Below are 72,089 nucleotides of genomic sequence, written 5' to 3'. Positions count from 1 at the left end.
GAGGAATACATTCGATATGAGCTACTACAAAATTTAAATGCCCACAGTCTACTTGGCAATGGTTTGGACAATCAGCAGCTGTAATGCAAAACAACTTTTGTATTGAGGACCACAAAAAATTCGCGATTGTCAGGACTGATGGATGTTCCAGTCTAGTACAGATGGAAGAATATAAAAATCCACTCCGATTTTGCGTTCAACGATAAAATATGGACTTCGTTGCCTTAATCTACTCTCCTCCATGGATTTATTCAGTCAGAACCTTTTCTTATTCCACTTTAAACCTGTTCTATGTTCACGTCCCTGACCATCTGTTCCTGAGATCATCTTGCTGTTTCTACGGCACATTACCAGCTTCTGTCCTGTACCATAAGCCATCGCCTGTCCTCCGTACCGCCTCCACCAAACACTGTACGTCGCCTACCCGCTGTCCGTACCCAGTGTTCCTGTTCCATCGACTTGGCAACGAGATCGCTGGCTACATCGTCGAAAGAAGAATTTTGAAAAATTTTTTGGAGCACTATTGTAAATTGGTTTTGGCTATGATGCACTTTTCCTTAGATCTGTTCTATGGAGCTTCTATATATTTCAAAATTACTGGATTTAGGCTTTCCTATCTTCTTTAATACCTGAGCTGGGGTCTATTCTTCCGGGTTTTCCAGGGTTTCCCTGTGAAGGCCAGTTCCCAAATGGGTAGACCTTTTACGTAATTACACCAATCCACATCTTCCCTGGTTATGTACTCGGGATGCGGGTATACCCCGGCACATGTAAAAGCTACAGCTTAGGTATTCTCGTAACTTACTGTCTTAACATGTTACCCATACTATCTATAGTACAATTCTATTAATTCAAAATATTCCTCTTTTGAACAAAAAGCCCAACACATTTTTTCTGTTAGCTCGCAAAGTGTATTATCAGTAACTTTGCTCGCTGCGAGGGGCAATTGTAATATCTCTTTATATTCGATGAATTATTCTGATACAATTCTACCCTTGAATGACGTGTACAAATTTTCTATCTTCATACTCGCAGAATCCATGCGCAAAGTAGTTTCATACAATAGCTATGCCATGAGCGCATAATTATTCTTTGTAGTACTCTCTCTGGTGGTTGTTAGAAAAAAGCTTCCGAGATTGTCTTCATGCCGATTAGTCTTAGCATTGTTTGAAGAATTGTATACTAAATATTGAGATTTATGGCAAAAAATAACTGATACGAAATTGTACGATATATATTGCTCCTTCATGCAAAAGGTGTGTAACAATTTACATTATTTGTGAAACAAATACTAACAAAGAGGTAGAGGGGCTGGCCAGTACTTACCTCAGCTCAGTACAGCCGATAGATACACATAAAACAGAACTGAAAATTTACATTCCTAGCTTTCGGAACTTTGTTCCTTCATCAGGGAGGAGAGAGGGGAAAAAAGGGAAGAAGGGAAAGTGGGTTGTGAGTAACTGAATCCACTTTCCCTTCTTCCCTTTTTTCCCCTCTCTCCTCCCTGATGAAGGAACAAAGTTCCGAAAGCTAGGAATGTAAATTTTCAGTTCTGTTTTATGTGTATCTATCGGCTATACTGAGCTGAGGTAAGTACTGGCCAGCTCCTCTATCTCTTTGTTAGTATTTGTTTCACATCTTATATGAGATTTTCCATTAATCAATTTACATTATTTGACATTTGAGAATTAATGATATCCATAGATATATTGCGTAGTTGTTAATCAGAAGGGAACTTCCGAAAGACTGGATACGAACTTGCATTTAATAATCCAAGAACTCCATTACTTCTCCGGAAGGTTCAACTTCATCAAAGCCAAATATCCGCTTGATCTGAGGTTTCCCGACTGATTATACAACGCTCCAAAAAATACGAGGCACTTTATTTGTACAGATTAGCAGACTGCCGCAAAGCACGAGCCTGCAGAGAAGAAGAATTATCGCCTGATTTCATTCTAACAAGTAAAATTTCTGAATCATTTTGAGTGACTGAGTTATGACTGTGTTTCCTATTATGAATAATTGATTGCTCGAACAATCTCATATATAATTTAGTCATACACTAAGCATGGCGGCACAGTAGTCGTTTGAATAACAACGACACACACACACACACACACACACACACACACATATATATATATATATATATATATATATATATATATATATATATATATATATATATATATATTCCTTTTAATCCACGAACCTACTACGGTGTCGTAGCAGGCGGAGAGGTGATACTCCGACGTGGCGCGTCCCAGGTGGCGGATAGGGGGGTCCTCACCGGCTTGCCGGCGGACTTGAGCAAAATAAAATAGCTCTCGCGGACCAAACACACAACATCAAGAAATCCATTAGTGTCTGTTCTGGTATCCAGCGACTAGTGGTCTGCGTCTGTTTACCTAGTTGGTGCGGCAGTGAAATATGGCTTGATCTCAACAATCAAGTCTGCAATTACCGTGATCTTGTTAAAGGTCACCACAACCAACTTCAACTCGAAGTAATCATGATGGAACAAATGGAAAGAAATCCGCTACCCCAGGCCCCAGTCAACGGACTGGACTTTCCTGGTCATCGGATTCTGGGGGACCAGGAACATCATGAGGAGAAGAGTCGGAGCTTCTCAAAACCTCTTCGCAAGCACTACCTTGGCACTCTCAATGCAAACACTCTGTTCAAACTTGGAAAACTAAAACAACTGACAGACATGCTAGATAAATTTCACATCAAAATTCTTGCCATTCAAGAGGCGCGCTTCATAAATGAAAACCATTTCGACACAGAACATTACAGGATTTACAAAGGTAAACCTGCTGTCAGAAGAGGAACACCATTATTGTTTGGTACAGGGTTTGCAGTACACAAATCAGTCATGGATAACATCATAGACTTCAATTCAATATCAGAACGTATCTCGACACTGTCCTTCAAATCAGGTAATAAAGCATACACAATTATCAACGCACATGCACCTACAAATGACCATAACAGAAAGAAGCCACAAGAAATTGAAGACTTCTGGGAAGACATGGAGGAAGTAACTAACAAAGTACCAGAAAGACATGTGAAAATTCTAATGGGTGATTTCAATGCGCAGCTTGGTAAGGAGAGAAAATTCAGAGAAATAACAGGCCCATACTCAGCACATATTCGCACGAACAGAAATGGGGAACACCTCATAAAATATTGTCAAAACTTTAACCTCAAAATCATGTCAACACAATTTCAAAAACCAAGACGAAAACTTACAACATGGAAAGCACCCAACACAGTGTGGGGAGAATTTCAGATTGATCATGTGGCCGTATCCAAGAAAAATTCGCGGGAAATTCTAAATGTCAGAACACGTAAAGGAGTCTTCGAGTCTGATCATTATTTGCTACAAGTTAAGATTAGGCCAATCCCAAGACTGAAACAGACAGCACAAAACAAAATAGTCAAACCTGATCCGGAATACTTGAAGATAAACAGGGATAAAATCGTTGAAGAAATTAATAGGCATTCAATAGACACATGGACAGATCTGGCGAAGGCAGTTCAGAAGACTATGTGCTGGGGACAACCACCTAGAAAACGCAAACATAGGTGGTGGAACGCAAATTGTGATGAAGCCATTGAGAGAAGAAAGCAAGCATGGGACAAGTTCAGTAGCTACAGAAATTCAGAAACATGGAAAGAATTTCACGAAGTTCAGAAACTAGCATCGAAGGAAATCAGAAGGGAAAAACGAGCATATGACAATAACAGACTAAAAGAAATTGAGGAAGATTTCAAAAGAAATAACACAAGAAATTTCTACAGAACTTTCAAAGAAAATATTAAGGGCTATCAACCCCCTAGCCTCTGCTTCCGAAGAACAGATGGATCCCTGGAAACAAACACAAAAGAAAACTGTAAAATTCTCAAACATTACTTTGATAAACTTCTTAATTGCAAAAAACCTACAGGAAAATTAACATTCCAAAAGACCACACCTAATGCCGATTCTGATCCACCCACAATAGAAGAGGTAGAGGAAATCATAAAACAAATGAAAAATAACAGAGCTGCCGGAGAAGATGGTATTATCGCCGAGATCTGGAAACTCCAAGATGAAAACATCACCAAAAAAATCCGTAAGATTATCTCCGAAATTTGGATCACAGAGAAAGTGCCAGAGGAATGGAAATGTGCATTGATCCATCCATTACATAAAAAGGGTGATAAGTCAGATCCAAACAATTACAGAGGCATTTCGCTAGTACCAGTTACATACAAAATTTTCTCTAAGGTGCTATTAAACAGACTAGAACCACAAGCATATCTGCAAATTGGGGAATACCAGGCAGGCTTCAGAAAAGGGAGATCATGCATCGAACAGATCTGGAACTTGAGAACACTTTTGAAAGTCAGACAGGCAAGAAACACTGTAGTTACCTTTGTGGACTTTAAAAAAGCATATGATTCCATAGACAGACAGACACTCTTTGACGTACTGGAAGAATATGGTATCGACAGAAAAACCAGGGCACTTATACAACAGACGCTTACAGACACTACCTCCAAGATTAAGTTCATGGGAGAAATTTCGGAACCCTTCCACATACACACAGGTGTCCGACAAGGAGACGGGCTCTCACCAATCCTGTTCAACATGGTGTTAGACAAAATTATCAAGCAGTGGGAGGAACAAGTTAAAGGAATACAGCTGGGAAGAACACGTGAAACCAAAACAATCATAAAATGTCTGGCATTTGCAGATGATGTAGCCATACTCAGCAATAATACACAGGAGGCAAAGGAAGCACTGGAATGCTTGCATGAAATAGCTGCCAAAACAGGTCTGCAGGTATCTTACGAGAAGACACAATATATGGAACGACAGACCAACAATGTACGCACTATTCATACTGTATATGGATCCGTAGAAGGAGTCGAAAAATTTAAGTATTTAGGGGAGTACATACAAATGGGAGGATCAAACAAGGCGGCTAACATGGAACGAACGAAGAAACTCCAGAAGGCATACAAACTCACATGGTCACATTATAATAAGAAAAGCATATCGAGGCAGGCCAAACTTAGGCACTACAAAACAGTTGTATTACCAGAAGCATTGTACGCGTCAGAAACAACCACAATTAGAGCATCAGGCATCATAGACACAGAAAAAATAGAACGCAAAATTCTCAGAAAAATATTTGGACCAATTCACAGAGATGGCATATGGATGAAGCGACCTACCAAAGAGCTGTACCAGCACACTGACAGACTAACAGACGCGATCAGAAAACGCAGATTAACTTTCTATGGGCACATACAGAGAATGGACAACAACCGACTTACAAAGAAAATTTTTGATGTAGTAAACAGCTCAAGCAAGAAAACAAATTGGTATCATGAAATAGACGAAGACTTAAGGCAGATAGGGATCAACAGGCAAATGATAGGAGACAGGAAATACTTCAGAAACAAAGTTAGGAGTGCAAAATTTATTGTAAAGGAGAGAAAGAAGACAGGAACATTATGGACAGAGCAAAGGAAACAGGAGCACAGCCAAAGGATGAAGAGATTTTGGGAAGAGAAGAGGAAGAAAGGAAAGAAGTGAAAATTGTGTCATCATGTGATTTTCGAGTTCAAACACTGTCCATAAGGGCAACAATGAAATGAATGAATGAATGAAATATTCCTTTTAATCGTACAGTTTCATTTCAGTTATTTTTTGTCATAAATTTCAATATTCAGATTACAATTCTTCAAACAATGCTAAGGCTAATCGGCAAAAAGACAATCTCGGAAGCTTTTTTCTAACAACCACCAGAGAGAGTACTACAAAGAATAATTATGCGCTCATGGCATAGCTATTGTATGAAACTACTTTGCGCATGGATTCTGCGAGTATGAAGATAGAAAATTAGTAAACGTCATTGAAGGGTAGAATTGTATCAAAATAATTCATCGAATATAAAGAGATATTACATTCGCTTCGAACCACACACATGTCACCTGCAATTTAGTCATACACTAAGCATGGCGGCACAGTAGTCGTTTGAATAACAACGACACATGGTTTTTGTTTATTGACTAGGTGACATTAATGCGCATGAAGCTCGACGATTGTATGAGGAATGGTACCATGCAAGACGCCACCCACACCCGCAAACGTTTACAGCAATTCACCGGCGACTTCGTGAAACAGGCTCGTTAACGGCATATCATGGTGACGATGGAAGACCTCGAACACGACGGGATGCTGCGTTGGAAGAGACTGTTCTCGAGTGCTTCGAGAAAGCACCAACAACAAGTACTCGAGCGGTTGGACACGACATGGGGGTCACTCATCGGTTAGTCTGGGAGGTTTTGAGGGATGACGGCCAGCACCCGTTTAGTTTCCACCTGCCCAAGACCTAAATTCTGTGGCGGACTATGAAGACAGGCCGGGCTGTGTGGCCGAGCGGTTCTAGGCGCTACAGTCTGGAACAGCGTGGCAGCTACGGTCGCAGGTTCGAATCCTGCCTCGGACATGGATGTGTGTGATGTCCTTAGGTTAGCTAGGTTTAAGAAGTTCTAAGTTCTAGGGATCTGATGACATCAGATGTCAAGTCCCATAGTACTCAGAGCCATTTGAACCATTTTATCAACACACGCTAGAGTTTTTCGGTGGTTTCTGGAACGTGTTGCACGAGATCCCGAGTTCCCCGCCATTGTCTTGTTTACCGAGCGAGTGCACCTTCCATAGCAATGGCCTTTCTAAACGTTTATTACTGGTGAAGGGAAAATCCTCAAGTCACGTACATCGACGGACACCAGAACGATTTTCGCTCAACAGTTGGACAGACATTGTGGGTGACAATCTGATTGGGTCGGTTCGTGTACCTACTCGACTTACCGTGGCAAATAACCTTCACTTTTTGCAAGAAACTCTACCTGGCCTGCTGGAAGATGTTCCCTTGGACATACGGCTAGGCATGTGGTTGCAGCATGACGGTCGTGTTGTGGGTGCATATTTAAGTGAACTGTTCGACGGCCGTGTAATTGGCAGAGATTCCTCAGGATATATGCCCTTGATCACCAGACCTCACGCCATCGGACTTTGTCCTGTGTGGATTCTTCAGTGTTCTAGTTCACCCACCCGGACAGGAACCACTAGAAACGACGAGGTATTACTAGAGCGCATTCAACATGCCACCAACCACATCAGGGCAATGCCATGAGTCTTTGAAAGAGTTCGACAAAACACCGTTCGACGTTACCAAGCTTGTGTCGCGTCAGAGGGTCGCCAGTTCGAGCACTTGCTTTAAGTAAACAATGCCCTAGCTACAAAAAAGGCCCTTTGCAGGGCCGACACAATTAGCAAAAGACTTTCTGTAAGCGAGCTAACAGCTGTTGATGGGTTTGTTCTCGGTACGTCTTATCATGAATAGATGTGTCGGGACCCTGGCGGACCCACCCTCAGGCCCCCGGAGTGGAAGGCTGGCGCGCTAGTACCGAGCGTGCGGGCCGCCATGGATACTTCGCGATCTCCAGCAGGCAAAGCATTCGCGGTCATGCGTTATCCAGAGCATCCGGAAACAGGGCAATCCCCCGGCTAATTGGAGCGCGTTGCGCAGAGTTTCCGTAGTTTAAAAATTGTGCTTTGTCGACCTGCACAACATTAGTAATTTCGTTTCCTATTGGCTTCAGCTATCCAGGGTTAAAATATCGTGGCACAATTTTTCTCAACCCTGTATATTCATTCACTGATTCACACAAAAGACGACTTAAAGGAGGAAACATGATAATACAGGATTTCATTATATACTTGTTAGGGCGGGTTACACAGGATGAGTTATAGAAACACGTAGTATATAAAATTTCTGATACAGAACACAGGTTACTTGCGTCTAAACGCCAGATGATTAATTAATTAATATTAGTCCTACTGCTGAGACTTTCTAGGAACACGAGATGTGACCTCGACTTTTAAGTAATGGCTGCCCGCGCCGTGAAGTCCGGGGTGGGACATGTGTGTTGTGGGCAAATTCACTCCGCTGTGACTAACAGCACGGCCAGAGGCTTACGTGGTTCTATCCCCGCTGCAAGTAGACGTTCACAATGCTCAAGTGCGCGGATATCGTTCCTGGATGCTGCGACCCATAGCAAGGCGAAGGGCCCTCCACTCGAACGTATGTAATGTATACAACTGTTTCTCCTTATATTCAAATAAATCCAGGCTCATTAATATGTTTTTACAATCAAAGAACATACACAGTGGTGCTAAACTTTCGCGTCTCTCTATTCATTTCAAGCATTGACAACCGGGAAAGGTTAACCATCTGAAGATGGGCATGAATGCCCTAAAGGTGTTAGGTCACTGAAATAAAGTTTTTGAAATTTTTAGTTAAGGATAAAAGCAACCAACCGGCTACACAAATTTTATTTCATTCACCTGGCTTTGATGCCGACTAAGGGTCTCTTCTTCAGAATACGTTACAGTTATCTACAAAAAAAATTTACAAGCAGCCAATTGGCTTCTGTCTCGGGTTCTTCGGCCGACGTTCGTCTGATGATTTTACAGACTTTTTGCCAGCAGGAGTGGCTGGCATTGTCAATGTTTCACCCTCCATTGCTGGTAGTGAACTGGAGCCGAACTCACCACCAGAAATAGAGGGTGAAGCTTTGACAATGCCAGCCACTCGTGCTGGTGAAACGTCGGTAAAATTATCAGGCGAACGTCGGCCGAGGAGCCAGAGACAGAAGCCATTAGGCAGTTTGTCAACGAGTGGCCACGAAAGCCTTAACAATTTTGTAAAAAATTTTTAATCAACGTAGGAGAATAACAATCATGTACAAAACATTAAATAGCACTAAACGTATGAAACACAGATCAGGTATTAGTTACTTAGCTTCACATTTCATGGCACGATGATGAAACAACGGCCGGCCGGAGTGGCCGTGCGGTTCTAGGCGCTACAGTCTGGAATCGAGCGACCGCTACGGTCGCAGGTTCGAATCCCGCCTCGGGCATGGATGTGTGTGATGTCCTTAGGTTAGTTAGGTTTAATTAGTTCTAAGTTCTAAGCGACTGATGACTTCAGAAGTTATGTCGCATAGTGCTCAGAGCCATTTGAACCATTTCTGATGAAACAACATGAGCTGAAGTGCTGATGTGAAGTATGTAAAAGTTATCTTACAAAACCGACATTAAAATCATAAGCATAGCAAGCCGCTAGCACTGATGTCACACTGGTTACCCAGCATTGTGAAAAAAGCACCGTGCACGCCGCGTATGGGGCGCGAATAGCGTAGAGAGGCGCAAATTAAGAAAGCAGTTATGTTATAAATGCATATAGTTATAACAAGCGACCAAGCTTAATAACTGAAGTATAAAAAAAGTAAAGAAACAAAATACATAGGAAACGCTACAAAAGTAAACAGTTGTTCATCGCGCCATCTGTCCAGTGCAGGAGGCATTAAAGTCCTCTCAATGAACAGAATTAACGTAGAAGGAATGGTAGTTGTGGAATACGATTAAAACAATTAAAAGAGGTGGAAAACGATGTTTGAGAACCGTGTGTAAAGACCTTCAGCTAAAGAACGACAGCAGGTCAAGAAGTTACGAATAACGGTTTGGAGCCGTTAAAGAAATTTTTATTTCGCAATTGTAGCTGTTCATTAACAAAGGCATTAACGTTAAAACATATTGATAAAAACTTCGTCCGCCCGTGGTAGCTGAGGGGTCAGCGTGACGGACTGTTACACCTAACGGCCCGGGTTCGATTCCCGGCTGGGCCGGAGATTTTCTCCGCTCAGGAACTGGGTGTTGCGTTGTCCTAATGATCATCATTTCATCCCCATAGACACGCAAGTCACCGAAGAGGCGTCAACTCTAAAGGCTTGCAACAGGCGAAAGGTGTACTCGACAGGAGACCACAGCCACACGGCATTTTATTTACAAAAATTTCAAGTTCTTTAAGAACGTCGAGTTTACAGAATTTCTCGCTTTCGTGAAGGATGCTGACTTCGTTGCCTCCGTTCGGTTTGTTGCCTTTAAAAAGCAAATGGTTAAGGAAAGGACGAATTATGCACATTAGCACCCGTTATCTTAGTAAATGCTTTGTATATCCGATAGTGATGACTCGTCCGGTCTGCTCAATGTATTAAACAAGTGTCACAGGTTTTTTACAGACTCCTCCATTACGCAAAGAGTAATAGAAGATTTCAGATTCCAAATTTAATTTATCTGCGAACTGTTATTTGCGGAAAAAGCAGATTTGCATGATTAGAATACTGCTAGAGGATGTGAATTTGCAATGAATATAAACAAGGCTCAAGTTCAAAGAGGAGGTGGTGGGCGAAGACGAGATGAACAGAGGGATGGGAGAAAAAGGATACAGAAAATGAGGAGATTCACAACAACAAAAAAAGTTCAAATGTGTATGAAATCTTATGGGACTGCTACGGTCATCAGTCCCTACGCTTACACACTGCTTAACCTAAATCATCCTAAGGACAAACACACACACCTATGCCTGAGGGAGGACTCGAACCTCCGCCGGGACCAGCCGCACAGTCCATGACTGCAGCGCCTTAGACCGCTGGGCGGAGATGGACAGAGAGAGGAGGTTCAGATGGCTCTGAGAACTATGGGACTTAACATCTATGGTCATCAGTCCCCTAGAACTTAGAACTACTTAAACCTAACTAACCTAAGGACATCACACAACACCCAATCATCACGAGGCAGAGAAAATCCCTGACTCCGCCGGGAATTGAACCCGGGAACCCGGGCGCGGGAAGCGAGAACGCTACAGCACGACCACGAGCTGCGGACGGAGAGGGGAGGAAGGGAGAAGATGGGTGAGGAGCAGATGGACGGAAAATGGGGAAGGAGCTGGTAGACTGATGGGGGGGGGGGGAGAGGGGGCAGGAGGAGATGGGGAGATGGAGAGGATGGACAAAGAGAGAGGGAAGGAGGAGGAGATGGACAGAGACTGAGAAGGGAAGGAGATTAGGACGTATATCCCAGTTACATACACGTTAGAAACGTATGCTTTCTCTTTTCTTTCTTTTCAGTTTAAGAAGACTGAGCCACAGCAAAGTGCGGCCGGGAAATGCTAGCTGAGAATAAACGTGGTAAACTGTTTTAAAGAGCCTGCAGTAGTTTTTGCTGAGACGGAGTGTAGCAGGCAGAGCTGTGGAACTGGCAAGTTCTGCTACAGCCACTGCAGTGGCCGGTGGTGGTGGCCGTGCTGTGGCGGGCAGAGAGAGAGAGAGAGAGAGAGAGAGAGAGAGGTAGGGCCTGCCTGCTGGCAGAATGAGCTATTGATCAAGCCTAACCGGCCACAACACAGGCCCAATGGCGGCCTATTTTCCGCTTCATTACGAGCCGCGCACTGCGCTGGCTGCAGTCGGCTACCGTTACCGGTAGGGGCAGGAGGGGGACCCAGCGAGTGAGTGGCCGAGGACTCGGTCCTCAGGTCGGTGAGGCGGGTGGCCACAGGTGCGGCGGCCGCGGCTGCGGCGCGTCGCTCGTTACGTGGTGGCGCTGTCTGGCCAGTAGGGCGCTCATACGTCTGCGTGCCCTCGTCTGACAAGTAGTCCGCGATCAGCTAGTGTCCCACGAGGTGAAGGTTAGGACTGATAAGTACTCTTACATAACTGGGCAAGAAAATCGTCTTAAAAAACTTCTTGACAGAAGTAAAAATTATGTAATAAATTGTAGAGAACCGTCCAAGTTGCAAGATTAATTTGCTCTATCACTTGATTACTAGTTTCCAGCCTAAGCTCTTAATCAAACTACGTATGTGAGTGAAGTTCAGTCCTGCAATAATTTACAAGAGACGTTTCACTGGAATGCATAGCCATGGTGCTGTCGAAACGGAAGTTATTGCATAGGTCAATGGATGATCTGATAATGAACTTAGGATCGAAACTACTTAACAGGTAATAAAAAAATAATAATACTGCAACTTCGACAGTACTCTGCAATTTATTGCATAATTTGGTAAGCCATACAGTTGCTGATGTCATGCCTTCCACAATCGTCCAAATTACTAAAGAACAAATAAGGAAGAAGGAAACTGCTACCCGTATTTCGCATCAAGTGTTTGTTTATCCACTATCGAGAATCCCACCATCAGCAGACTCGTCATACGGGGACAGGCTCTTTCATATATTACACAGTAGTTAAAAATGCAATAATTAAGTCACAAACACGTCGAAATAAAACATTCTTTTTTAAATACTTTTCATCTACACACACTCTCATTTAAAATCTTAAACTTGGTTGCTATTCAGCAACTGCATAAATCTGAAGAGGTTGAAAAAAATCAGCCAGCCAGTTGCAAACCCAACGTTTATTTAGCCCGTGACCTTGCTTTTGATATTTCTGAGGAAAATATTCTACATGTACATCTACATCCATACTACGCAAGCCACCTGACGGTGTGTGGCGGAGGGTACTTTGAGTACCTCTATCGGATCTCCCTTATATTCCAGTCTCGTATTGTTTGTGGAAAGAAAGATTGTCGGTATGCCTCTTCGCGAGATATACGTAGGAGGGAGCAATATACTGCTTGACTCCTCCGTGAAGGTATGTTCTCGAAACTTCAACAAAAGCCCGTACCGAGCTACTGAGCATCTCTCCTGCAGAGTCTTCCACAGGAGTTTATACGTAGTCTCTGTAACGCTTTCGCGATTACTAAACGATCCTGTAACGAAGCGCGCTACTCTCCGTTGGATCTTCTCTATCTCTTCTATCAATCCAATCTGGTACGGATTCCACACTGGTGAACAATATTCAAGCAGTGGGCGGACAAGTGTACTGTAACCTACTTTCTTTGTTTTCGGATTGCATTTCCTTAGGATTCTTCCAATGAATCTCAGTCTGGCTTCTCCTTTACCGACGATCAACTTTAAATTGTTACAAATATCGCAACATAGGTCGAGTGCTAAATAAACCTCTGGTTTGCAACTGGTTGACAAATTTTTTTTTCACTTCTTCACTCATATGCAAGTGCTACATCTGAGGCCGTATAATATAATCTTGCTCCCCTTCTTCCCTCGTTCATCACACAAGACACTAACACTTTGCTTGCTAGCCACCGACTCTCACTGTCTGCCATTGATTGTCTCTTGCCATAAACGATCCTTGTAGTTCGACCGCCAAATCCACCTTTCCTGTTCCTGCCATGGGGGTTTCGTACCGGAGGGACTTCCATTCAGGTTTTACATGATTCCCCTAACTTCCCTATGCATGAACCAGTGGTACGATTAAAGTTTTAACATTTCTATTGTTTTACATAATGTAAGTCTTGATTCAATAATTTAAGAGACAAAATGGTCTGGGGGAAAAACCGTCAGTAGGGCAAGTTTGGTACTTTTATGTCTTTAAGTTGGCATCACTGGTATCACTGGTATGAGCTCTGATCAGCTGCTGATCAGCTGATGATTAAAATTGTTTTCTTTATAACCTCAAAAATACATTTCAAGATGGCGAGTCCGCTTGAAACGTCCAAATTAGTTCAACAATGTCCTGTTATTCGTTTTTTACATGCTGAAGGCGAGAACCAGTGAATATATACCGTACAATGTCTAAAGTTTATGGTGAAGGTTCTATGAATCGTGCAAATTTTTTGCAAGTGGGTAGAGCAGTTCAAAAATGGTTCTGGCCGACCAGTTGCAGTTTCAACTCCCTCACTTGAAAGTCGAATTGATGAGAATATACGAGCCGACCGTCGTGTACCTGCAGAAATGATAGTTGATAAGGTTCAAGTTAGTACTGGTACATTCCATAACATTATCTGTAACAAGGTGAAGTACCGCAAAACATGTGCAAGATGGGTCCCAAAGGAGTTGACGTGGCTGCACAAGAAAACAAGGTTGAGAGTGCGCACAGAGCTAAAGGAACGTTATGAAAGAGAAGGGGAGCACTTCCTCAACAAAATTTCAACTTGTGATGAAACTGGGGATCACTATTATGAGCCAGAATCAAAGAGACAAAGCACGGCGTGGAAGCACACCAACTCAACTGTTAAGAAAAAAATTCAAAACCCAACCATCAGCAGGAATAGTCATGTTGATCGTGTTTTGGGGTGCTGAAACTCCAGTTTTTTTGTGATTATCTCGACGAGCAGCGTACAATGAACAGCCAATATCACTCGGATTTGCTTTTAAACAAGGCGAGGCCAACCATGAGAAAGAGACGTCGTGGATCTCAGAGGAGAGGTATGATTCTCCAGCAAGACAACGTACGTCCTCATATTGCTCAACTAACCCGTGGAACATCGACAAAATGGGCTGGGAAGTACTGCCTCATCCCCCTTACAGTCCTGATTTAGCACCTAGCGATTTCCATTTGTTTGGCGCACTGAAGGAGGCATTACGTGGGAAGAGATTCCAGGAAAACGAGAACGTGAAGAAGTTTGTGGGAAGTTGGTTCAAACATCAAGATAAAGAGTTCTTTTCAGCCGAAATAAGAAAGCTTGCAGCCCGTTGGAACAAGTGTGTAAATTTTCAAGGGGAGTATGTTGAAAAGTGTAAAAAGTATTGTTTTGTAACAATAGACGCTTTTTTCTCCAGCTCAATTTGTCTCTTTAATTATTGTATGGCCCACGTACATCCATAGATCAATTACTTGTCGCGTGGGGTAGCCGCGCGGTCTGAGGCGTCTTGTCACGGTCCGTGCGGTCCGAAGGAGGCTCTAGTCCTGCCTCGTACATGTGTATGTGTGTGTGTGTATGTGTGTGTTGTCCTTAGCATAAGTTAGATTAAGTTAGATTAGGTAGTGTGTAAGCTTAGGGACAGATGGCCTCAGCAGTTAGGTCCCGTAAGACCTTACCACGAATTTCCAATTAATTACTTTGTCATAAATGGACATAAATAACTAATGGAACATTTACATAGATGTTACGTCGAAGAGCATTGTTATATAGATGTTCCGTTACTTAAATGGAGACAAAGAATTTACGAGGTGTATGTGTAGCTAACACCGACACTGATCTTACAGACTTCGTCATGAGGAATGTGGTTCACAGCTTCAGCTCAGTATCTGTCAATGTGCGACTCTGTAGCAACTGTGATAAAGATTCACGATGTATGAAAACTGCTAAAGCGATATTCGAAAGAAGTGCAAAATTGCTCCAACCCATGTTCCTCCAAAGACTACTGGAATTCGCATTTTATATGAGGGACATTAATCTTCTCATAGCAGTCGATTGTAGCTAATATATTAACAATTCAGAAAAGCGCAGTAGACGACACAATACTTTTTATGAGATTTCTTATTGGGAACATAAATCTCGCTCTTGCCTTCCTGAGGGGAGGAATACGTACGGGTGGCTTCCCCTACCCGCACGACTGCAAGAGCGGTACAGATGCCTTGATGTCCCTGCCGCTGCGTCAGCTGTCTGGAACGCCATGTGATGTCTGGGACAAGGGTAAGGGCATACGTCTACATCTACATACACACTCCGTAACCCACGATACGGTAAATGGTGGAGGGTACCTTATCCACAACTAACCATTCTCTTTCCTGTTTCCACTCGTAAACAGAGCGACGGAAAAACGACTATGTGTACGCCTCCTTACTAGCCCTAATTTCTCCGACCTCGTATTCGTGGTCCCTAGACGAAACGTACGTTGGCGGCAATCAGCTTCAAATACCGCTTTTCTAAATTTTTTCAATGGCGTTCGTCGAAGAGAGTGTCGTCTTCCCTTCAGGGATTCCCACTTGAGTTCCCGAAGCAAATCCTTAAGAGTTACGTGTTGTTCGAACTTACTGGTAGCAAATCTAGCAACCCCCATCTCAAATATTTCCATGTCTGCCTTTAATCCGAGCTACTAGGAATGCGAAACACACGAGCAGTACTCAGTATTGGATCGCACTAGTGTTCTGTATACAGTCTCCTTCACATATGGCCCACTTCCCTAAAATTGTCCCAATAAACCAAAGTCGACCATTTGCCTTTCCTAATAACGTCCTTACGTGAATGTTCCATTTCATATCGGTTTGCAGTGTTACACTCAGATACTGAATCTACGTGACTGCGTCAACCAGTACGCAACTGATACTATATTAGAACATTAAAGTATTGTTTTTCCTACTCCGACCACAACTTACATTTTACTACGTTTAGAGCAAGCTGCCATTCATCAAACCAAACAGACATACTATCTACGTCATCTGTATCCCGCGCGCTCTGCAGATTTGAAATAACATACATTGCTGTTACAGAGATATCCAGTTCTAATGTACCGTTGATTTTGTACCCGCGTCCCGTGACTAGAGTAATAATTTTTATTTGATATGTGCAATGAATTTGGTCTAAACGTTTGAAGATTTCAATACAGGGGCCAGGGACAGAGACTCTTGTGACATTATCCTGACTGCCTTGTCCGAGAATTACTTCGAGCAGATAGTTAGAGAACCAACTCGTGAAGCTAACGTTTTAGACCTCATAGCAACAAATAGACCGGAACTTTTCGACTCCGTGAATGTAGAAGAGGGTATCAGTGATCATAAGTCAGTGGTTGCATCAATGACTACAAGTGTAATAATAAATGCCAAGAAAGGAAGGAAAATATATTTGCTTAACAAGAGTGATAGGGCACAAATCGCAGAATATCTGAGTGACCACCATCAAACGTTCATTTCTGAGGAAGAGGATGTGGAACAAAAATGGAAAAAATTCAGAAACATCGTCCAGTACGCCTTACATAAGTTCGTACCGACTAAGGTCCAAAGCGAGGGGAAAGATCCACCGTGGTATAACAATCATGTACGAAAGGTACTACGGAAACAAAGAAAGCTTCATCATAGGTTTAAGAGTAGTCAAATCATAGCTGATAAGGAAAAGCTGAACGAAGCGAAAAAGAGCGTAAAGAGGGCAATGAGAGAAGCATTCAACGAATTCGAACATAAAACATTGGCAAACAATCTAAACAAGAACCCTAAAAAGTTTTGGTCATATGTAAAATCGGTAAGCGGATCTAAATCCCCTATTCAGTCACTCGTTGACCACGATGGCACCGAAACAGAGGACGACCGAAGAAAGGCAGAAATACTGAATTCAGTGTTCCGAAACTGTTTCACTGCGGAAAATCGTAACACGGTCCCTGACTTCAGCCGTCGCACGGACGCCAAAATGGAAAATATTGAAATAAACGATATCGGAATTGAAAAACAACTGCTATCACTTAGTAGCGGAAAAGCATCCGGACCAGACGAGATACCCTTAAGATTCTACAGTGATTATGCTAAAGAACTTGCCCCCTTTCTATCAGCAATTTATCGTAGATCGCTGGAAGAACGTAAAGTACCTAGCGACTGGAAGAAAGCGCAGGTCGTTCCCATTTTCAAGAAGGGTCATAAATCAGATGCGAATAATTATAGGCCTATTTCGCTTACGTCAATCTGTTGTAGAATAATGGAACATGTTTTGTGTTCTCGTATTATGACGTTCTTAGATAATACAAATCTCCTTCATCATAACCAACATGGATTCCGCAAACAGAGATCATGTGAAACTCAGCTCGCCCTATTTGCCCAAGAAATTCACAGTGCCGTAGACACTGGCGAGCAGATTGATGCCGTATTCCTGGACTTCAGGAAGGCATTTGATACGGTTCCGCACTTACGTTTAGTGAAAAAAATACGAGTTTACGGAATATCGGACCAGGTTTGTGATTGGATTCAGGATTTCCTAGAAGAAAGAACACAACATGTCATTCTTAACGGTTCAAAATCTGCAGATGTAGAGGTAATTTCGGGAGTACCGCAGGGAAGCGTGATAGGACCTTTATTGTTTACAATATACATAAATGACTTAGTTGACAACATCGGTAGCTCCGTGAGGCTATTTGCAGATGACACGGTTGTCTACAAGAAAGTAGCAACATCAGAAGACTCGTACGTACTCCAGGAGGACCTGCAGAGGATTAATGCATGGTGCGACAGCTGGCAGCTTTCCCTAAACGTAGATAAATGTAATATAATGCGCATACATAGGGGCAGAAATCCATTCCAGTACGATTATGCCATAGGTGGTAAATCATTGGAAGCGGTAACGACCGTAAAATACTTAGGAGTTACTATCCGGAGCGATCTGAAGTGGAATGATCACATAAAACAAATAGTGGGAAAAGCAGGCGCCAGGTTGAGATTCATAGGAAGAATTCTAAGAAAATGTGACTCATCGACGAAAGAAGTAGCTTACAAAACGCTTGTTCGTCCGATTCTTGAGTATTGCTCATCAGTATGGGACCCTTACCAGGTTGGATTAATAGAAGAGATAGACATGATCCAGCGAAAAGCAGCGCGATTCGTCATGGGGACATTTAGTCAGCGCGAGAGCGTTACGGAGATGCTGAACAAGCTCCAGTGGCGGACACTTCAAGAAAGGCGTTACGCAATACGGAGAGGTTTATTATCGAAATTACGAGAGAGCACATTCCGGGAAGAGATGGGCAACATATTACTACTGCCCACATATATCTCGCGTAATGATCACAACGAAAAGATCCGAGAAATTAGAGCAAATACGGAGACTTACAAGCAGTCGTTCTTCCCACGCACAATTCGTGAATGGAACAGGGAAGGGGGGATCAGATAGTGGTACAATAAGTACCCTCCGCCACACACCGTAAGGTGGCTCGCGGAGTATAGATGTAGATGTAGATGTACAGGGGCATTTCGCTGCTTTGCTACACGTGTCGCTGTTCAGATGTCGGCGTTCGTATTTCGTTATTTGAAAAGGAGCAGCGACCAACTTTTTTTGAGCTCTTTACAGGACTCCCTTTTGTAATAAATTGTTCTGTGATGGTATTGCGAAATTGCTTTCTAGCGGTCCAGTTTGACAGCGTCCTGAAAACTGACTTCAAATAGGTGTGTAGAAAGCGACCAAGGTTTAACTACAGTATTAAAGTTCACGTGGCTAGAGGTTGTACCAATTAAGCAGAGGAGAAGAGGCTGGCAGAGGATAGAATATTGTGGGGAGATGCATCAAACCAGTCTTCAAACTGAATATCATAACAATTATAAGTACAGCAACACACAGGTGGCCACTGTTCGAAGGGTACTGGGGAAAATTGTTACAGGTTTCAGGTTTGGAAGGTTTTCATTTCTCTGGTTAAGAGTTGCTGGGTACACCCCCTTGTCACTGTCCAAACACAATTCTCATGGAGAAAGACAGCTAATGACGGATGCCTAAGCGAACGTCGCCTGCAGCCCTCGATCAGTGGGAGCGTAGGAGGCCCCTGTAGACGAGAGCAGCATGGTGGTTCCAGAACACACTCGTTCTCTGGAAGCAGCTCACGGCCCATCGACGCATTTTCACGCACGCTTTTGCTGCTCTAAATCTTTTAGCCGTAATGGCTAACTGCAAACGCCTGGCTTCTTCTCTGGATGCGTCCTGCGTACTCGCAATAAATTGAATAAACGCAGATCATTCGTTAACAGCATTGTTTTGCTTTTCGCTGAAATGTCGCGACCTACACTTCTGTTGTGCGTCTGTGCGAGTCTACCGAGGATTCAGCACTCGTTAGTTCAAGCTGCCTGACACGATGGCAGACTCAACACACTAAAGACCAAGTAACCGATTCTGTGCTGAGACAGAAACCATCACAACCGACAACTTTTAAACTGTTGTTATACTGCTAAGTGATAAGCAGCTAAAATTTCAACATCAACGGAATTGAAATTTTAAAAAATTCATATAATTAAAAATGTTCAGCTAATTTTTAAGATTAGAAGATAGAAATACGTTTTTCGTTATTGCAACTGCGTAACACTGGAATCGCTGCCATAGTGAAACCGCAATTCCATGAGCAAGAATCCAGTGACGATAATGTTCTTATAAGGACAGGGTTGCCTCATCAGAATATCGTGGGAGGAAATGCTGCAGTGTGGAATGTTATTTTTAAATATATATTGATCATCCAGAACATTATGCTGCTGCCTCTAGATCGTGGGATCCTGGGTTCAATTTGCGTCCGGGTTGGGGATTTTCTCTTCCGGGGGACTGGATGTTTGTGTTGTCCTCATCATTTCATCATCATCATCATCATCGTTCGTGACGGTGCCTAGATTGGATTGAGTAAAAATAGGACTGTGTAAAAATTGGTAATTTGTACGGGCACTGATGACCGCGTAGTTGAGCGCCCCATAAACCAAACAAACCAAACAGAAGATTATACCCACCGATCTACTATCGATATAAGCCCGTCCAGGTGACATGGCTATGAATGACTGCTAGTAAGACACACGCACGGTGCATGTAGCGTCAGACAGCGTGATGTCCGTGTTTAGAATGGCGAAGGCGAGCGATCTATCTGAGTCCGACTGAGGGCAGACTGTGATGGCCCGGAGGCTCGGCACGAGCATTTCGGGAACCGCACGACTTGTCGAGTGTTCGAAGAGTGCTGTGGTGAATGTCTTCAACACCACCTGCAGACGACGTGGAGTTGGGCGTCCACCCCTCACTTCAGATGTCGGACGTCCTAAAATGGGCAGACTGGTAAAACAGCACAGGCGTCGAGCAGTGGCGGAACTAACATCAGACTTTAATGCTGGACAGAGTACAAGTATGTCTGAACACACAGTGCACTGAACACTCCTAACGATGGGCCTCCGCAGGCGATGACCCACGCACGTGCCAGTGTTAACACCGTGACATCGGAAACTATGACAGAAATGGACACATGATCATCGACACTGGACGTTGGCGCAATGACAGAGAGTTGCGTGATCTGTTGAATCCTGATACCTTGTTAATCCTGCCGATGGGAGTGCGCGTCGTCTTCCAGGGGAACAGCTCCTTGACATGTGTACTGCGGGACGGAGACAATCTGGCAGCATTTCCACTATGCTCTGGGGAACATTCACGTGGGCATCCATGGGTCCAGTGGAGCTCGTGCTAGGCACCATGACGGCCAAGGAGTATCGTATGTTGGTTGCTGAACACGTACAGCCCTTCATGATGAGCATGTCTCCCGACCCCTGTGACATTTTTGGGCAAGATTATGCACCATCTCACAAGCCAGGAATGTCATGGAGTGGTTCTAGGAACACAATGGCGAGTTTCAATTTCTGTGGTGCCCCCCCCCCCCCCCCCCCCAACTTGCCAGATCTGAAACCGTTCGATCACTTCGCTCCCCTCTGCGGAATTTACGGGAATTAGGTGAGTTGCGTGTGCAGATGTGGTGCCAACTTCCTTCAGCGACCTACTGCCGGCCGCGGTGGTCTAGCGGTTCTAGGCGTTCAGTCAGGAACCGCGCGGCTGCTACGGTCGCCGGTTCGAATCCTGCCTCGGGCATGGATGTGTGTGATGTCCTTAGGTTAGTTAGGTTTAAGTAGTTCTAAGTTATAGGGGACTGATGACCTCAGAAGTTAAGTCTCATAGTGCTCAGAGCCATTTGAACCATTTCAGGGACCTACTAAGGCCTCATTGCTTCCATGCCACGACGGGTCGCAGCTGTTATCCGTGCCACAGGTAGACGTACCAGCTATTACGTAGGCAGTCATGATGTTCTGTCTGATAAGCATACTAATTAATTGGCTCAATCACTGTGATTTAAACTGAGTTTGTATTGATTTTCAATTGTCATCGTAAAAGGCATAAATAGCAATATGCTTACAGCCTGAAGGATTGTTTGGATTACCAGCGTGATAATATTAAAATTTATGGTGACGGTGTCTGTTCAGAAAGCACCTGATTTCCCTCTGGAAGTCTATAGAGCGAGATGCAAACCACTGTCCAAAGTCTGAGCAGCTCACAAAACGCACATGTACCGACAGCATTAACGCGAGTGTAATGAAGAAATAAAGATAAAATGCAGCCAAAAGCTGCGAAACAGAGTCACGAATGCGTAAGCGCCAAACGCGACACTTACTCCACAAGCGCTTAAGGCGCGCAAAGCTGCATGCGTAAACCGAACAGGTACTTTGCAACAAAGATACACGAACAGACTCCCTATGCTCACTCAGGAAACGACTTCTCTAGTCTCCAAGCAAATCCCGACTGACTGTATCTCTCACACTGGTAAAAGCTACCGTACGACAGGAGGAAAATGCAAGATTGGTTACAGTGATAACTGGAAATCTCCCTCTTCTTCCTGTGTGCAGGGAAAGCCTGCAGAATTTTCTCATCCAACATTTGTTGTATTTGCTGTTAACAGACTAACAGTTGGCAGTACGCCTTCCCTCGCATTATGACTGGCGGTAAGATATCTCGGTGCGTAGATGCCACTCACTTCGCACGCTGTTAACAGGAACGTAGCAGTGGTCATGCTGGTTTGGTTCCGTGTTCCGACCCACCTGTGGGCTTTGCTCAAATCTCTCAGGACCTCAAGTGGTTCCCACAGCTCTGAAGGGCTCTTTTGTAGTACTCTGCTTTAAGACATGCTCAAAGCGGCCTACTCGCTCGACCGTTGCCTGTCAGAATTTCTCTTGGGAAACCTCTCCGCTTTTGTTAACCCACTGCCGAATACTTGCAGGTGCCATGGCCCGCCACATTCCCAGAACCGAGGAAAACACAAGCTAATATGCCAAAAATCACAGGCTCTGCTTTTCCGTTGGGAAAGTTTACGAGAATACAATACAGAATGCACTTAGCAACGTGTGACAAAACAGTACTGCCACCTTAGTGACATGGGACAAACCAGTATCGCCACATTGCTTAAAAAACTGCTCCTAGTGGAGGTCCACCATCCCATCCTGCTCAACAATCACTGCAAGATTTTCCTTGTGTTTACAGTGACCATGAGAAAAAGATCCAATAATCATCGAAAGGATGACGTTCTACGAGTAGGGCATGGAATATTAGAAACTTGGATGTCACAGAGAAGCTATTAAATCTAAAATGGGAACTGCAAAGGCTCAGTCTAGATCAGGGCCGCACAAACACGGAAATCCGCACGCGTGGAAAGCGAGGTACAGCGAGTGCCTGCACAGTGCATCGGTTCAACTCGGCATACTTCGCCTGAACTCGGCTTACTAGGTGAGGCCGACGCTGTGCGCTGCCCAATGGGCTGCCAGACGGCTTAGTCAACATTGGAATACATAAGCGCAAGACAATTACCGGAATAATGGAACCATCTGCTCCAAAAAAAAAAAAGGGAAAATTTCCGAAAGTCAATTTAAACCGGAATGGGAACTCTCCTACGTTTTTGTGCGTTGTGACGATAAAGCCAAATGTCTAATCTGCGGTACACTAATTACGTGTGTCAGAAAATCGTCTATTGGAAGGCACTACAGCAAATTGCATTCAGAAGAGTATAGTAATATAACAGGGGATGCCAGAGAGGAAGAATTACGGAAATTGCAAACTCTTGCAGAAGAGAATTCTATATCTACAAACGAGGGTTGTTGCAAGTGTTTTAGCATGTATATTTTGGTTAAAGGTCATGCAAAACGAAATAACATTTGTTTAGATTCCTTAGTTTTCGTTTTCGCATAAATTATTTCTAACATATATTTTTTTCTCTACTTTAGGGTGAAGAAGATGAGGGGTGTTGCGAAAGGACTCTCAGAGCTAGTTACAAAGTTGCTCTACGTTTAGCAAGAGCTGGGAGGCCATTTATGGACGGGCCATTAATAAAAAGCATTATATTGGACGTAGTAGAGACAATGAATCCCACATTAGCTCCCGCGTACAGCAGAATACCACTTTCCAGAATGACAATACATCGGAGAATCAACGACATTGCTGATAATTTGCATGAACAACTGGCAGCCAAAATTGAAAACTCCCTAGTGTACTCCATCGCACTTGATGAGTCCACGGATGTTAACGACACGGCTCAGTTAGCAATATTTTTGCGTGGCGTGGACGACGACCTACATGTAACGGAAGAGCTCCTGGATATGATTTCGTTGAAGGACACTGTTACAGGGGCGGATATTTTAGCAGCTGTTGAAATGGTAGCTGAAGGAATAGGACTCCCTTGGGAAAAGCTGTTTTCCGTAACCACAGACGGGGCACCAGCAATGTGCGGTAATGCGAAAGGGTTTATTGGCCCACTACGGAAAAAACTTAACGTGCCGAATTTACCTTCCGTTCATTGTTTTGCACACCAAGAGGCTCTTTGTGCGAAAGTTATCGGTATTCAAGATGTGACGAAGGTAGTGGTGCGTATCGTGAACTACATTCGTTTCATGGACTCACTCATCGTCAATTCAAAGAATTTTTTATTTCCTTTGAAGAGGAGTATCCGGAAATTCCCTACCACGCTGAGGTGCGCTGGCTGAGCAAAGGGAAAGTGATTTCCCGAAGTTTTCGACTACGCCACACTGTGGCTCAGTTTTTGGAGATCAAAGGACGTCCGGAGCCACTTTTTCATGACCCTGAATGGGTAGCTGATTTAGGATTTTTAGCAGACATTATGGCTCTCCTAAATGATTCAAGTCTGAAACTCCAAAAACAAAATAATCTCATCAACGATATGATCAGCAAAATAGACGCTTTCCAGTATAAACTGAAGCTCCTCAAAAACAACCTTTCAGAGAAAAATACGCAACACTTTCCTGAACTAGGTAAGCGAGATATAAATTGTACCTTTATTAAAACAGCCTGATTTTTATAACCGCTCTAATCAAAACGGTACTATGTTTTTGTTTGACAGCATCTTTGCAGGAAGGAGCGCGCTTTGAAAAATACGTCGAGGTGCTACAATCCCTTGAAAATACGTGTAACGACCGATTCCAGGTGCCGGTATATGACATACATCTAAATAAAGGAGATTGCGTTACATATGCAAGTGTAACGTTACATTAAAACCAATAGTACACATCTCATGTTTATTAAAATCTATCGCATTTTAGTACTTCGAAACAACGGCTTACATTGCTTTCATTTATTAACATTGGCTTTGTTATTGTTTCAGGAAATTACCTACCTGCAGCCAATTCTCGATGTTTTTGTGAAACCTTTTTCGATGGATATTGAAAGTGCGCCTTCAGATTTACATTTCAAACTAATTGATTTGCAAAGCGATGTTCACCGAAAGGATGTGTTTTACAATACAAAAGGTTTGCTCCAATTTTACCAGAATTTGCCGAAGGAAGAATTTCCCAAGTTACACAGAGAAGCAGCGAAGAATATTTCTATGTTTGGTTCCACTTGTGTATGTGAAAGGTTTTTTTCTGTGTTGTCTTGTATGAAAACTAGATTGCGTTAAAGTATTTCTAATTGTAATTTAAAAAATTCTCTCAGAGTTGCTGTCAGCCAATCTCTTGTTCCAGATCTTAGTAGCATAATTTCAAATAAAATAAAGTGCACATAGGAAGATACATTTGTGTTGAAACCAAATTTAAAATTGTTACCATTAAAGTTATTATATAAATATCTTTTATACCGGTACACAAAACTAAGCTCTCTACCTAGAATGCATTTGTATTTGGCAATGACGAAGACAACAGGGTAAAAGCTTTGAAACAGGTCGGGACAGGCGGCGCAAGCGACACAAGCTAAGGAAGTGAGAGGCCGCGCTGTTGCGCAAAGCCGAGGAGTGGGGGATCTGCACAGTCGTCAACACAGCGGAGCCGTCTCCTTCACTCTGCACTGTGCGATGCACCGGTGCATGCACCTTGTGCGGCCCTGGTCTAGATATAGTAGGGAACAGTGGAGTGAAATGGAAAGAAGACATCTGGTCATATGAGTATAGGGTAATATCAACACCAGCTGAAAATAGTACAACAGGAGTAGCATTCGTTATGAATTGGAAGGTAGAGCAAAGTGTTATAGTGAAGAGTTCAGTGATAGGGTTGTTCTTGTCGGAATCGACAGCATACCAACACGAACAACGATAGTTCAAGCATACATGCCGTCGTCGCAAGCTGAATATAAATAGACAGAGAGAGTATATAAGGATATTGAAAGGGTAATACAGTACCTAAAGGAAGATGAAAATCTAATAATCATGGGGGACTAGAATGCAGTTGTACGGGAAGAAGCAGACGAAAAGGTTACAGGAGAATATGGGCTTGGGACAGGGAACGAGAGAGGAGAAAGACTAACTGAGTTCCGCAATAAATTTCAGCTATTAGTAATGAATACTCTGTTGAAGAATCACAGGAGGAGGTGGTGTACTTGGAAAAGACCGGGTGATACGGGAAGATTTCTGTTACATTACATCAAGATCAGACAGAGATTTCGAAATCAAATATTGGGTTGTAAGGCGTACACAGGAGCAGATATAGACTAAGATCGCTATGCAGTGGTTATAAAGAGTAGACTGAATCTCAAGCAATTAGTTATGAACGATCAATACGCAAAGAAGTGGGATACAGAAATACTAAGGAATGACGAGACGCGCTTGAAGTTCTCTAAGGCTATAGATACAGCAATAAGGAATACCTCTGTAGGCAGTACAGTTTAAGAGGAGCGGACATCACTAAGAAGTACCATCACCGAAATTGCGAAGAAACCATGGATAACAGAAGAAATACTTCAGTTGATCGATGGAAGACGGATGCACAAGAAAGTTCATGGAGATTCAGGAATAGCGAAATAAAAGTCGCTGAGGAATGAAACAAATAGGACGCGCAGGCAGCATAAGACGAAATGGCTGTATGAAAAACGTGAAGAAATCGAAAAAGATCGTTTTGGCGGAAGAAATGACTGAGCATACAGGAAAGCCAAAAAACCTTCGGTGACATTGCCTTTAAAGCAAGGATGGTAACATTAAGAGTTCAACGGGAATTCCACTGTTAGAGGCAGACGAGAGAGCGGATAGGTGAAGGGATTACATTGCATGTCTCTATGAGGGGAAAGATTTGCCTAATGTGATAGAAGAAGAAACAGGAGTCGATTTAGAAGAGATAGGAGATCCAGTATTACAATCAATTTAAGAGCGCTTTGGAGAACTTAAGGTCAAATAAGGCAGAAGGGGTAGATAAGATTGCATCAGAATTTATAAAACCATTGGAGGAAGTGGCAACGAAACGACTATTCACGCTGGTGTGCAGAATGTATGAGTCAGACGACGTACCATCTGGCTCTCAGAATATCATCCACGTAATTCCGAAGACTGCAACAGCTGACAAGTGCGAGAATTATTGCACAATCAGCTTAACAGCTCATGCATCCAAGTTGCTGACAAGAATAATATACAGAAGAATGTAAAAGAAAATTGAGCTTGTGGTAGCTAACAATCAGTTTGGCTTTAGGAAAGGTAAAGACACCAGAGAAGCAATTCTGACGTGGCAGTTGATAATGGAAGCAAGACTAAAGGAAAATCGGGACACGTTCATAGGATCTGTCGACTTGGAAAAAGCCCTCGACACTGTAAAATAGTGCAAGATTTTCGAAATTCTGAGAAAAATGTAGGTAAGCTGCAGGAAGGGATGCGTAATATACTATATTTACAAGAGCCAACAGGGAATAATATGAGTGGATGATCAAGATCGAAGAGCACGGATTGAAAAGGGTCTAAAACGTGGATGTGGTCTTTCGCCACTAATGTTCTTTATGTACATCGAAGAAGCAATGATGGATATAAAAGAAAGGTTTAGGAGTAGGATTAAAATTGAAGTGACAGGATATGAATGATACGATTCGCTGGTGAGATTGGTATCCTGAGTGAAAGTGATGAGGAATTACATGATATTCTGACTAGAATGAACGATCTAATGAGTGCAGTTTACTGACTGAGAGTAAATCGAAGGAGAACGAAAGTAAGGAACGGCAGAGGTTTGCAAGCCGTCCGACAAAATCAGTTCGTGCGGCGCCCACAGAGCTGTACAAGCCACGATAGACAGTACACAGCTTTGAGCAAGAGGCTAGGTCTTCACGCCTACAAAGGACAGGTGCTTCACGCGGTAAAGCCGACAGACAACTCACAGAGCGAACAGTCTGCTGTGGATGTTGTTGGAAAAGATTTGTTTTTAGATGAGCCAGCTTTTCATGTGTCAGTCCAACTGAAGTATTGTGATATTCATACATGGGAGTCAGTGTACAAAAATGGTTCAAAAGGCTCTGAGCACTATGGGACTTAACATCTGAGGTCATCAGTCCCTTAGAACTTAGAACTACTTAAACATAACTAACCTAAGGACATAATACAGATCCTTGCCCAAGGCAGGATTCGAAACTGTGACCGTAGCAGTGGTGCTGTCCCGGACTGAAGCGCCTAGAACCGCTTGGCCACAGAGGCCGGCGGGAGTCAGTGTCCTAATTTTACACGTGGAAGAGAAACAAACATTGCATCATTAGTCTATACATTTTCAGCAAGTCTACTGTCGACAGTGTTTTTTACTTGTACATGTGCCACCTGCAACCTGACGTCACACTTCAGCAGCATGGAACACAACCTCACCGATTACTAAATGCCTGTCTGTTTATGAATGAAAAGTTTTCGGATAGGTGGACTGGTCGAAATAGTCCGATTTGGTGATCGTGAAGATCTACAGAGGGCTGAAAGGAGACACCTCTGGCTGAAGTGGTGACAGCTGCTGGGAACCTGAAGCGTCAACGACCCCAGTGAAACATTATTAGAGTTCAGTCTGCAAGCCGTCGATCTGATACAGCAGCCTCACCTATTGCTGGTTCAGCTGGGTGTTGGACTCTAGCTGGCGTCCGACCAGTCAGTTCCGCGACTGCACTCCCAGGAAGTGACGTCAGCTACCATGGTGGGGTGGCACTCCCAGGAAGTGACGTCAGCTACCATGGCGGGGCGGCGGCTGCCCAGAGCGAAGTGGCTCTCGCTGCGGAGTGTACTCAGTCTACTCAGAAATCTACGATGGTACTCAAAGACCAATCCGCGACGTACTTGCTGTCTGTACTCGTGTGCTCGGTTGATCTCCTTCCTGTGCCTGGTATGGTATGTTTCAGCACCCGAAGGCTCCTGAATGTTCAGCAGGAACGTGTACACCAAGAGACCTTGTTGCTGTCTTCCGCGCAGAAGTCCGGCACTGACTACAATCTGCGATGTGGTGTTGCTGGAAGGCGGTCAGTTTCTCCATAGGTAGATGATAGGCGGCGAGCAGCACGAAGTCAGTCCACTGAAGGCCGTCGTCTTGAGTACACCTTCGGCTAGTTCATGGACTGTGCTGGAGCATGTACGACATAGATTCACTACACTATCGTAATCGTGGAATCTAGAGCTACTACAGCGAATGCCATCAAGTCCAGTGATCAACCCACGTAATGGGTGGAGAGTGTTCAGAGGGAGTTACCTTGAGCCTATGACGTAAAGCTCGGTACGTAATAACCTAATGTGTGCGCCATTTTCTGCTGTATTAACTTGTTGTTGTTGTTGTGGTCTTCAGCCCTGAGACTGGTTTGATGCAGCTCTCCATGCTACCCTATCCTGTGCAAGCTTCTTCATCTCCCAGTACTTACTGCATCCTACATCCTTCTGAATCTGCTTAGTGTATTCATCTCTTGGTCTCCCTCTACGATTTTTACCCTCCACGCTGCCCTCCAATGCTAAATTTGTGATCCCTTGATGTCTCGGAACATGTCCTACCAACCAGTCCCTTCTTCTTGTCAAGTTGTGCCACAAACACCTCTTCTCCCCAATTCTATTCAATACTTCCTCATTTGTTATGTGATCTACCCATCTAGTCTTCAGCATTCTTCTGTAGCACCACATTTCGAAAGCTTCTATTCTCTTCTTGTCCAAACTATTTATCGTCCATGATTCACTTCCATACGTGGCTACACACCATAAAAATACTTTCAGAAACGACTTCTTGACACTTAAATCTATACTCGATGTTAACAAATTTCTCTGCTTCAGAAACTCTTTCCTTGCCATTGCCAGTCTACATTTTATATCTTCTCTACTTCGACCATCGTCAGTTATTTTGCTCTCCAAATAGCAAAACTCCTTTACTACTTTAAGTGTCTCATTTCCTAATCTAACTCCCTCAGCATCACCCGAATTAATTCGACTACATTCCATTATCCTCGTTTTGCTTTTGTTGATGTTCATCTTATATCCTCCTTTCAAGACACTGTCCATTACATTCAACTGCTCTTCCAAGTCCTTTGCTGTCTCTGACAGAATTACAATGTCATCGGCGAACCTCAAAGTTTTTATTTCTTCTCCATGGATTTTAATACCTACTCCGAATTTTTCTTTTGTTTCCTTTACTGCTTGTTCAATATACAGATTGAATAACATCGGGCAGAGGTTACAACCCTGTCTCACTCCCTTCCCAAGCATTGCTTCCCTTTCATGCCCCTCGACTCTTATAACTGCCATCTGCTTTCTGTACAAATTGTAAATAGCCTTTCGCTCCCTGTATTTTACCCCTGCCACCTTCAGAACTTGAGACTTTCCCGTCAACATTGTCAAAAGCTTTCTCTAAGTCTACAAATGCTACAAATGTAGGTTTGCCTTTCCTTAATCTATTTTCTAAGATAAGTCGTAGGGTCAGTGTTGCCTCACGTGTTCCAACATTTCTGCGGAATCCAAACTGATCTTCCCCGACGTCGGCGTCTACCAATCTTTCCACTCGTCTGTAAATAATTCGAGTTAGTATTTTGCAGCTGCGACTTATTAAACTGATAGTTCGGTAATTTTCACATCTGTCAACGCCTGCTTTCTTTGGGATTGGAATTATAATATTCTTCTTGAAGTCTGAGGGTATTTCGCCTGTTTCATACATCTTGCTCACCAGATGGTAGAGTTTTGTCAGGACCGGCTCTCCCAAGGCCGTCAGTAGTTCTAATGGAATTTTATCGACTCCGGGGGCCTTGTTTAAACTCAGGTCTTTCACTGCTCTGTCAAACTCTTCACGCAGGATTGTATCTCCAATTTCATCTTCATCTACATCCTCTTCCATTTCCATAATATTGTCCTCAAGTACATCGCCCTTGTATAGACCCTCTATGTACTCCTTCCACCTTTCTGCTTTCCCTTCTTTGCTTAGAACTGGTTTCCATCTGAGCTCTTGATGTTCATGCAAGTGGTTCTCTTATCTCCAAAGGTCTCTTTAATTTTCCTGTAGGCAGTATCTATCTTACCCCTAGTGAGACAAGCCTCTACATCCTTACATTTGTCCTCTAGCCATCCTTGCTTAGCCATTTTGCACTTCCTGTCAATCTCATTTTTGAGACGTTTGTATTCCTTTTTGCCTGCTTCATTTACTGCATTTTTATATTTTCTCCTTTCATCAATTAAATTCAACATATGTTCTGTTACCCAAGGATAGCTACTAGCCCTCGTCTTTTTACCTACTTGATCCTCTGCTGCCGTCACTACTTCATCCCTCAGAGCTACCAATTCTTCCTCTACTGTATTTCTTTCCCCCATTCCTGCCAATTGTTCCCTTATGCTATCCCTGAAACTCTGTACAACCTCTGGTTTAGTCAGTTTATCCAGGTCCCATCTCCTTAAATTCCCACCGTTTTGCAGTTTCTTCAGTTTTAATCTACAGATCATAACCAATAGATTGTGGTCAGAGTCCCCATCTGGCCCTGGAAATGTCTTACAATTTAAACCTGGTTCCTAAATCTCTGTCTTACCATTATATAATCTAACTGAAACCTGTCAGTATGTCCAGGCTCCTTCTATGTATACAACCTTCTTTTATGATTCTTGAACCAAGAGTTAGCTATGATTAAGTAGTGCTCTGCGCAAAATTCTACCAGGCGGCTTCCTCTTTCATTTCTTAGCCCCAGTCCATATTCTCCCACTACGTTTCCTTCTCTCCCTTTTCCTACTATCGAATTCCAGTCACCCATCACTATTAAATTTTCGTCACCCTTCACTATCTGAATAATTTCTTTTATTTCATCATACATTTCTTCAATTTCTTCGTCATCTGCAGAGCTAGTTGGCATATAAACTTGTACTACAATAGTAGGCGCGGGCTTCGTATCTATCTTTGCCACAATAATGCGTTCACTATGCCGTTTGTAGTAGCTTACCCGCATTCCTATTTTCCTATTCATTATTAAACCTACTCCTGCATTACCCCTATTTGATTTTGTGTTTATAACCCTGTAGTCACCTGACCAGAAGTCTTGTTTCTCCTGCCACCGAACTTCACTAATTCCGACTATATCTAACTTTAACCTATCCATTTCCTTTTTTAAATTTTCTAATCTACCAGCTCGATTAAGGGATCTGATATTCCACGCTCCGATCCGTAGAACACCAGTTTTCTTTCTCCTGATAATGACATCCTCTTGAGTAGTCCCCGCCCGGAGATCCGAGTGGGGGACTATTTTACCTCCGGAATATTTTACCCAAGAGGACGCCATCATCATTTAACCATACGTAAAGCTGCATGCCACCGGGAAAAATTACGGCTGTAGTTTCCCCTTGCTTTCAGCCGTTCGCAGTACCAGCAAAGCAAGGCTGTTTTGGTTAGTGTTACAAGGCCAAATCAGTCACTCATCCAGAGTGTTGCCCCTGCAAGTACTGCCCTTGCAACTACTGAAAAGGCAGCTGCCCCTCTTCAGGAACCACACGTTTGTCTGGCCTCTCAACAGATACCCCTCCGTTGTGGTTGCAGCTACGGTACGGCTATCTGTATCGCTGAGGAACGCAAGCCTGCCCACCAACGGCAAGATCCATGGTTAATTATCTAAATTACCTTACTAAATGTCCACTGTTGATTTACGGAGCTAACTTGCGGAATAACACTCAAACTACGACAAATATTTCACACTTGAATATATCATACTGTTTACTAAAGTGTATTTTGTATGACAAGAAAATAACTTCCAAACTGAATGTAAGCTATCTGACCCAGTCGCTGATTAACTGTGTAATGACCATGTTTTGCACGTATAGTGTGACTGTATGACTGCCCCTGGACTATTCTTGCATTTACCTCGGTTCAGTAAGCGTTTTCTCTCTAAAGTGGAGCACAGCAAGCGGCACCACAACGAAGGTAAATTAAAATGGTAAACTAAAAATTATATTCAAAAGTGTGTGTACCGCCTCGTGCGATGCGAACATAAGCAACATAGAATTTCTGGCATGGGAATTATTTTGGAATTAATGTTCTAAAAATAGATATTCCAAAACGATTTTATAGGAAAGAATTACTTTATAGCTTCAGTTTAAAGACCGTGAACAATGTTGACTTCATACAAAAAGTAATTGGTTCTATAACCAATTCTAATAGAAGCGGTATACTAGAGTGGAATAATAGAGAATTGTGAAGGTGGTTCGATGCACCCTCTGCCAGGCACTTAAATGTGATTTGCAGGGTATTCATGTAGATGTAGATGTACATGTAGATGTAGATGGCGCTCGATCAACGAAGTACGTCTGAATCGTCCACACGTAATACTAGTTCTTAAAAAACTGTAGAATTTCACTCACCACAAAATTCTGTAATTGAAGGATTAATAGTATCTTCAAGACAGTTTTAACATACTACACTCTTAAATTTGTAGAGCCGAAAATACTAGGGCCGTTCAATGAGTAATACAACGCACCTTTTTTTTTTTTTTTTTTGTCAAATGTCGCTTGAAATACTGGGGAATTTCTTGAGAAACATGATGGAATATTCCCGCTTCAGCCACCTATGGTTTCATGAATTTCCGATAGTTGGGGTCTTGCATGTAGTCTTCAAAATGGCGTCTATAATGGAGGTGCTTTCCAAGCATACGACTGTCACTGGGTTTCTTTTGGCAGAAAACCAGAGCATCGCAGATATTCATAGGTATTGCAGAATGTCTATGGAGACATGACAGTTAAGAAAATTTTGCTGAGTCGTTGAACGAGGTGTACATCAACATCGAATCAAGGTCGCGCAAGCCAGTCCAATCTCCTGCGTGCCGGGCTGCCGCTCTGACTTCTGCAACTTTGGAACGTGCGGACACTCTCATGAGAAGTGAAGGACGTTTCACAGACACTTCGCTGTCAACCGGTCCTCTCTGTTGTTAGGGGTCACACTCTAGCCCGCCAGCTGAGGTATTCGAAAGAGCATGCACGCTGGTTTCCTCGCTGCCCGGCAGAAGACTATAAAGAGCAACAAGGACCATATATCTGTAATTTCTTGAGCACGACGAGGGAGTTTATTGATGCAGAAAGACGTTGGCTCCGACGTCGTCGAGCAGAGTGGTACCATGCGGGCCTCACCAAGCAAGATGACGTAAGGCCGTCGCATTGTACGGATATTTTGTTACAAATGGGGTTTTGAAGCCAAAAGGGTGAGGAATAATGTGGTGTACAGGGAATAAAACCAAACTGCTTTCAGAATAAAACGCCTTTGGTATTTACAAGTACTGCACGAAACAATACCTCATGTCTCACACCAACAATCTGAAATTGCCGGAAACGGCTTACGGATCTTTCTGTGATTCTAAAGTCAGTCAGTAGATTTAAACACTGACCAAGAGATATCATTTGTTTCTTGTACACCAACCTCCAGGTAAAAGATTCTCGGCTGCTAACGAATGAACAAAATTAGTGTTTTTAAATCATGCACCACGTTTACACGCGACAAAATTTGTTGGAAGTGAAAACCGAATTTCGCAACCAATGTTTCGCTGCCGTGTTTAAATGTTAGACAGGAAACAATGTTCCTTCCTCGATGAAAAATCATATTTTTGGGTGTTAGTCTTTTCCACGAACTATGTCGTTTTTTTATTATTTTTAGCCGGCGAAACAGTCTGTTGGAGCAGAAGGAAATCGTACAAGAAGAGTTTTAAAAATTGTGTCCACGTCAGTTATAGGGGAAAATACGCTGTCACTGGCGGAAGAGTACCGAAACTTTTGCCAGCAAGATTGATTATGAAGGATAGAGAACGTCACTGAATGACAGGGCGCGGATAGCAGTTCACAAATTATCCACCAGAATATAAAGGTGCGGTTCCTGCCAAACGGTAAAGCACTAATGCTCAAATCGTTATAGGCACTGATAGCTGGCTAAAGCCGGAGATCAGTCGATATTTTTGCGAAGAACCTAACGGTGTTCCGAAAGGATAGGCTAAACACGGTTGGCGGGGGCGTGTTTGTTGCTGTTTGAAGTAGTTTATCTTGTCGTGAAATTGAAATAGATACTTCCCGTGAGTTAGTATGGGCAGAGGTCATTGTTAGCAACCGGAATAAAATAATAATTGGATCCTTTTATCGACCTCCCAATAAAAATGATAAAGTTGCTGAAAGGTTGAAACGAAACTTAAATTTGATTTCAAACACATACCAAACTCATGCAATTATAGTCGGTGGCGACTTTAATTTACCCTCGATATGTTGGCTAAAATATATGTTTAATTCTGGAGCTACACACAAAACATCATACGAAATTGTCCTAAGCGCATTGAGTGAAAATTATTTCCAGCAGCTAGTCCAAAAGTCCACGCGCATAGTAAACGGTTGTGAAAACACGCTTCACCTCTTAGCAACAAATAATCCTGAGTTAATAACACGTATGAAAAGGGATACAGGGACTAGTGAACATAGGTTTGTCGTAGCAGGGCTGAATCCTGTAACCCCGAAATCCTCCAAAAATAAGGGAAAAGTATATCTATTCCAAAAAGCAGATAAAATTTCGCTTGACGTCTTCTTGAGAGGCAATCTCCACTCATTCCACATTAATGATATAAGTGTAGACCAGATGTGGCTTAAATTCAGAGAAATAGTATCGGCAGCAATTGAGATATTTATACCAAATAAATTAACAAAAGACGGAGCTGATCCTCCTTGGTACACAAAACGGGTCAAAACACTGTTGCAGAAACAAGAAAACAAACATACCAAATTTAAACAGAGGCAAAATCCCACAGATTGGCGACCTTTTACAGAAGATCGAAATTTAGCAATTCGAGATACACTACTGGCCATTAAAATTGCTACACCAAGAAAAAATGGAGATAATAAACGGGTATTCATTGGACAAATATATTATACTAGAACTGACATGTGATTACATTTTCAAGCAATTTGGGTGCATAGATCCTGAGTAATCAGTACCCAGAACAACCACCTCTCGCCATTATAACGACCTTGATACGCCAGGGCATTGAGTCAAACAGAGCTTGGATGGCGTGTACAGGTACAGCTGTCCATGCAGCTTCAACACCATATTACAGTTCATCAAGAGTAGTGACTGGCGTATTGTGACGAGCCAGTTGCTCGGCCACCATTGACCAGAAATTTTCATTTGGTTAGAGATCTGGAGAATGTCCTGGCCAGGGCAGCAGTCGAACATTTTCTGTATCCAGAAAGGCCCGTACAGTACATGCAACATGCGGTCGTGCATTATGCTGCTGAAATGTAGGGTTTCGAGGGATCGAATGAAGGGTAGAGCCACGGGTCGTAACACATCTGAAATGTTACGTCCATTGTTCATAGTGCCGTCTGTGCGAACAAGAGGTGACCGAGACGTGTAACCAATGGCACCCCATACCATCACGCCGTGTGATACGCCAATATGGCGATGACGAATACACGCTTCCAACGTGCGTTCACCGCGATGTCGCCAAACACGGATGCCACCATCATGATGCTGTAAACAGAACCTGGATTCATCCGAAAAAATGTCGTTTTGCCATTCGTGCACCCAGGTTCGTCATTGAGTACACCATAGTAGACGCTCCTGTCTGTGATGCAGCGTCAAGGGTAACCGCAGCCGTGGTCTCCGAGCTGATAGCTCATGCTGCTGCAAACGTCGGCGAACTGTTCGTGCAGATGTTCGTTGTCTTGCAAACGTCCCCATCTGTTGACTTAGGAATCGAGACGTGGCTGCACGATGCGTTACAGCCGTGCGGATTAGGTACCTGTCATCTCGACTGCTAGTGTTAAGAGGCCGTTGGGATCCAGCACGGCGTTCCGTATTACCCTCCTGAACCCACCGATTCCATATTCTGCTAACAGTCATTTGATCTCGACCAACGCGAGAAGCAATGTCGCGATACGATAAACCGTAATCGCGATAGGCTACAATGTGACGTTTATCAAAGTCGGAAACGTGATGGTACGCATTTCTCCTCCTTACACGAGGCATCACAACAACGTTTCACGAGGCAACGCCGGTCAACTGCTGTTTGTGTATGAGAAATCGGTTTGAAACTTTCCTCATGTCAGCCCGTTGTAGGTGTCGCCAGCGGCGCCAACCTTGTGTAAATGCTCTGAAAAACTACAAATTTGCATATCAGAGTATCTTCTTCCTGTCGGTTAAAGTTCGTGTCTGTAGCACGTCATCTTTGTGGTGTAGCAATTTTAATGGCCAGCAGTGTACTTATAGGAGTTTCCACAGCGAAACTTTGTCTCGAAACCTGACAGAAAATAAAACGGGTTCTGGTCGTATGTGAAGTATGGCAGCGGCAAGAAACAATCAGTGCCTTCTCTGCGCGGTAGCAATGGAGGCACTATAGAAGACAGTGATGCCAAAGCAGAGTTACTAAACACAGCCTTCCGACATGGCCATACGGAGTATATTCACTCAAATGTAAGTAGCTCGCGAAGTATTTAACTAATAAAATCCAGTACGCTGTACTGGCCGCCGAATATTCCACAGAAACAGAAGTATACAGGGCGTGCCACAGAAATGCGTAACAGGACGACAAACGTTCTCTGTATACATGAACCGGTTATCAGACACGGTCAACAGCGCTATAATATTGTTCATTGCAGTGTTGCCGTCTAGGGAAACTGACGTAGTGAGCAGTCCGTAGTTGGATAACTGTAAAGAAATGAAGAAAGACTTAGACAAAATATTCACTTGGTGCAGTGACCGTCAGCTTTCTTTAAATGTGCGTTAGTGAAATGAAATGCCTATAAATAAGAGAAAAAACTCGAGAATATACGGACATCTGGAGCACGTGGCATCACATATTTAACAGCGACACTTAAACAAGACGTATGGTACACCATACAGTGTGTTTCCGTAACAGGGCATAGAGAATGCGCCACTGAACTATTTGAAGTAGGGAACCTGGAGTCGGAGAAGCCAGCTTAAGGAGATATGGAAGTAAACTTGTCTACTCTTTTGTCTAGCATTACTGTTTTCCAGCTTATTTACAACTAACATGCGTACAACGAGCCTCAATGTCTTCTGCCCGACCGTCTGAACGAGTACCTGTACTTCAAGTCCATGCAAAGAGTTCTACCGGAGTTGCTGGTGAACGGCTGTTTCTTGAAAGGATATGGATACAAAATAATGTTGCACCACCTCACTTCGGTGTGGATGCCCGCAGCCATCTCAGTGCTGCATTTCCTGGTCGCTGGATAGGAAGGGGAAGTCTTATTCTGCTAGGTCACCTATCCCGAACCCTCTATGGGGTGTCTAGAGTCACTTGCGTTGCACAACCTAGTGGATATGGAGACGGAATTAGTTGCCAGAATTGAAGCTCCGTGTGATCTGATTCGAAACGCACTAGGGATATTTGTGGGGGGGTGTCAGAATCTTATTCGCCGAAGTCAACCTTGGACTGACATTGATGGAAGTCAGTTCCAGTACATTTTGTAAGATGCAGTACGAACTGCGTTAATTGTGTGAATGATGGTATTTGGAGTTAACTGTCACGAATGTAAATAAAAAAGTAAACAGTTATGTGATTTTATTCCTATTTTCTCCTTAAGCTGGTTTCTCCGATCCCAGATCCCTACCTCAAAAAGTTTAGGTAGGCGTCCCCGCTAAAGTTTTGCACGCACTTACGGAAACACACCGAATAATTCATGTAATGACTTTATTAGAATGATAATTTTCGTTTAAAACTTCCATGTGAGCTTCGTATTTTTACCTGTTACACGCACGTCACGGCGATCTAGAGATAACGATCTTATCACATCTCTCGATTCAATCCTGATGTCGACGTCCATCAACAGCACCATGAAGTGTAAAGTGATATCACATCCCCTGCGGCCATTATGACCTGAAATAGAAATAAAAGAGTAAGTAGTTAATGTTATATACGTCTTTTGAAATAAGTTCAGTCTTTTACAGGCCACTCTAAAATCAAGTATATTTTTATAACCTGGCCTACCATCATATAACTACGGTGGAAACAAACAAAGTTGAAATGTGTTATGAAAAATAGCTAATATTCATTGAATTATACTCACTGTCTTACACACTCAAGAAAAAAATTATTTCAGTTCTTCTTATTGAGAAGTGTAAGAAGTCAGAAATAATATCTCTGATTTCATTATAATTCGACGACTTGCATTTGCAAAAGAATATTTTGGTGTTTCAAGGAGAGGAGAGTTGTACGAAGTATTTGTTGATGATAAGGACACAGATTTCCTAGGAAGTAATCCTACGACGTACTAATGTCGGAAAATATTAATTTCAAGTGAAATTGCTAGCACAGAAACTAACGATGAACTTGTTTTGTTGGCTACCTGTTTGAATTGCAACGCAGGTTGCTTAGGCAGAGGAGAAAAGCAATAACTGGAGTTTACGATAATTTCTGAAAATGACGACAGAAAAGTATATCCATTTCTTTTCGATACTCTAAGATGAAGTGATATCCGTGAAGTTAGCCGTATCCTTTCACATTGTATCGAGTGTCAGACGACGTCCTGGTTGTGATGGGGCAACACTGGTTTCTAGCATCACACACTATATTATCTACTATCGATTTATAAGGAAAAGAGACCTTTCCATCCCATCTTCTAGCAAAAACCAGTTGGGTACTTTTAGAGAACCTGTATTCCTAGAGGACTGATTCAAATTTCTCCTTCCTTTCCTTCTTTCTTTCTGCAGCTCTTGAGGCCGTTTCTCGCCACCTCGTATCCAAGACTCTTGATCTCGACACTGGTTTTCAGATTTCTTCATTTTATATCTTTCACCACTTGATTTCTCCATTTTACATTCTACACAGGTCTTCCTGTCTGTGTCTTGTATACAAACGGTACACAAAATATATTTTTCGGTTATCATTCATCCCTTAACCTCATCACATACTCATACTATTTTAAACGACATTTTCTGATCGTTTCGGTGATGTGCACAGGAATTTTCATTCGCTTGTTGATTTCTTTATTTGAGATATTTTCTTGAATAAAACTCTGCACTTTCATTTTAAAAAATCGATTTCGACGATTTCAGATCTTTTCATATCTTCTTTTGCCATTTTACACGATTTCTCTTCATAAAAGCAAATTATGAGTATTATTGGTTCTTATAAACTTTTCTTGTCTTTTTCTTTTATTTTATCCGCTCAGAGGATGGAATTCAGCTTACAGCTTACTTGTTCAGCTTCTGTTGTCCTCTAACTTATTTCTTGTTTACTGGTACCACGCTGTGTGATTATAGCTCCGATATGTTTATACTTTGTACTAGCCTCGAAATTATCTTTATTTATATTAATATCGTGTTGTTTACCTCCTGTTGAGAGATTTATGCTTTTAGTCATCAGTCTTCTGACTGGTTTGATATGGCCGGCCACGAATCCCTCCCCTGTACCAACCACTTCACCTCACAGTAGCATTTGCACCGTAAGTCCTCAAATATTCGCTAGATCTATTTCAGTCTCAGTCTTCCCCTACATCTCCCTCTAGTACCATGGAAGTCATTCCCTGATGTCTTATCACGTACGTTAACGTACTGTCCCTTGCCCTTGTCAGTGTTTTCGTATGTTCCTTTCTTCATCGATTCAGCGGTGAAACTCCCCATATCTTGTCTTGTGAGGCCACCTAATTTTCGACGTGCTTCTGTAACACCACATTTCAAATGTTTCGTTTCTCTTTTGTTACAGTTTTCCTACTGCCCATGATTCACTACCATACAATGCTGTACTCCAAACGTACATTCCCAGAAATGTCTTCCTCAAATTATGATTTCTTTTTTTGATTATTATTAGTCTGATTTTTGTAGGTTTCTAAGGTTTTCTAAATCATATAGGAGGCGTGTTTTACGTAGAGGAAAGTGTGCCTAAGGGCACATGTTGTTTTTGATCGGTACCTCAGTCTAGTGACTGATTTTATAATCACATGAAGAAGCGAACTTTAGGGACCGTGGAGCACTACCATCTACTATTGAAATAGTAATTTGCCTAAAATGTTTCCTCTGAGAAAAGATTTCTATTTAGTGACCGTGACTAAGTGTAATGGAAAGGAGTCAGACTAAATACGTTCCCCTAAACATTTCTACTGAAAAAAGCAGTAACAACATAAACGGGAATCGAACTAAGGTTCAACTTGTAGTCTAGTAAACTGTAATTACGTGAAAAGAAACAGTTGCCAGACCAATTAGGCAAAGTTGTACCCAGTACTATCATGGTTCATGAAGAAACTTAACTATTGGATTACTTGATCTGATAAGATACAAGAGAGTTACACAATTTAGCAAGAAATATACCATTGATTTGACTTCAACTATACAGGAGTAGTGTTAATCCGTTTGCACAACATCTGGCTCTCAATGACACTTACTATTTGTACATTACAATAGGAAGATAATGATATATATGGGTGAATGAATCCTAATGGTGAAGCACTACTGACTTGGGCAAGATGTTCTTTTGCCAGTTCAACTAAAGGAAATTACTACTAATGAAATAATTATGAAGCAGCAGTATGTTTTGTACTGATCATTATTTGCGTGGTGAAGGAACATTCACTTTCTTATATTATTTATCTCAAGTGAAATATGTGACCTATGGATTTAGTATAGTTTGCAAATTTGTATCCAGTTGCTTACTCTTCCTTGCTGTTATTATAATATATTTAAATCTGGCTGAACTGTTAACATGGTGGCCAGAAAATAATTTATCGGTAAATTCAGATCGTGGCTGAGCGCTTTAGTCACAACACGATATGGGAAACACTGTTAAAAACCAACACATGAGATTGTAAACACTATTATTTAAATAAGACAAATCTTTGAACTGAATATTTTAACTGTCCATTTATGAAAACTGCCAATACCCTGGCCGCTGTGGGACCACCGGCTCCCGTCAGATCACCGAAGTTAATCTCTGTCGGGCTGGGCTAGCACTTGGATGGGTGACCGTCCGGTCTGCCGAGTGTTTTTGGCAAGGGAAGTGCACTCAGCCCTTGTGAGGGAAGCCGAGAAGCTACTTGAGTAAGAAGTAGTGGCTCTGGTCTCGTAAACTGACATTCGGCTGGGAGAGCGGCGCCCATGGGTTGAGGATGACATGGCGGCCGGTCGGTACCGAGGGGTCTTCATGGCCTGTTCTGGCGGAGTTTAGTTTATTTATGAAAACTATGTGGAATATTTCAAAACTTGTGCTCACGAAATGATTATGTACTTTACAACTCCACTTTTCAACAAAATGCTTTTCAGTTTAGTAAAACGGGATGCTCGGGTTCAACGTAGAACTTGCTATAGGACCCTGTCTAGGTAACTGACTAAGAATAAATTATGGTGGCTCTACACAAATTTTATAGAACACGTAATTGGTCCATGCAAATGATATAGTACTCAACCTACAATTTGGGGTGAAGTTGGTGGTATGGCCGATCTCCTATGCTATCCAAAAAAGGGCGGCAAAAGTATCCATGGCTCTTCGTGTGTAACAAGCTGTGGAAATCCTGTTTTTAGCGTCGAATCTCCGTAGTACAGAGCTAACCAAAGTATGCAGTGAATAATAAGAAGCATTACTTCCGCATCCGAGGCTGTATTATACAATCTTGCAATGCTTCTCTCCTCTTTCAGTTCACGGGATGCACACTCTAGCCTCCGAATCACCGACTGATCCATGCCACACAGGAGCCATCCCGTTCGACCGCCAAATGCACCTTTTCTATTCCCACCTAGCCAGTTCCGTTGAGCAGAGACTTCCCTCAAAGTTTTATGTGTTTAAAACCCTACTTACCCTATGCATGAACCACTATAATATAACATATTCGTTCTTTTACATTGCTTTTCTTTTGACGTTACATCCATAGATTAATTACAATTACATAAATAATCGATAAAATATTTACATGGATGTTACATCAGACAGCATAGCTATACAGGAAACACATTAAGTAAAAACAGACAAGTTAAATAAGAGCACTATGGGTAATATCGATAAGTTACAACGACCGTAAGCAGTTTCCACAATGTCCTACTTTTTTGTTACTAGGAAAAAGCTTTTGTTTTGTGCAGCATTGTAAGTATTCAGATTTCTACGCATTTAAGTGCTGTATATTATATTTAAGGTATTTGGAATATGTTCTTTATTCTTCGGTTACAAAATGTTATAGAAAGTAAAATGTAATGTATTTTTAAAACTAGTTACATAATGGGTGGACTGTAAAGTCATACTTTAGTTTCCAATAGTTTCAACCTTTAAATGTGCACCACTAAGAAATTATCCGAAAGCGACGAAAATAGTAGATGTGAGGTATATGTGCAGACAAACAAATGATCACAATTTCAGAAGAACTGGATGATTTATTCAAGAGAAACAACTTTATAAAATCAATAACTCGTAGGTATAGCTCTGGCCCTTATGCAAACCGTTACTGAGTTTGGCACTGACTGTGTTTCTGGATGTCTTCGTTCCGTTACAGGGGCTCAGTTCGAAGTTGTACGCATCACTGAAGACAACTGTACTCCAGTCAATGAGATTCCAGGCCGAGGACATGCCTGGAGACGCCCTGGACAGAGGTGGTATACTAACCTAAATATCGCCCGTCATACGGCCCGACAACCAGGCGTGATGGTCAGGGGAGCCGTTTCTTTTCAGCGGTGGGGACCTGTGGTTGTCATCCGCAGAATCCGTACAGAACAACGGTAAGCTGACGATATTCTAAACCCCGTTTAGTTTTCCTTCATGGAAAGCCGCCCAGGGCTGACATTTCAGCAAGATAACGTCCACCCGCATACGGTCAGAGTATCTACTGCACATCTACGTGCATGTTAAACCCAGCATTGGATAGCAACGTTGCCGAATTTATCCTCAATTAAGAACGTTTGGAGCATTATGGACAAGACCCTCATAGCATCTCAAGATTTTGACGCAGTAACGCGGCATTTACACAATATACGACGTGATATGCCTCAGGAGAACATCGAGCAACTCTGTTAATCCAGAATGAAATTTCCACTCCGCTACAGAGTGGAAATCTCATTCTGGAAACATCCCCCAGGCTGTGGCTAAGCCATGTCTCCGCAATATCCTTTCTTCAAGGAGCGCTAGTTCTGCAAGGTCTGCAGGAGAGCTTCTGTGAAGTTTGGAAGGTGGGAGACAAGGTAATGGCGGAATTAGAGCTGTGAGGACGGATCGTGAATCATGCTTGGATAGGTCAAATGGGCTGTCGGTCTTGAGTAGCCGTGTGGAGAGGACGTGTTGTCTACGCCCTAGCCACAGCAAACAGCGTAGAGGAACCGTCGAGTGCTGTGATAGCAGCGAAACGTCCAGCGCAGGCAGACGACGTTCACATGGCTAACTCTTTACGACAGTCGACAGAGAAATTCACATTCGAGAGCCGCTTTTCCCGACCAAATGCGCTTGAAGTTGAACGTTTTCTGAGAAAAGTGGTGAAACCAGATCCTCACGAACTGATCGCCATTTATCTTTCGATAGTGGTTGGGTTTGGGTTGTTTGGGGAAGAAGACCAGTGAAACACGTATGTTGTGTGGCGGCGATGGCGAGGCATTGCAGAGTCTCTGACCAGAGAGCCATTTATCGTGGCTAGTCTGCGCTTGACCACGCGAGAGTTGCGAGCGGTACTCTGTCAGTAGTAGTCGTGCAGTACAGTTGCGAGCAGTAGTCAGTGGGCAGTCTGTGAGCAGTGCAGTCTGTCGGTAGTAGCAGCCCAGTACAGTTATGTGTGAGGAGTCGGCGGGCGTCGACGTGGCACTCTGGTCAAGATTCAGGATGAGGTATATTATTTTTAAATGCGCTCAGCTAATAATGTAAATTAACTGTAACTAATTTGTGCAACAATCGCCCCAATAATAATTTTGGTTTTCAAAGCAATTTTTTAACAAAGAATTCTTTAATGAAAGAAATATTCCCTTGATATTCCTTAAAGAAAAGCTTCCCCTAAATTCAAAATTTTTGCAATCAATTTCCTCCAAGCTATGGCAAAAATAAATAAGAGCAGATGCAGCTTTACTAAGGTAAGAATTTCAGTTTAATTAATGAACAGGGCCAAAGACCGATATTTCGGTTTAATTGAGTTATCATTATCACTGAGATTTTCTTATCACTGAATTAACTTTCATTTTTTGTGAGGAACTTATACTTGGATCAGATTGCTAATTTTTGTTTAATTGTCATTGTCAGTAGATGTCATTGCGGGCATTCAACTATTGTGTTTCAAAATTTCTCTGGGGAGCTTACACTTAGCTCAATGTGCATTAGCATTCTTAAATAATATCCTTTAAAATTTTTTGTGGGGAGGTTACACCAGACAGCGAGGTCATCGGTCTCACCGGAGTAGGGAAGGACGGGGAAGGAAGTCGGTTATGCCCTTTGAAAGGAACCATCCCGGCATTTGCCGGGAGTGATTTAGGGAAATCACGGAAAACCTCCGAGCGGCTGGTGCTGGGGGAGGTTCGAGTCCTCCCTCGGTCATAGGTGTGTGTGTTTGTCCTTAGGATAATTTAGGTTAAGTAGTGTGTAAGCTTAGGGACGGAAGACTTTAGCAGTTAAGTCTCATAAGATATCACAGACATTTGAACATTTTTGAACGGAAAACCTAAGTCAGGATGGCCGGACGTGGGATTGAACCGTCATCCTGCCGAATTTTGATAGTGGGAAGTGTTGTATATGAAGATTGCTGTGAGCGACTCCTTCGACCGTCGGGCGGTTCTTGCAAGTTCCTTCACTCCGTCGGCACTGCAGCACTACGGGACGGTTCTCGCCTATATGGAGCAAAAGTGGTTGAGCTTTGAGACCTGTCCTGTTCTCAATCGTGTACGTCAGGTCAGAAACGATCTTCAAGAACACGTTTCCTCTTATGTATACATTTGTGGCTGCCGTTCGATCGTTATGTATGTCGGGCAACATCGTACATGAAGGTCACGTGCGATCAGAATGCCTACAATGACGAATTGCACAATTGCCGGTGAGAGACAGCCTTCACCAGCAACGATCCCAAGTGTGGCCCCTCACATAAGTAGAGGCTGCGCTGGGAACTACGGCACCATACCACCTTGCACGAGGACCTCACGATGACTCAGAGGAGACAGCAGCGGTGCAGGATGGCCGGTAGTGGACCAGCCAATGAGACCGGTGGAAGAAGCCCAAAGTCACGCTGTGTCAGCGCGTGTCGAACCTACACGAACGGAAGAGATAGTTGTAGTCACTGACGTAATGCACGAGACAGGAGGGGACTGAGAAATTCCAAGTGTGGGACAGTCTCAAAAATCATAAAAGAAGCGCTAGAAACAACGTATCGCACTCTCTAATGATGCCGAGGCAGCTCGTCCATATCGAGAAAAAGCCAAACAGATAGCACAAACGCAGCCCAGTATTCCAAAGACTGTTCGTGCAAAAGATCAGGAACCTACACAGCAAGAGAAAACCGGAGGTGACTATGGCGGTGAAGACAGTGGTGCGACACCCATGGATGTGGGTTCGACGCGACAACCGGTGGTCCCGATCGACAAATTCCGACCTTGCACCGAGCCGACCCTATGCACAAACCTGTGAGTTGGGCGGATGATGTTGAGTTTGGCAATCAGGATACAGGAACGATGGACAAACCCACAGCATCACAAGACGTGGCCGACAATCAGGATACAGTGGGCAGCGCAATACGAGGAGGTGCAAGTGAGACAGCCGACGTCTCGGAGAGAGAACGGTGAGTCGAGCCGCCGAATATGTAGCGGAGTTGTGCAGAAGGCATATGGAATAGCGACGATAAACATCAACAAAATCAGCAGTGGGCGTAAATTACAGCTTCTAAGTGATATGCTAGGGGTAGCAGAAGTCGATACCGCCTTGTTACAGATGGTAAAGGAGTCGCAGTACCACTCCATGCACCTTTATATCGCTCATATCCATCCTGACACCGCACACGAACTGGTCACAGCAATGCTAACTAAAGAGGTTATCGAAGTTACGGATGTCAAGTTTCTACCTTCGGCAACAGGAACAGCGCTTACGCTCGCCGGCGTCCGACTTATCAATGTATACGCCCCATCCGGCTCTAGAAACAGACGCGCCGGCTCCGAATTCTATCGAACTGAGATCACGCCCCTGTTCGCGGGGAGGTACTGTAGTGACTTGAACTGCGTGCGTTCACCCCACGGTCAGACACAGAATTGCAACACCTGCTGTGAGCTCTCCACCAGCATACGTGACACAGTCTTGGTGGACACGTGGGCCTGCCTACACGGCGACGCGCTGGGATTCACGTACTTTACGGCTACCTCATCGAGCCGCCTGGTCGCATATACAGGATGAGGCAGCTAAGTCATAACACACCTTGTATCTCCCCAATCGTAATAGATACGAAGATGCCGTTCGGACAGTGAATTGCAGGGACAGGGGCTACTTGAATAAATCACATTTCATGTTTGTGCTATTTTTTATTACCGAGATATGTGGCCATATTTAGTGTTTTAAACAGAACCCTATGTTAAATTTTAGCGTAACATGATGGGCTTAAAAAGACGGTTTCAAATATGTGTATATCACAATATTTAGGCGAATAGTTTTTGAGTCACAGATATGTTCTCGTATCGTGTACGTCCTTCGAAGCGGCATTGTTCAATGTTACCTTTCCTGTCGTGTAGAGTACATGATATACATCACGAGGCCGTACTTACACAAAGACGCCAATTTACCCGACAATAGCAATACATACTGCGATATTTTGCGCAAAAATTAACTGATGATGTCGCGCAAATATCATTCAGTTATTTGACAACTGTGATACCAAAATAGTAGACAAAATACAGTATTAAAATACTACAAGATGTTAATATATTTTAAGTAACAAAAATATAAATGTAAATGAGGAGGCACTTATTGGTCCCAATTATTTCGTACGTATTTGTTTTTATTTGAAAATATTTACTACTGATCACCATACGATACAAATACACACAAAGATGCAAAATACATACTGTACATGATACAAAGCTTTACAGAAGCATGGGCTCAAAATGCATCCCCTCTGCTGTAATGCACATTTGTAGTCGCCGTTCGAATGACTAATGAACGGCTACGAGGATGTCAAGTGAGATATCAGCGCCCGCTTCGATGAACGTTACTTCATATCGTCTGGCGTAGTTGGTATTTGAGCATACACTTTATGTTTGATTGCTCCCCACAGAAAACAATCAAGAGGGGTCAAATCAGGAGACCGGGCTGGCCACATCACTTCAGCACGTCGTCCTATCCAACAACCCGGGAACTTTTCATTTAACAGCTCTGTATCCACACGGGAAGAGTGAGCAGGACAGCCGTCATGTTGGAAGCACATGCAGTGACGCGTAGTTAGTGATACCTCTTCCAGCAAACTTGGAGAACGTTTCGCAGGAACTGTGCATAGTTATTGCCGTTTATTATACCCGGAATGACTTACGGATCCACAATGACATTTCCGATGATGCCGCACCTCACGTTAACACTCCACAGTTGCTGATGCTGTAAATTCACTTTAACGTTGTTGGTAAAAGTCGCTTCATTAGTAAGAAGCACCCGTTGAAAAAACGTTGGATCATCTTGTAGGCGCTGCAGAGCAAACCGGCAAAAGTGCCTGATGTAATGAGAGGTGAAAAGGGTGAAATCTATGCTGGTGCAATATGCGCAGAACACCACATTCCGAGGCGATACATCGCGACAAAACAGCAGGGTCACCAGGCGGCAACGCTAGAACGCCCTCTTCATGTACCTCGCCAGTTGCAGTTTTCTGCCTTGTCCTCTGTATGGCGTTTCATGATCCCAATTCAAGTAGTTTCTTGCAAATATGTGCAAGAAGCTGACGCGTAGGACGCTCACGACGAGGATACAGCTCTCCAGCTTTATTGGTCTAAAAGCGTTTCTTCTGGTTTCACTATACACTAGAAGCATTTCTAACTTTTCTTCATTGGTGTACATGTGTGCTCCAAGAAACTGGGACAGAAATGCGATGTCTCACTACCCCAGCAGCACATTTACATTCTCTCCAGCTACCTCTTGCGTCAAATAGCGGCGCTATCGAGAAGCAGGAAAACAACGCCTTCCCTGTTAAGTTCCTCAGTGGTCAACAGGAAAGGTCGCACTGCACAACGGCACTTCGAAGGACGAATACTTTACGGGAACATATATGTGTCTTAAAAACTATTCGCCTAAATATTATGATATGTTGTTGTTGTCGTCTTCAGTCCTGAGACTGGTTTGAGGCAGCTCTCCATGCTACCCTATCCTGTGCAAGCTTCTTCATCTCCCAGTACTTACTGCAACCTACAACCTTCTGAATCTGCTTAGTGTATTCATCTCTTGGTCTCCCTCTACGATTTTTACCCTCCATGCTGCCCTCCAATGCTAAATTTGTGATCCCTTGATGCCTCAGAACATGTCCTACCAACCGGTCCCTTCTTCTTGTCAAGTTGTGCCACAAACTCCTCTTCCCCCCATTTCTATTCAATACCTCCTCATTAGTTACGTGATCTACCCATCTAATCTTCAGCATTCTTCTGTAGCACCACATTTCGAAAGCTTCTATTCTCTTCTTGTCCAAATTATGTATCGTCCATGTTTCACTTCCATACATGGCTACACTCCATAGAAATACTTTCAGAAACGACTTCCTAACACTTAACTCTATCCTCGATGTTAACAAATTTCTCTGCTTCAGAAACGCTTTCCTTGCCATTGCCAGTCTACGATTTATATCCTCTCTACTTCGACCATCATCAGTTATTTTGCTCCCCAAATAGCAAAACTCCTTTACTACTTTAAGTGTCTCATTTCCTAATCTAATTCCCTCAGCATCACCCGAATTAATTCGACTACATTCTATTATCCTCATTTTGCTTTTGTTGATGTTCATCTTATACCCTCCTTTCAAGACACTGTCCATTCCGTTCAACTGCTCTTCCAAGTCGTTTGCTGTCTCTGACAGAATAAAATTGTCATCGGCGAACCTCAAAGTTTTTATTTCTTCTCCATGGACTTTAATACCTACTCCGAATTTTTCTTTCGTTTCCTTTACTGCTTGCTCAGTATACAGATTGAATAACATCGGGGACAGGCTACAACCCTGTCTCACTCCCTTCGCAACCGCTGCTTCCCTTTCATGCCCCTCGACTCTTATAACTGCCATCTGGTCTCTGTACAAATTGTAAATAGCCTTTCGCTCCCTGTATTTTACCCCTGCCACCTTCAGAACTTGAGAGTTTTCCAGTCAACATTGTGAAAAGCTTTCTCTAAGTCTACAAATGCTACAAATGTAGGTTTGCCTTTCCTTAATCTATTTTCTAAGATAAGTCGTAGGGTCAGTATTGCCTCAGGTGTTCCAACATTTCTACGGAATCCAAACTGATCTTCCCCGAGGTCGGCTTCTACCACTTTTTCCACTCCTCTGTAAAGAATTCGAGTTAGTATTTTGCAGCTGTGACTTATTAAACTGATAGTTCGGCAATTTTCACATCTGTCAACACCTGCTTTCTTTGGGATTGGAATTATTATATTCTTCTTGAAGTCTGAGGGAATTTTGCCTGTCTCATACATCTTTCTCGCCAGATGGTAGAGTTTTGTCAGGACTGGGTCTCCCAAGGCCGTCAGTAGTTCCAATGGAATGTTGTCTACTCCCGGGGCCTTGTCTCGACTCAGGTCTTTCAATGCTCTGTCAAACTCTTCACGCAGTATCGTATCTCCCATTTCATCCTCATCTACATCCTCTTCCATTTCCATAATATTGTCCTCAAGTACATCGCCCTTGTATTGACCCTCTATATACTCCTTCCACCTTTCTGCTTTCCCTTCTTTGCTTAGAACTTGGTTTCCATCTGAGCTCTTGACATTCATACAAGTGGCTCTCTTTTCTCCAAAGGTCTCTTTAATTTTCCTGTAGGCAGTATCTATCTTACCCCTAGTGAGAAAAACCTCTACATCCTTACATTTGTCGTCTAGCCATCCCTGCTTAGCCATTTTGCACTTCCTGTCGATCTCATTTTTGAGACGTTTGTATTCCCTTTTGCCTGCTTCATTTACTGCGTTTTTACATTTTCTCCTTTCATCAATTAAATTCAATATTTCATCTGTTACCCAAGGATTTCTACTAGCCCCCGTCTTTTTACCTACTTGATCCTCTGCTGCCTTCACTACTTCATCCCTCAGAGCTACCCATTCTTCTTCTACTGTATTTCTTTCCCCCATTCCTGTCAATTGTTCCCTTATGTTCTCCCCGAAACCTCTGGTTTAGTCAGTTTATCCATGTCCCATCTCCTTAAATTCCCACCTTTTTGCAGTTTCTTCAGTTTTAATCTACAGTTCATAACCAATAGATTGTGGTCAGAGTCCACATCTGCCGCTGGAAATGTCTTAGAAGTTAAAATCTGGTTCCTAAATCTCTGTCTTACATTATATAAACTATCTGATACCTTCTAGTATCTCCAGGATTCTTCCATGTATACAACCTTCTTTTATGATTCTTGAACCAAGTGTTAGCTATGATTAAGTTATGCTCTGTGCAAAATTCTACCAGACGGCTTCCTCTTTCATTTCTCTGCCCCAATCCATATTCACCCACTATATTTCCTTCTCTGCCTCTTCCTACTCTCGAACTCCCGTCACCCATGACTAATAAATTTTCGTCTCCCTTCACTACCTGAATAATTTCTTTTATCTCATCATACATTTCATCAATTCCTTCATCATCTGCAGAGCTAGTTGGCATATAAACTTGTACTACTGTAGTAGGCACGGGCTTCGTGTCTATCTTGGCCACAATAATGCGTTCACTATGCTGTTGGTAGTAGCTTACCCGCATTCGTATTTTTTTATTCATTATTAAACCAAATCCTTCATTACCCCTACTTGATTTTGTGTTTATAACCCTGTATTCACCTGACCAGAAGGCTTGTTCCTCCTGCCACCGAATTTCACTAATTCCCACTATATCTAACTTTAACCTATACATTTCCCTTTTTTAAATTTTGTAACCTACCTGCCCGATTAAGGGATCTGACATTCCACGCTCCGAGCCGTAGAATGCCAGTTTTCTTTCTCTTGATAACGACGTCCTCTTGAGTAGTCCCCGCCCGGAGATCCGAATGGGGGACTATTTTACCTCCGGAATATTTTACCCAAGAGGACGCTCATTTAACCATACAGTAAAGCTGCATGCCCTCGGTAAAAATTACGGTCTCTAATTTCCTCTTGCTTTTAGCCGTTCGCAGTACCAGCACAGCAAGGCCGCTTTGGTTAGTGTTGCAAGGCCAGATCAGTCAATCATCCAGACTGTTTCCCCTGCAACTACTGAAAAGGCTGCTGCCCTCTTCAGGAACCACACGTTTGTCTGGCCTCTCAACGGATACCCTTCCGTTGTGGTTGCACCTACGGTACGGCCATCTGTATCGCTGAGCACGCAAGCCTCCCCACCAATGGCAAGGTCCATGGTTCATGGGGGTAGTATTATGATATACATATATGATATCTATATGATAGATTGTGGTCATATATATATATATATATATATATATATATATATATATATATATATATATATGATATACATATATTTAAAACTGTCTTTTTAAACCCATCATGTTACACTAAACTTTAACCTGGGGTTCCATTAAAGAAACCAAAGATGGCCTTATATCTCTGTAATAAAGAATAGCACAAACATGAAATGTGATGTATTAAAGTAGCCCCTGTCCCTGCAATTCACTGTCCAAAGGGCATCTTTGTATCTATTACGTTTAGGGAGATACAAGGGGGTGCTATGACTTAGCTGCCTTACCCTGTATACGTCGCGCTAGCTACGTATCACTCTTCAACAGTCGGAACTCTGACCGACGCTCTTTTCCGACAACTTGGCATATGTCTGCACCATTAATCTGGCACGCCAGGCCACCTATCGCGGCAGAGGCTTGTGGAAATTGAATGTAGCTATTCTTACGTATCGAGATTGCCGTGCAGTAGTCGCCGAAACCCGGTCGAAATGCTTACGTCGCACATATGCATATCAGTCGGTTCTCCTGTGGTGGATACAGTGCGCCAGACCGGCTTTGAGGGGGACACTGATGAACTACTCCCCGAGATCGAATGAGACCGTATAACGACACAGTGCAATTTTAGTTTGGTGTCCTCAGTGATCTGTACAACAGTCCAGAACAGCAACCGGTTCGTCTTGTAGAAGTCAACCATACCAAAGCCGAAAGATGGATGGCACAGTCATTAGAGCACGACAGGGATACGTGGTCGCGCTTGCACCACTCTACATGCACCACATGGTAGGAGAAAACAGTCAGCACACTTCAGACAGAGGATGACCAGCATTTAACAACACAGGCAGAGATAAAAAAGGGTTTGTCCCCTTTTGTACTCTCAGAAGAATTCGGATGGAGCGGCACTCGACCACATACTCACGGCACTGCTGCGCCGACTGGACCGCGACGCTGCCGATGAGATGCAAGTAGAGGTGACGGACGAGGGGGTGGCGACAGCTTTCACAAAGGGTCGCAAGAATAAATCCCCTGGACCCGATGGACTGCCCACAGAATTCTACACAGAATTTCAAGATATATTAACACCGCCGTTGCGACAGTTGTTCCAGGAGTTACTAGCCCCCGAAGTGACCGTACTTCGCTAATTCATCGAAGGTCTGATCATCCCCGTTCCGAAGACATGGCAAGGATGCTCTGTGCATCGATTCCGTCGATAGCACTTCTTAACAGCGACTACAAAGTCTTTGCAAGACTTCTGGCACATGGTTTAAAACCAACCCTTACAGTGTTGATGGGAAAAGACCACACAGGAGTCGGCGACAAACGCCCTATTCACATAATTATCGCAGATGCATGCAGAATTCAACGCGCGATGCTTGCGGTCGACTTAAAGAAAGCCTTTGAGGCAGTCGGCCTTGACTTTCTGCACGCAACAATGGTGGTGGTGAATATTCCGCAACGGTTCAACACGACTGTAATACGGCTACTTCACCGATCACAGTCAATGGTGTTAGTGAACGGACTTTTGGCAGAACCAATACACACACAGTGCTCCGACAGACAGTGGTGTCCCATCTCGATGGGCTTGTTTGCACTCGCGATTGAGCGGCTGTTCATTCAACTCCACAAAACACTACGGGGCGTCGTTGTGCTAGGAAATAAATTCGTGTACCGGGCTTGCGTGGGTGATATAGTCATTTTAGTACGTTCCAACGAAGAGATTGACATGGCACTAGCCCTAACTGAGCGTTATGGGAAAGTGGCTGATGCACAATTGAACAGCCGAAAATAGGGAATTATGCACATTAGTCGCGGATTACCAGCGCAACCGGAAGGCCGAATTAAAGTGCTTACTGAGATGAAATGTTTGGAGGTGGTGTATACTAAGACAACGAGCCGCACGATCGCTCTCAACTACAAACGCCTCTTGAACAATACCCGCGGGAATATCGGCCTACACTTATAACGCTCCCTAGATGCGCGGCGGATGGTCGAAATAGTTAACGCCTACTTGGGGTCGAAGATTACATATTTGGCAAGAATATTTGCCATGCTGTGAGTGTCTGCGGAGAGATTCCAGGCAGACTTCGGACATTACGTGAATCAAGGACATCTCTTGAAAGTGACTAATACGACACTCACTCTCCCAATGGCTGGTGGCGGCCTCGGACTCAGCAAGGGTTTGACGATATTCGTGCTACTGGCGCTGTGGCAATGCAAACACGACCATACGGAAATTGTGCCACCCAACACGGACCCGCCGATAGGTATTCACCATATCCCTGCAGCATTGTCCCACGGCCGTACTTTTCTACTAGACTACAGTTAGCTGAGGAGAATGCTGCGCATTGACGATCTGCCTGCAGTCCGCAGGGTGTACGGCACCCACATATTGCGACAGCGACGGAACGTGGTCGAAAGCAAATATCCAACTGTTTACTGGAATACGGTCTGGTGTAATATGCACCCCGCACCCAACACCCTTTCCACCAACTTACCGACTGCGGCGCGGACTACATGGTACTGTTATGCGAATGGTAAATACACGCCCACAGACAAGTCTGCCCAAGATTCATCTCACGGCAACGTCGTTGTGCAAGACATGCCGTATGCGTGATACCGACATCCAATGACTAGTTCGCGGGCCGACAAAGGAAGTGTGGCAACTGCTGTGCCGCATGTTGGCCTTCATCCAACGCACCGGCCAGCAAGCAATTTCTCTGATGTCCTTACTTTACACTGACGACGTCCCATACGCGAGAACAAAGAGAAATCCAGTACACTGGTTAATGGGAGTCACCGTGTACTACACATTAAGCACATCGGAACATTCCACTGGTGATTACAGAACATTCCTGGAGAACCAACTTTCGATACGGAAGCGAACTCCAACCTCCCACAAAAATAATGATAATATTCTTCTAAAAGTGTTTGAATACTTTCTGGCGATCCGTTGACGATAGGCTTAAGCAGTTTATATATATGCGGAAGTATGTGTGTCTATACATACATGTTGTTGTTGAGGTCTTCAGTAAAGAGACTGGTTTGGTGCAGCTCTCCATCCTGCTCAACACTCTGCAAGCTTCTTCGTCTCCGAGTAACTATTGGGCTTTACATCCTTCAGAATCTGTTTAGTGTATTCATCTCTGCGTCTCCCTCTACGATTTTTACCCTCCACGCTGCCCTCCAATACTAAATTGGTAATCGCGTGATGCCTCAGAAAAAGTCCAATCCCTTCTTCTGGTCAAGTTGTGCCACAGATTCCTCTTCTCCATAATTCTGTTCAATACCTCCTCGTTAGTTACGTGATCTACCCATCTACTCTTCAGCTTTCTTCTGTAGCAGCATATTTCGAAAGCTTCTATTCTCTTCTTGTCTAAACTATTTATCGTCCATGTTTCACATCCATACATGGCTACACTCCATATAAATACCTTTAGAAAAGCTTCCTGACACTTAAATCTATACTCGATGTTAGCAAATTTCTCTTCTTCAGAAACGCTTTTCCTGCCAATGCCTGTCTACATTTTATATCCCCTCTACTTCAACCACCATTAGTTATTTTGCTCCTCAAACAGCAAAACTCATCTCCTTCTCCACAATTCTACTCAGTACTTCCTTATCACTTACTGTTTCACTTCCGTACATGTCTACACTACAACCAACCACCTTCCAAAAAGACTTCCCAACACTTAAATCTATTTTAGATGCTAACGAATATTCTTCAGAACAGCTTTTCTTGCCATTTCCATTCAACATTTTATGTCCTCTATGCTTCGGCCATCTTCAGCAGTTTTCCTGCCAGAATTCATCTACTACTCTAAGTGTCTCATTTCCTAATCTAATTCCCACAGCATCACCTGATTTAATTATAGTGTATTCCGTTATGCTCATTTTGATTTTGTCGAAGTTCATCTTATATGCTCCTTTAAAGACACTGTCAGTGCCGTTCAACTGCTCTTCCAGCTCCTTTGCTGTCTCTGACAGAATTACGATGTCATCGGCAAACTGCAAAGTTTCATTTCTTGTCCGTGGATTTTAATCCCTACTCCAAATTTTTCTTTTATTTGCTTTACTGCTTGCTCAATATACAGATTGAATAACATCGGGGATAGGCTACAACCCTGTCTCACTTCCTTCCCAACCACTGCTTCCCTTTCATGCCCTTCCATCTTATAACTGCCATCTGGTTTTTGTACAAATTTTACCCCAATCACTTCCGTAATTTGAAAGAGGGTATTCCAGTCAACATTATCAAAAGCTTTCTCTAAGTCTACATATGCTAGAAACGTAGGTTTGCCTTTCCTTATCTATTTGCTAAGATAATTCGTAGGCTCAGTACTGCCCCACGTGTTCCAACATTTCTACGGATTCCAAACTGATCTTCCTCGAGGTCGGCTTCTACCAGTTTTTCCATTCGTCTGTAAAGAATTCGTGTTAGTATTTTGCAGCCGTGGCTAATTAAACTAATAGTTCGATAATTTTCACATCTGTCAACACCTACTTTCTTTGGCATTGGAATTATTATATTCTTTTTGAAGTCTGAGGGTATTTCGCCTGTCTCATACATCATGCTCACCAGATGGTAGAGTTTGGCCAGGGCTGGTTCTCAGAAGGCTATCAGTAGTTCCAATGGAATGTTCTCTACTCCCGGGGCCTTGTTTCGACTTATGTCTTTCAGTGCTCTGTCTAGTTCTTCACGCAGTATCATATCTCCCATTTCATTTTCATGTACGTCCTCTTCCACTTCCATAATATTGCCCTCAAGTACATCTCCCTTGTATAGACCCTCTAAATACTCATTTCACCTTCCTGCATTCCCTTTTTTGCTTAGAACTGGTTTTCCATCTGTGCTCTTGATATACACACAAGTGGTTCTCTTTTCTCCAAAGGTCTCTTTAATTTTCCTGTAGGCAGTATCTTTCTTGCCCCTAGTGATACACGCCTATACATCCTTACATTTGTCCTCTAGCCATCCCTGCTTAGCCATTTTGCACTTCCTATCGATCTCATTTTTGTGACGTTTTCTTCCTTTTTGCCTGCCTAATTTACTACATTTTTATATTTTCTCCTTTCATCAATTAAATTCAATATCTCTTCTGTTAGCCAAGGATTTCTACTAAGCCTCGTCTTTTTACCTACCTGATCCACTTCTGCCTTCACTATTTCATCTCTCAAAGTTACGCACTCTTCTTCTACTGTATTTATATCCCCTGTTCCTATCAATCGTTCCCTAATGCTCTATCTCAAACATTGTACAACCTCTAGTTTTTGTTAGTTTATCTAACATTATGCAACAGGACCCACCTCATTAAATTCTTGCCTTTTGGCAGTTTCTTCAGTTTTATTTTACAGTTCATAACCAATCGATTGTGGTCAGAGTCCACATCTGCCCCTGGAAATGTCTTACAGTTTAAAACCTGATTCTTAAATCTCTGTCTTTCCATTATGTAATCTATCTGAAACCTTCCAGTGTCTCCAGCCGTCTTCTACGTATACAACCTTCTTTCATGTTTCTTAAACTGGGTGTTAGCTATAATTAAGCTATGCTGTGCAAAATTCTTCCTCTTTCAATCCTTACCCCATTCCATATTCATCTACTACACTTCCTTCTCTTCCTTTTCATACTATCGAATTACAGTCCCACATGACTATTAAATTTTCGTCTCCCTTCACTATCTGAATAATTTCTTTTATCTCACCATACATTTCATCAATCTCTTCGTCATCAGCGGAGCTAGTTGCCATCTAAACTTGTAGTACTGTGGTAGGCACGGGCTTCGTGTCTATCTTCGCTACAATAATGCGTTCACTATGCTGTTCGTAATAGCTGACCAGCGCTCCTATTTTTTATTCATTATTAAACCTACTCCTGCATTACCCATACTTGATTTTGTATTTATAGTCCTGTATTTACCTGACCAGAAGTCTTGTTCCTCCTGACACCGAACATTACTAACTCCCACTATATCTAACCTATCCATTTCCCTTTTTACGTTTTCTAACCTACCTGCCCGATTAAGGGATCTGACATTCCACGCTCCGATCCATAGAGGCCAGTTTTGTTTGTCTTGATAACGGCGTCCTCCTGAGTAGTCCCTGCCTGGAGATCCGAATGGGGGGCTACTTTACCTCCAGAATATTTTACTCAAGTGGACGCCAGCATCATTTAACCAAACAGTAAAGCTTCATGACCTCGAGAAATATTACGGCTGTAGTTTCCCCTTGCTTTCAGCCGTTCGCAGCACCGGCAATGTTGCTTAATGTTACAAGGCGAGATCCGACAATCATCCAGAGTTTCGCCCTTGCAACAACTGAAGAGGCTGCTGCCGCTCTTCAGGAACTACACGTTTGTCTGGCCTCTCAACAGACATCCCTCTGTTGTGGTAGCACCTACGGTACGTCTATCTGTATCGCTGAGGAACGCAAGCGTCTCCACCAACGGCAAGGTTCATACCGGAATCCACTGGTCCCAAATGAGCATCGAGAAGACGACCGAGAGCACGGAAAGTCCGGAAGTCTATTTGGGAAGCAGCCGGCCGGGGTGGCCGAGCTGTTCTAGGCCCTACAGTCTGGAACCGCGCTGCTGCTACGGTCGCAGGTTCGAATCCTGCCTCGGGCATGGATGTATGTGATGTCCTTAGGTTGGTTAGGTGTAAGTAGTTCTACGTTCTAGGGGACTGATGACCTCAGAAGTTAAATCCCATAGTGCTCAGAGCCATTTGAACCATTTTGGAGTCTCCATACATTCTGTCTCCACATTCGTAAATGTGTTCCAGACGGGAACTGAATGGCTTGTGGCCCAGGAGGGGCCTTTTCTTTTGTTTTTTGTAAGGACTTCTGTACGGGAAGTGAAAATATGTTAAGATTGTATAAATGTAACTAAAATAAAAAATACACAAAGCAAATTAAACAGAAACATGGTCGAGCCCTTGCCCGCGATAGACAAAGGTGCTGATTTCGAGTCTCGGTCCGGCACACAATTTTATTCTGCCAGGAAGTTTCGTATCAGCACACACTCCGCTGCAGATTGGAAATATCATTCCAGAAACATCCCCCAGGCTATGACTAAGGCATGTCTCTGCAATATTCATTCTTCAAGGTCTACTAGTTCTGTAAGGGCTGCAGGAGAGATTCTTGAAATTTGGAAGGTCGGAGGCGAGGTACTGTTGAAATTAGAGCTGTGGGGACGGCTTGTGAGTCGTGTCTTGGAGTACTGAAATGGTGCCAGCACGGTAGGTCAGCCTGTTCTGTCAGAGGGCGAGAAGCCCTCTGTAATAATAAAAAACTGAGTAATGGAATCAACGGTCAACTTCAACGGATGTCTTGTGGCGTACACCCAGATCAAACGAAATGAACAATACCAAACAAAATGCAGGAGAAAAAGAGAACTGTAGGCACTTTCCCTCGAAAAGCAAAGGTCCCGATTCGAGTCTCGGTCCGGCACATAGATTTGATCTGCCAGGAAGTTTGAACTCTGTTAATCAGTGCATAGCAGAGGAACTGCTTGCGTAAGGGTGTGAGGTGGACTAACACGTTATTGACTTATCGAGTTTGTGAAGCTTCTTCTCTCGAATGAATGACCGTATTTTTCCGAAATTCTAATTGTTTACATGTACGTCATATCTAAACACGTCCGTCATATTCGGATAATTTCCTCGTGTTTCGCAGTTTTTTGTATTAGAGTGTATTTAACATGTAACTAGATTTGGATAAGTGTTCTGCTTAATTGGATTCCAGTTACTGATTATTGGTCTTCAGTAGAGTAATAATGTAACAGACAGACGAATAAATACAGTGTTGATAAGATTTCCTCTCCTTTAACGCTTTTGAATTTGAATCGAATATTTGTTCCTGTGTACATGACCCTGTTGTACCTTTTTGTAATTTCAGAAAAAGAATGCCATCTTTTCAAATCTATTACAGAATTGGGTATAGGCGAGAGTCAAGAGGTACAACACTCTCTCCCACTCCGTATTTTAGTCATCTGCAGACATTTTCCGTCACTCAGTATGGGAAGGTATGTGGTGACAAATAGATATACAGATACGAAACACCCTCCGCTACACACTGTACTGACAATTACGAAATATACGTGGTGATGTAGGTGTCCAAATGTGCCTGTTGCCCCCCCCCCCCCCCCCACACACACACACACATCATCTGCTGTATCCAGTAGTGATGACATGACGCACTTGTAGTGGAACCCGCAATAGCGGTGAGTATCTTGATGCCTGCTGAGTAGCGCAACCTCGTGTACACGTGGTCGATGCTGCAGACGTGCACCTGGTGAGTCACGATGTTTCTCCCTGCGCGGCGCCGGCAGGTTTGCCCCTACTGAGTAGGCCTCTCCGCTCTACCTGCGCGGCGCGGGCAGGTTTGCCCCTGCTGAGCAGCCTTCCCCGCGCTACCTGCGGCCCTTGCGCTGGGGTAATTTATCGCCCGGCCAAATGCAAACCGGAGGCGGCTGTTGAGGCAAATTGTAATCGCACATCAGAGGCGCATTTATCTCTGCGCGCCCGTTAATCTCGGCCGACTTGTCGGGACAGCTGTAGCGGTTACCTGGCCTGCTACCTAGCGGCTGCTCCCAGGCCCCAGGGACACTAGGTCATCCGGTGTCAGCCTCGACTGCTCCAGTAAAGGCCGCGTCTGTAGCAGAGGTAGCGATGGTTTCTGGGAAATATGGACACTATGTGATGACACACACTCGTCTGCGTCTACATCTATCCTCCAAAAGCCACATCGTGGCCTGCGGCGGAAGATACTTTTTCACTTTTTCTACCATTGGCACCTCCCTTCCTTCTTGTTCCAGTCGCGAATGGTGAGCGGGAAGAGATCAAATACACGGTCTACTCTCACATTAATGTGATCACGCCTATGTTCGTCACCAACATGCAATTATCACTCACAGACGACCCGTGGCAGCACTGGCGGTGGCTGATATATAAAGTGTATTGGGGGAACGTGGAAACAGTGCAGTCGTTGTCGTAAGGAGGAAACGAAGCGTTCAAAAGGGTATAATCGTTGGCTTTTGGGATGATTCACGTTTTCTACCTTCATCCGAAAGATGATCGTCGGAAGGATTATAGCCAGAATATTGAGCGGTATGATCTGGGGAATATTTTCGTGGCATTCCCGATGTGATATCGTTATCCTGGAAATGCACGAAGGATAAACACAAGATTGCGTCTATCATTCGGGACGATGTCAACCTCTACTTGTAGACTGTCTTTCGTCGCATGATGACATATATCAGCATGACAGTGCAACGTGTCACACAGCTCGCATTTTACGTGCGTGATTCGAAGAGCACCATGATGAATTTACCGTACTCCCCTGGCCACCAGACTCCCTGGATTTAAGCCAAATCGAGAATCTGTGGGGACACCTCGGTCTGCCTATTCGCGCCATTGATCCACAACAGAGAAGCTGGCGCAGCTGGACACGACAGTGCAGTCATCATGGCTCCACATCCGCGTCGGTGCCTCCCAGACCCTCACTCTTCCACCGCGTCTCGCAGTTGTCAGCTTTGCAGATATGGTTATCCAGGCTTTTGACAGATGGTTACACTAGAATGAGATTTTCACTCTGCAGCGGAGTGTTCGCTGATATGAAACTTCCTGGCAGATTAAAACTGTGTGCCCGACAGAGACTCGAACTCGGGACCTTTGCCTTTCGCGGGCAAGTGCTCTACCATCTTAGTCGGGCACACATTGTTAATCTGCCAGGAATTTTAATATCAGCGCACACTCCGCTGCAGAGTGAAAATCTCATTCTGTATGGAAATTGTTGACATCATTCAAGAACTTTGTTCTGAACAAAAAGATGATTTATTTACCATTTTAAATATTAATCAGGAATTGTTCTCAGATAAATCTGGTATGGTTAAGAATTTTGAATATAGTATCAATGCACTTGAACATGAACCATTTTTTGTAAGACCCTATCCAGTACTGCTAGCAAAGAAAGAAGCAGTACAGGCAGAAGTGATGTGGGTGTGACAACTGTAAAAATTGTTAGTTCGCCTGAATAGGTCATTCCAAAGAATTTAAAAATGCTAAATCTCATGTTAGTAAATTGTCGAAGTGTTTGTAGCAAGATCCCCGAGTTACTCTCCGAAATAAACAGTAGTAATGCTAATATCGTATTAGGTACCGAAAGCTGGTTGAAATCAGACATAAACAGCAGTGAAACTTTGAACTCGGGTTGAACAATGCTTAAGAAGGATAGGACTCATGCTATAGGAGGTGGTATGTTAATTTCAGTTAAAAGCTGTTTAAACGTAGTTGAGATCGATACTGGGTCGGACTGTGAAATAGTCTGGATAAAGCTGTCAATCAGACAAGGAGTGACCATTGTATTAGGATGTTTTTATAGACCAGCAGCATCCGCCATAAACGTCACAGAAAGTCTCAGGGAAAGTCTTGAGTACATAGGAAATGAATATCCAAATTATCCATTAGTTGTAGGTGGAGACTTTAATCTGGCGTCCATTGACTGGGAAAATTACACGTTTATCACAGGGGGCAGAAGCAAAGAACCTTGTTAAGTTATTCTAGGAGCGCTCTCAACATACAACCTTGAGTGATTGGTTAGAAAACCAACTCGTGATGGGAACATATTAGATATTTTGGTGACAAACAGACCTGATCTTTTGAGGAAGTTTATCTACAAGAAGGTATTAGTGACCATAATGTCGTTGTGGCCTCTATGTCTGTGGAAGTTGCAAGAAAACCAAAGAAACACCATAGAGTTTTCTTGTTTGGGAAAGCATATAAAAGTGTCATTAATGAATTTAATGTTGCATACTGATATTCGTTCCAAGCTCGTGCAGCCACAATTGCGTAGCTGTCGAGACCACGGTACGAGCACAGGACAGACTGTACGTGTAGTGCTCATGAAATTTGAAGAATTTTAGAACGTCCACTGACTTAGGTATGTCGTTCAGCGCTAACACATGTGAGACACAACACGTCGTAGCAATGGAAAGATTCGTGATTGGGTGTCGTTGTTCTGTAACGCAAGACGTTGATTACCAGTATGACTAACCAAAGGGACAATATCGTCGACTGAATATAGCCTTGTTGCTACCAAAGGCGAATTGTTATCTTCGATCAATCTGGCAGCGCAATAGCTCAGTCAGTTAAGAGAACGATGTTTGTTGGAATTCAATATAATATTGGTGTCATCAGTCAATGTCAAATATTTTATTTTTTCAATCTACATACAAACTGTATTGCCATCGTATTTCTTAAGAAGTCGTATTCATGTACCACGAAGAACTGCAGATAAAGTAAACCCTTACTTACTAACCCTCATTCGTTGTTACTTTGTAAGAAAAGGATCACATTCAGGCAACCTAAATTTCTGAATCATTGTATAAGGTATGACTCTAACTATGGCAGCAATAAAGATAAAATTATGAAATAATCGTTTAGGGTCACAGCCGGCAAGAGTAAACCACGATTATACAATTACGTAATTTAAATTCGCGGTCCACTGTTACATCCGCTTCTGTACGTGCAATGTAGTAATGAAGAAGTTAAGTCGGCAGCCAACAAAAAGCCGATCAAGTAACCGACTTCAACCGAACTGGGTCACGGTTTGAACCAGCAGTCCCTTAAACAGGCACGATTACAGCCTATAGGTGAAGTGGGCGGTGACAGTATTCACTAAGTAAGGCATAGTTGCGTTTAGACTGTACTTGTAATTTACTGAACGCACGTAATAAACGATTTTACCTCCACCAATTTCTTATACCGATCGTCTCAATGAAATTCCGTGACCCACTAAAGTTGATCTACAAGAACATGTTTCCCAATAATCTCACGTTTATTAAGGAGACTTCATATAAGAGACAGTGATTTAATAAAACCTCAATATGGTTTTCTCTCACTCGTGAGTGCAGCTGTTTCTCGTTGGTGAAATTTCGTCAGTTTGACGTCAATATTATTGCTTACTGCGCCATGATGCTCCTCATACATTCTTTGCATTGCTGTGGTTCCTCCAAGGACGCTATTGATGTGTCTATACCAGTTCGGCGAGGTGTTCTAAAACTGATCACACATTTGGTATGAATGTCGTTACAATTATTTCCTGAATCGTATTTTCCACCTTGCATGCTAATTGTTTCACCGTAAAAGAGGGAATGCAATTGTTCCCACTCTCCGTTTCCTCTAGTCATTTTCTGACCCTTCATATTAGCTACTGATTGAGAATTGTTTCTCCACTTACTCCAGTTACAGCCTCCGGCCCCATGATACATATAGCACTTTGCTTTTGCTGACAGGTTCTCTACTAACATGCTACTGATCTCACTACACCTATTTCTGCAGTTAGTTCCTAAACTTCGATTCAATTGTGCCAAATGTCTTTTGTATTAACCTTTTTTACTTTTCGTCACCATGTTGGATTTTATTTATTAGTCAACACGGTAGTTACGCTCTTACATTCTCGTCTATGTATATCACAACTATAGATGCGTAAGTTTTTGTTTTATAAGTTTAGCTTACTCTTACCTGCACTCTGAAACTTCAAGTAATGCATGTCATTCGCTGATTAACTCCAGTTCCTGCTTGCATGTCTGCACTTGTTGTTGCGTTTCCTTGTACCATATTTGTAAGTGCACTATGAACAACATGTAAACACTTAAGAGCTCATTTTTAGAGTTATTTAGGACTGCAGTACTGTATTGCATACTTCTGCTTATTTTTGACGCTCGGTAATAATGCGATACTTCTATATACCGTATGTACCAACTCTTCATCGTAAAATTTTTAAACTATTTTTTCTAAAGTTTTTAGTATTCTTACACAGCTTGTTCATTCGTGGTATATGTTTCTGCAGGTTCGAATCCTGCCTCGGGCATGGATGTGTGTGATGTCCTTAGGTTAGTTAGGTTTAATTAGTTCTAAGTTCTAGGTGACTGATGGCCTCAGAAGTTAAGTCGCATAGTGCTCAGAGCCATTTGAACCATTTGAACTTAATTCATGAGACAAAATATTTCAGGCTACTGATATATTTTGTGATCTCAAGTGCGCTTGACTACATAAATCACAATATCATTTAACTAAATAATTGCAATGTCATGACATAATATGAAATGCTGCAAAACTGCAAATCCTGTATCTAAGATGGTTCACAGAGGTTGTGAATAGGAAATAGACGTGGGTTAAGGTATTAGGCGTCATGCAACTGTGACATAATTACTTGTGGTGTCCCACAAGTTTCCATCTTAGGGACCTTATTGTTACATATGTATATTACTGATCTTTCATCTGTAACGTTACCAGGTGATAAGTTTGTATAGTTTGTTGATTATATAATCATTGTAATGAACAGGAAGTGTAGTATAGTCTGGGAAAGATTTGTTAATCAAATTTTCATGGATATTAATAAACAGTTTCAAATGGTTCAAATGGCTCTGAGCACTTAACTTCTGAGGTCATCAGTCCCCTAGAACTTAGAACTACTTAAACCTAACTAACCTAAGGACATCACGCACATGCATGCCCGAGACAGGATTCGAAACTACTACTCTAGCGGTCACGCGGTTCCACACTGCAGCGCCTAGAGCCGCACGGCCACCCCGGCCGGCAATAAACGGTTTCTAACAAATACTTTGTTGTTAAACTTTGAAGGAACACACTGTGTGAAGTCTAGAACTTCTAAGATGTTTCCACCTGGGATAAGCCTAAAATATATCCACAAGCAGACAGAAGGAGTTGGCAATGTTATATTCCAGGAATTACAGCTTCATAATAAGTACAGTTAGAACGAGCGTACCCAGGAATGCTGAAGCACCTAAACAAAACTCTATTTGCAAAGAGAATGTTGTCAGACAAAGGCAATATAAAAGTAAATTTCTTAGCACACTACTTAATTTCATTCAATAACGTAATTTGTGGTTACCTTCTGGCGAAACTCTTCAAGCGAAGCTAAAGTTTTCTGAGTTAAAAAACGCGTAAAAAGAATTAGTTGTGTTGTGAACATCCCAGCTGAGGCCTGTTTAGGGAACTAAGCATACTAACAGTAACGTCCCCACATAGTTTTTTCTTAACGAAATTATTGTCATTGACAATAAACCTCTTTTTCAAACCATCACTCCAGTTCATTGAATCATCACTAGTAATTATAATCTTCACAGTGATTTAAAGTCACTTACTTTGGTCCAGAAAGGTGTTCATTAGTCAGCAACACACATTTCACTATGTTTAACTACTAATACAGTTCACTTCAATAGGAGTCTAAAGTAATTGTGTTAATGGCAAACTCCTATTCCTTGACGAATTTGTTAGCAGAACCGATTGATGTGTAGATGTTACTGATAATACCAAATAATGAGAGTATAACATAAATTCTACTTCTGCTGAAATTCAGTGCAGCATTTCGATCACTGTAAACAAGTGACATAAAATAATTTTTCTATTTGATGGAGCACTTGTAACGTCCCCCTCACTTATCGACCTTAATGACAGTGAAAAATTAAACCGCGTGTACCTAATGGAAATTTGGGAAAAGCAATCGTCACCGAAGTTAATCTGTCGGTAAAGAGGCAGGAAAGGGTTACATCTAAATGAAAGGAAAAATGCAAGTGAAACTGGTGGAAATTAATTTTGAAAAGGGGTAAAGTTAATGAAGAAAGTAAATGTGCGGCCGTTACTTTAACAATCAACTAGCGGTAATTAGATATTTGAGATTTGGGGGAAATTACGGTCGCCAGTCCTAAGGACAATTACTATAGTAACTGAAAAAGAAAGGTTATTACGCATATAATTAGCACTAGAGGCGTGGCAACTGGAGGTTGACACGTGTAGTGTGAAAACTGAAAGTTTGTCAGAAGTAATAAATTTCGCTACACTCTGACTTAATTTAGCAAAAGAATTAACAAAACCGGAAAATCGAAAGTTAATTTAGTGACTGAAGTTAATAGTGAGCTTTCTTTCTGAAGCACATCGAAATTCAGCAAAATACAGTTAGTCTTGGACTACCTCAACAATCATTTCAAAAGCTACTTGAATCTACGCAATTTAGAAATAAGAGATTTAACTTTGAACTTGAATTAAATGATTCTGAACAATTAACAATAGTAAAATTTTGTACGTACCAAGCTGAGCTGCAGTCACAGGTAATCTAAAATACGGTAACAAAACTCGCACTCTTAATTTGTGCTCGTGTAATCTAAATATTGTAGCCAGCTATGAATACTTAAACTGAACTTTGAAATTAAAGCAGTGAAATTGAATGATGCTGCTTTAATGCTGGCGTTCGAATTTCAATGACACTCGGGTTCATTTCGGAAAAGGAAGGGACCCTGCTTGGTAATGCAATTGGGACACTGAGCAACGAAGGTTCATGCTAAGTTGCTGTAATTTTGCGATTTGAACAGTTTGAAAAGCTGAGGTCTGCCATACAGTTCTGAAACTTTACGTGCTTTTAGTCTTCCTTGTTGGTTGATTGAAGGTTTGAAGTCGCCGAATGAGGAGGTGGCGACAGTCACTCATTGTCGGCCGTCGCTGTTGCAGAAGCTGGATGCTGGCGCGCCTTCTTCTCGACACGGTCACCAGGCGAAACGGGCTCTTGATGTGTGCCAGCTAATGCTTCCCGTCCGCGACACCGTGCTAGAAACTACCATAGCCAGTCGATCGCAATTACATGCTGCCAAACCCCGAAAGCCCGGCAACTTGCGGGAGCGTCACACAACACACCTGCTCAATCGCACTACTCCAACCAGACTCCCACTGCTCTGCCCGCGCTCCACGCGGCAGAGTTAACACTACCAAAGATCCTACACACTTTCGTTCTTCACACGACCTATCGATGTATTCGTTCGATAGCATAGTTTTCCCTAGGCAAGACCCAGCGTAAAATACAAATAATACTTACAAAACAACCAATTATACATCGACATAAATGCATATATATATATATATATATATATATATATATATATATATATATATATATACAAACAGTAAAACTATTACAATATATAAAGAGACAGAAATGTCATATCTTGAGGTAACAAAACAAGGAAAAAAATTGTAGTACAATAGATGGAAATAGGAGGATATGCATTTCCGGCGTTACACACTGCTGCAACTGCGTAAGAATTACTAAATTCACTACAGTAAATTGAAAAATTTATATCTTTTGTGATTCATTCGTTATTATTTTCAAATGGAAAAATGTTTAAAATTTCTTTGACTAATTCCATATCCATGAGGCCCTTTCCACTTAGGGTCTGCGCGAGATAGATTATAATTTTTATTTTGCTTTGTTAATGTTTATAGTGCACTTCTGTTTACTGGCATGTTCTGCAGCTTGGAGGGTGTACTGGAACAGAAAGTATATCTAGTGTAATAACTATGGACTCTATAATGAATTGAACGAACAGAAAACTATAGCAACTTGATAGGAACGCATCAAACACAGTTTATTGATGAACACTGTTGAAAGTCAACGAAAATGAATCACTGTTTTATTTAATACTGGATGTTACAATCCCAATTTTGCTGTGGATCAGTCTGCCTTAACGGAAAAGAAAGAAAAGAGAATGCACACGTTTCTAACATGTAAGGGAGTTGGATGTATGTCCTAATCCCTTTTTCTACTCAGTCGCTGTCCATCTCTCCCTCCCCCTTTCTTTGTCCATCTCATCCTCTTTCCTCCTCTCCGTTGATTACCTCCCCCCTTTCTCTCGTACTCCTCCTTTCCGATTTCTGTGCCCATTTCCATCCACCCCTCTGACCATCTCCTCTTGTCCCATCTCTCTAATCATGAGCCTCCATTACTATTATTGCAGATTGTAATCATAAACCAGCTATATATATCAAAGAATTAGGTACTTAAAAACAAAAAACACGTCCATACTAGAATGCAACGTTGTGTCGATTTCAAAACAATCGGTTAAGAACTTTTGGAGATTAACGAGTGTAAACAAAGGAACATTCATATTTTTATTTATAGAGATTTTGCACATTACATTTCCTAGTTGAATTGCATAGAGATTAGCGTTCTCACGTGTTTAAGAAATGTCATGAACCTCTCTAAACGTCTCTGTGTACCTACTGGAGAAAGCGTCTTTGAAACGTTGCAGCAGTCTCGTTTCTTTCAAACATCCGTACGAAGTGAAGCAAAGAGCCGCCGCGAAATCGGATTTTCTCTAAAAATGACAACATTCTTCCACGATGAAAAGAATGCCGACGTGGAGTAAGCTTTTTCTGCGGTCCGCTGCGGAAGCCCTTCCGTTTCTAACAGCGCAAAACATGGCCTCTGTGTTCTTTTCATTCCTTCTGTCTCTGTGTAGCGGTCCAGCGCGTCGCACAGAATAAATTTCGCTTATGCCCTTCTCGCGTTTGTTTATCAAGTTACTAACTGCATGTGGCAACGAACACACAGTCAAGTCCTGGGTACAGGATCTCACGAAATAAATCTCTGTGCTCAACTCGTTGAAATAACAAAAACCTTACCACTATTTGTTTCTAGTGCATGATAAAATAACTAAATAAATCTTTGTACTCAACTCATTGAAATAACAAAAACCTTACCACTATTTGTTTCTAGTGCATGATAAAATAACATTTTCTGTTATATGCGCTCAAAAACACGTACAGGATCCTTTCATTTGATGTAGTGTGCAGTTATACTCTTCGCAGATATGAGCTTCAGTGGGGACCTATTTAAGGTAGTGTATTGTCACTGGAATGGTTTTATATAACAGCCTTGTTATTTTGAGTTTATTATGAATACGTGATAAGAGCACATGTTAAGAATACTAGACGAAATTATTCCATTTGATGTGCAAGATGTATGAGACAAGAGAAACATTCTCAAACTTCAAGAAAAATTTAATAGTTCCACTTTGAAAGAAGGCAGATACTGGAAAGTGTTAATATCAACGAACCCTCAGTTTTCAAGTCGTGGCTGCAAAATACTAACACAAGTCCTTTCCAGAAGAATCGAAAAACTGGAGAAGCCGACCTCGTGGAAAATAATTTGGATCTCGGTGATATGTACGAAGACGCGAGATGATAGTAAGCTTACAACTTGCCTTAGAAGACAGGTTAAGGAAAGGCAAACCTATGTTTATTGCAGTTGTACTCTTAGAAAAAGTTTTGACAATGTTGAGTGGAATACTTTTTTTGAAATTATGAAGGTAGCAGGGGTAAAACACAGGGAGCAAAAGGTTATCTGTAGCTTGTACAGGTTCCACACAATAGTTGCTAAAGTCAAGTGGCATGTAAGGTAATCTGTGGTTGAGAAGCAAGTGAGACAGGGTTGTAGCCTATCCCCTATGTAATTCATTCTTTACGCTGTCAAGCAGTAAAGGAAACCAAAGAAAAACTTGCATTAAGAATTACAGTTCGGGGAGAAGAAATGAAAGCTTTGACATATGCTGTTAACATTGTAATTTTGTCAGAGACAGCATAGGACTTGGAAGAACAGTTGAACGGAATTGAGAGTATCTCGAACGAAGGATATAAGATGAACATGAATAAAAAAGCAATAAATCGACGATAATGGAATGAAGTCGAATTAAGTTAGGTGATGCTGAGTAAATTAGATTAAGAAACGAGACACTTGGAAGAGTAGATTAATTTTGTTATTGGGGCAGAAAAACAGCTGATGATGGCCGAAGCATAGAGGACATAAAATGTAGACTGGCAATAGCAAGAAATGCTGCTCTAAAAACTTTTGTTAGCATCGAAAATAGCTTTAAGTTTTGGGAAGTCTTTTCTCAAGGTGTTTGGTTGAACTGTATCCATGTATCGAAGTGAAACAGTAACTGATAAGGGACTACTGAATAGAATTGTGGAGAAAAGAAGCACTGTTGGTAACAGCTTGGACATCACGAGTGATTCCTTCCACAGATTTCATGCGATTTCGTACAACCACCTTCATTGACCCGTGTCCGTCAGTACATGAGGTCTGTGTGGTTTTACTTTGACTGTAGCTGCTAGGCCGCTTGTCCACTTCACAGTAACACCACCAGCAATCTACTTGAGCAGCTTTAGGAGGCCTGAAATTTTCCTTCATGGATTGGTATCCATCTCTCGTGAAACCTATTGCTCAAGTCCTTAGTGCATTATGGTTTCTGGATATATTTGATCAGATAGCGAATCTGTGGAAGGCTATAGTGCATTTTAATCGGTATTCGTGAGACTGTAGTGTATCACAGATAAAATTATGATACAATGTGAGCAGATTTGGTTGAAACCTTATGAGTACCTTGTTATTTTTTGTTGCTTTCTGTTGCTTATGAGATAACAGCGAAGTATGTTGTTATACCAGAGCGTAATAGCGCACGTAACCTCATTAGATGTTCAAGTCACACACATTTTGCAACTAGTAATAGCAGTTTCTTCGTTTCGTTTGAAGCTGTAACGAGAATAGAAGTTACATAATTTACCTGATACAAGAAGTAAATTGAAGTTGTTAGAAAATAACGTTATGATCGTCTACCAATTATGTTCTTTTATCACTTTTGAAAAATTAAAATGTCACACAATGCAAGGATTTTTGGTAACGGTTTACCCTGGATTACTCTTAATTCCCACGAAGGAACTGAAATATCGATTCAGCTATCAATGTTATTCAAAATTTTTAGTTTCGTCTTTTAAATGCATGCTCATCTACGAGTGTAAGTGACGTGGGAAGATAATTCATTGAGGTAACATATAAAACAAATAACGGGAAA

The sequence above is a fragment of the Schistocerca piceifrons genome, chromosome 8, assembly GCF_021461385.2.
Source record: "Schistocerca piceifrons isolate TAMUIC-IGC-003096 chromosome 8, iqSchPice1.1, whole genome shotgun sequence".
In the NCBI taxonomy this organism is placed as follows: Eukaryota; Metazoa; Arthropoda; class Insecta; order Orthoptera; family Acrididae; genus Schistocerca; species Schistocerca piceifrons.
Note: the sequence above shows the minus strand (reverse complement) of the source record.